Raw genomic sequence first — 72,089 nt, 5'->3', positions numbered from 1 at the left:
GTTGAGTTCTAGAAGCCTCGTCTTGTTCCTTCAAGTCTTGTCGAGCAGGAACAAGTGTTGTCCGAGTGCTTTCTTGAGCGAAACCATGTAGCGCTTTGTGAGATATTCGCGTGGTGTGTACCTTTTTGAAGAAAAAAGTGCTCCCATTCGGGTGTAGCCCCCGAGCCTCTTGCTATTTGGCACAAGGAGCTAGAGGGTCTTTTCTTGAAATCTTCCTGATTCCTCGTCGAAGGGCTCCTGAGCATATACCTAGATTCTTTGTCGAAAAGAGCTCGGATATAGCTATGTCCGGGTTCTTTTTGTCGTATGGCCTTGAAGTCGTCTATCTTGAAGAAGTCTTCTGAGTGATGTGCTCTTTTTTGAAGGAAAAAGTGCACTCACTGAGTGTAGCCCTCGAGCCTCTTGCTATTTGGAACAAAAAGTCAGAGGGTTTTGAATCTTATGTTGTTTGAAAAACTGCTGTCTTGAAGTAGTCCTCTTGGTGATGTGCACTTTTTTCAAAAAAAGTGCACTCACTGAGTGTAGCCCCCGAGCCTCTTGCTATTTGGAACAAAGAGTTGGAGGGTCTTGAATCTAAGTTGTTCAAAAGAACTAAAAACCTCTCCTGTTGCAGCCCCTGAGCATATATCCGGGTTCTTTTGTTCAGAAAGAACTCGGATGCAGCGTCTTGGCATATTCTCTAGTAGTCTGTTGTTGTCAAATGTAGTTGTATGGTGGTGGTTGAGTGTAAATGGTGTTTGTTCATGAGTTGTACAGTGTTGGTATATCCTTTCGAATATGCTTGTCCTTGAGTATTATTCCTTCATGCCTGAGTCCTCTTTCATTGAATTCTATCTTTTTACTATATCCTTTGTTAGGTTTATTCCGCTGGTGCTCCTGATCCATGTGCACCGCTTCTTTGGCCTATAAATATCCTCCTCCTGTGCTATTTTGATTCATCGAGCATTTTTGTTGCGTGGTCTGAAGTCTCCGTAGTCATGAATATGGTAGTTTGTGAAGTAGAGCAGCCCCCGGGCGTATTTTACAGTTCTTGTGTATCTTGCCATAGCTGGAGGGAGTCTTGTGATAGGGATTAGAGGTAGGCTAATCCCGCAGCAGCATTGTACTTAAAAGTATGTGGCGGTAGTTGGAGGGAGTCTTGTGATGTGGGATGCGATCCTTCATCTGGCAGTTCTGGGTTGATCCTCGTCGCCTACACTAAGACTGTCCGGTGTAGATCAACACCATATCCAGCATCACTTCAGTCTTGGGTAGACAGATGCCTACCAGCCTTCTCTACTCCATGTTGTCCCGCCGTGCTGCTGATTTCTGCCTTGGATGCACTGCGTCCGTCCTTTGAAGAAAGCAGTGTAGCCGAGGGCGGTTTGTTCTACCGAGTAGCAATTTGGAACACGTAGTCGTTCCAGAGCCTAGCTGTGTCCGGGTTCCTCTTTGCTACCTTGCTTATCGTAGTATCGAGTTCGTTGGGTCTTGTAAGATGTGTAATCTTCTATTTTTTGAAACCATTTATAATGGAAAGAATCTTGTCTTCTGGGTTGTCATTCTTTATTCTCCTGATGTCCCTGTTGTTTGTGAGATTCCCGAGTTCTTTTTATGAGGACTGGGTTGTTGTGTTCCTTGTGAGTTAACCCTTCTTTGCTTCATGGTTGATGAGTTCTTTTTGTAGCAACATGAATACTCCGCCATGGTGCTGGATGGATAAGTCCAAAATCTACCCGTTGAACTGTACCATTGTGTGGATTTGTGCCGTCCGTCATTTTAGCTGTGCCAGTAAATGGACCGTTGCGTCCTCATGCCGTGTTAAAATGGGCCTGGTGGGCCATGTTTTTATCGGTGTAAAATCTATTTAAAGGCCTTTCTCCTCCTTTTCTTTGGTACCCTGCCTTTGCCTTGAAACCCTAGCCTTTGAAACTCCGCCGCCTCCATTGCCACCGTCGTCTGAGCGCTTCCATCTTAGCCTTCTTGATTCTTAGTGCCCTATTGCCTTTGCTAGTATATGGATAGGAAGAAGTCGGCGAGTAAGTCCCAGGCGACCTTTGTCGATGAGGAAGCATCGCTCTCCGTTATTGAAAATCGAGAATTCATGGCGATGAGGGCTGCTTAGAAGATCTGGACGGCTCCAACAACAACTGAAGATCGGCTTCACGAGCTCATTAGCGATGGTCTACTTTAGAGCAAGGAGTTTGCTAATTGGAGAGCTCCAGGCGAGCATCGGGTCCCTGCTCTAAGTCCTGGTGAGATTATTCTTTTTGTCTCCTTTATCCGTGCCGGTCTCTGCCTTCCTGCTTCTGCCTTTCTTCACCGATTTCTCAACTATTTTGGGATTAGTCTGAACCATCTTGCTCCCAATGTTGTCCTTCATCTTTCTATTTTTGTTCATCTTTGTGAAACCTTCCTTGGAATTCCTCCTTCTCTTTCTCTCTTTTGGTACTTCTTTTGCCTGAAGCCACAACCCCGCCGCGATGACACCAATGTTCTTGGTGGCTGCGGGATTCAGTTTCGCCAGGGTCTTAAGAGCAAATACTTTGACTACGACCTGGTTGATTCTATGAGGGATTGGCGTGCTAACTGGTTTTATGCTGCCAACTTGATTCCTCATCTTTTTGTTCACTCTAGATCTGGTCCCTTGGTTAATGACCGATGGGAAAAGAACCCTATGAGGACTATTGAGCTCCAGATGATCAAGCCTTTTCTCGAGAGGATTTGCACTCTGAAACAGCAAGGCTTGACCGGCTTTGGGATTATTTCTAGTTTTCTTCACCGCCGAGTTCAACCTTTGAAGGAGCGCGAACATTATGGTTTTGAGTACTATGGGGTGGAGGACCCTTCTCATATGGTCCCTGCCCTTGAGTTGACTAATGAGGAGGTGCTCGAGCATCTTTAGAAGATGCTGAAAGGAGTAAGCATCGTCCCGCTTACTGTCCTTGAGTACAGTGCTAACAACCCGCCCCTGCTGTGAGTTGTTCTTTTCTTATGCGGGTACTTTTGAATGTCTTTTGTCGTGTCCACTTTTTGCTTAATCTTCCTTGTCTTGCTGTTTTACTCTTTTATAGGAATTGGGGCGTAATTTCGCTGATCCAATTCCCCTTGATGATCTCCCTGCAAATGTGGAGGCTAGGGGTAGTCTTGCTAGGGCATCCTTGACCAGTAAGTTTCAAACTACCATGATGCTTCCTGGTGTTTCTTCTACATTTTCTGACATATATGAAGAGTATGTTCCTCGTCCAGTTCCTCGAGCTCCTCGTACTTTTGGAAAGAGGGGGCGAGCGGACAGTTCTTCTTCTGCTCCATCTGCTGCCAAGAAGTCTCGCCAGTCGAGTACTCGTCCAGGTACTCCAGTTGTAGCTAGCATGCTCTTAGGTGAGCATATTAATACGCTCTGTCCTTTTGTTGTTTGTTTTTATCTTTGACCGAGTACTTTTGTCCTTTTTTCAGCTGGAGCTATGGTGGCCTTGGTCGAGAGTGAGGAAGAAGAGGATGATGATGCTGCCCTCATTACTTGTCGGTGAGTTCTTTTCTTGTTTTCCTATTTGTTGAACTCCTCTTTTTGTTTTGACTTTGGTCTTGTTCTCTTGTAGCAAGCGGTCATCGGGTTCGAGTTCTTCTGGGGCTCTAGTATCGGCCACACTGCTCCTGTCGTAGGGTGGTGGTGATGTTTTTGCCGCTGTGGTTCCCCCTGCGAGGTCTTCTTTTGGTTTTATGAAGAAGAAGATAGCTGAGTGAGTGCATTCTGGTTTTATTTCTTTGCTTCTGTTCCCCCTTTTTTCTTATTCTTATTGGCGAGTCTCCTTGTCAACTTTCAGGCCTTCGTCTTCCCTGAACCTCCAGTCGACTTCTTGTCAGACCTCCGGTGCGCCCTTGTGTACTGAGTCTTAGGACTCGGAATGCACGGTCGTCGAGGTGGCTGTGAGGGGGACAGAGTATGCAGCTGTTGATTTGCTGACTCCTAAGGTGACCGTGGCCATGGCGGTGGTTTCATCTGAGGGATTGGTCGTGGCTTCCCAAGAGATTGCCATGGTCATGCCTTCTTCGCCTCAGCTGGCTTCTCCCTCTCCTCTTCTTGCTTCTGGTGGTCCGCTTTTGCCTGATAACGTGGTGCAGCAATTTGATGCCACTCATCGATTGTTGGAGCTAACCGCCGCCTAGGGAAGCTTGTCGACCCTTGCGACTTCTTTTGGGGAAAAGCTCTAGGTAAGTTTTTCTGCAGTTCTTTCTTTGGATGTTCGTTTTTCTTCTGTCCTTATGTCTTGTTTTTCTCTCTTTTTTGCTCAGTCTTTTTTCTCATGATCATACCGGCTTCTTTTTCTCTTCTGAGAATGAGAAAAAGTTGTCCTCTGAGGTGAGTACCCCGAAGGCTGAGCTTGACCTCTATCAGGCCAAGTTGGAGATCGAGCGTCAGACGCACCAGAAGGAGGAGAAGGCTCTCCGTGCCTGGGTGGCTAAGGTAGAAAAGCAGAGGGATGCAGCTACCCAGGAGGCCTTGAAAAATGTGGAGGCCATGAAGAAAGAGTGCCATGGTATCATGAGTTCTTTTTCGCTTTCCTTTGTATTCAAATTTGCCTTTCTGCTGACTTGTCTTTTGTTGATTGGTCTAGCTCTCCGAGTTGAAAAGCAGAAGCTCTCGGTGGGTATCAAGGAGATGAAGACACTCGTTTGTACTAGCCACAATAAGGCTGAGGAGGTAATTACTCAAGCTGAAGAAGAACTCGCGCTTGCTAAGTTGATTAGGCGTGGAGCTGACAAAGATCTTATGCAGGCCCAAAAAACCGTTGACGACTTGACTGGCAAGTTGGCAACGGCTACGGAGAACTGGAAAGCTTTGTGGAAGTCTTTTCGGTCAGTAGCCGACCTTCTCTGAACTCCAGCAGATGATGGTCATTCTTGGGCTCAGTTCATTCCCCAAGTGCCGACCTGTTTCCACGAGTTCGTGAAGAGGTGTGCCCATCTTTGTACCAGGAATGTTCTTGCCCAGGTCTGGGTTCTTTCTCTGGAGTTTCCTTTGTCCAAGGTTGCAGATGAAGCTGAGAGTCAAGAGTATCTAGATGCTGTCGAGAAGTTGGAGCTTGAGGTCGATGATTTAGCTAGGAAGATTGTAGATAATCTTAACATTGATGTTTCTTCTCCTGATGACAATGCTTGATGTAATCGACCTTTGTACTCCAGCTTCTATAATAAAACACTATACTTGAAGACTGAATGGAGATTCTTTATTTTTTGTTGATGTCTTCTTTGTCTGTATTTCTTTGTCTTGTAAACAACCCGTCTTAGGTAAATCATTGTCTTGACAAACTTTCTTGATCTGTCGAGTGCTTCTCTGGCTTTAGTTTGTGCCTTGTAAACAACTCGGTATATGTAGATTGATGTTTTGACAAACTTCCTTGATTTGTTGAGTGCTTGTCTGGCTTTCGTCTGTGACTTGTAAACAACTCGATATAGATCGTTGTCTCGACAAACTTTGTGTTCTTGTTAGTACTGAAGAGACTTAGGACATCTCTAGCTTCTTCTTTTTGGCTTAACTCGTAGTGTGGTCAGCATCTGGTCGCTTCTTCTTTTCATCTTAACTCATAGTGTGGTTAGCATCTAGTTCTTTCTCTGGTTGCAAAAACATCCTAGGATCGACAAGCCCCCGAGCGCTTCATGGTTGAGTTCTGGAAGCCTCGTCTTGTTCTTTCAAGTCTTGTTGAGCAGGAACAAGCGTCATCCGAGTGCTTTCTTGAGCGAAACCATGTAGCGCTTCTTGGGATCTTCTGAGTGTAGCCCTCGAGCCTCTTGCTATTTGGAACAAGGAGCTAGAGGGCCTTGTCTTGGAATTTCTCTGATTTAGGCTTAGTTTTAGTCATTTTGCTTTTTGGTTTGGGTGTTAGCTTATTAGCTACCCTCATCGGCGGGCTCAAGCATCTTTTTGGCTCTTTTGCTCTCGGCCGGTATGCTCAGGTGTATTTTCAGCTATTTTGCTTTTTGGTTCGAGTGTTAGCTTGTTAGCTACCCTCATCGGCGGGCTCAAGCATCTTTTCATCTCTTTTGCTCTCGGACGGTATGCTCAGGCGTCTTTTCAACCATTTTGCTTTTTTGTTCGGGTGTTAGCTTATTAGCTACCCTCATCGGCGGGCTCAAGCATGTTTTTAGCTCTTTTGCTCTCGGTCGGCATGCTCAGACATCTTTTTAGCCATTTTGCTTTCTGGTTCTGGTGTTAGCTTATTAGCTACCCTCATCGGCGGGCTCAAGCATGTTTTTAGCTCTTTTGCTCTCGGCTGGTATGCTCAGGTGTCTTTTCAGCCATTTTGCTTTTTGGTTGGGCTCATTGGAAACAACTCAGGGAAAGCCATAATATTGTCTAGAAAGAGCCATCTTTATTGATCATGAACATTGATAAGTCATAATAGTACATATGTTGTCGATGAGCACCATCTTTATTGATCATGAACATTGATCTCTCGTGGCTTGTATATATATTTTCCCTTGAGTTGTTTTCATGTGTAGAATCTTCTTAGCTGACTGATGTGCCATGTATTGTTGACTTGTTTTCCATCTTTGGTTGTCAACTTGTATTTGCCTGGTCCGGTGACTTTTGTGACGATGAAAGGACCTTCCCATGGACTAAGAAGTTTATGGCATCTGTTAGTTTTTTGTATTCTTCTTAGTACTAGGTCTCCAACTTGTAGTGATCAATGTTGGGTATTCTTGTTGTAGTGGCGTCTTAATCCTTGGAGATATCTTGCTAATTGAAGGGTAGCGTTTACTCTGACTTCTTCTGTACTGTCGAGCTCTAATCTTCGGGTGTGTTCTGCTTCTCCTTCGTCATATTGTTCTATCCTTGGTGACATCTAGATCAAGTCGGCAGGTGAAAGCTCTAGTTTGGTTTTGGTTAATTGATGAAACCCTAAGTGCTAACCTAGTTTATCAAAGTGATTATGAGATAGGTAGCACTACTCCAAGTGATGAACCAATGACGAAGATCATGACAATGGTGATAGCATGGTGATGATCAAATGCTTGAACTTGGAAAAGAAGAAAGAGAAAAACAAAAGGCTCAAGGCAAAGGTATAAAATGTAGGAGCCATTTTGTTTTAGTGATCAAGACACTTAGTGAGTGTGATCACATTTAGGATAGATAGCCATACTATTAAGAGGAGTGAAACTCGTATCGGAATGCGGTTATCAAAGTGCCACTAGATGCTCTAACTCATTGCATATGCATTTAGGATCTAGTGGAGTGCTAACACCCTTGAAAATATTTGTGAAAAAAGGCTAACACATGTGCGCAAGGTGTTTGCAGGGTTGAGATGGGTTTGGGTCCCTCTCTCCCTCCCACCGAGCTTGCTTGGCGGGATTCGGCGCTTTTGGGAAAATGAAATGTCTATTTTCTATTGCGCCGGATGCAAAATTCTTGGTGGTTGGCACATTTGAGTAAGGGTGAAGTAGTTAGAGTTGAAATGGAGTTGGTCGAAATGATGCTGGCGTCGGTCTACTGACCGGACGCTGGGTCACTCAGCGACCGGATGCTGAAGGGCTGCGTCCGGTCGAGCTGTTAGACGGCACAGTCGCTAGGGTTGAGCACCGGACGCTGGTCTGCGTCTGGTCAAGGTGGACCGGACGCGTCCGGTCGAAAAAATATGCCTCGGGGAGCTTACTGGAAACGACCGGACGCTGGGGCTTCAGCGTCCGGTCATTTTGATCGGAGCGTCCGGTCAACTTCATAGCCATTGAAATCTGACGAACAGCGTTTGAAGCTGGTGACGCGTGGCGTCCATCGGGCGACCGGACGCTGAGGGCCAGCGTCCGGTCGGTATGACCGGAGCGTCCGGTCAGAGCGCGTTTTGCCTAGTGAAGGGGTATAACGGCTCTATTTGATGGGGGCTCTATTTATAGCCTCATGGCCGGCTCAAGGGAGATCTCTTGCACATTTTCATTGACATAGCATCCTTGTGAGCTTAGCCAAAGCCCTCCCACTCATCTCCATCATTGATCCATCATCATTGTGAGATTGGGAGAGAATCCAAGTGCATTGCTTGAGTGATTGCATCTAGAGGCACTTGGTATTCGTGTTGCGCTGTGGATTTTGCTTGTTTCTCTTGGTGGTTGCCACCACCTAGACGGTTGGAGCAGCGGTGGAGGATTGGCACGAGTTGGTGATTGTTCGTGGCCGTCTCCAGTGATTGTAAGGGGAGTTGTACCTTCCCCGGCGGAGTGCCGAAAGGTAACTCTAGTAAATTGCTCGTGTCATTGAGTTACCTCACTTGTGGGTCGGTTCTTGCGGTGTCCAATCGTGTGGACGAGGTTTGTGAAACACCTCTTAGCCGCCGAACCACCAAGTGTTGGTCGACACAACGGGGACGTAGCGTGTTGGCAAGCACGTGAACCTCGGGAGAAAATCGATTGTCTCTCTTCTTTGGCATTCTCCCGGTGATTGGCTATATATTCATCTTGTGATTGGTTCATCCCCTACACGTCGGTATAATCACTCTACTCACTCATTTACATTCTTGCAAACTAGTTGATACAAGCTTTTTAGTGTAATTAGAATTGAGAGCTTGCTTTATTATTTACATTCATCTAGTTGAGCTCTTTAGAGTAGCAAGGTTGAGAGCTCTTAGTGAGTAATTACATAGCAAGTTTGTGTGCCTAAGTATTCATTGTAACTAGAATTGTTGGATAGGTGGCTTGCAACCCTTGTAGAGCTAGAGCAAGTTTGCATTACGCTATTTGTCATACTAATCAAATTGCTCTAGTTGATTTGTAGATTTTTAAATAGGCTATTCACCCCCCCTCTAGCCATATTAGGACCTTTCAAGTGGTATTGGAGCCGTGGTCACCGTTTGATTGAAGGCTTAACAACCTCGGTGTCAAATTATGGCTCAAGTTGTGTTCAACCATGTGGGGGGCAAACCACCATTCTTTGATGGCACAAGCTATGATTATTGGAAGAGAAAGATAAGTGTGTATCTTGGTTCAATCAATGATCAAGTATGGGATGTAACCGAGAATGATTATGCTATCATTAATCCCGACAATCCCACCAACCAAGATAAGTCTAACAAGCAATGCAATACAATGGCTCTCAACACCCTATACAATGCCCTTGATCCAAAGGTGTTTGAGCAAATCAAGGATTGTGAAAGAGCAAATGAAGTGTGGAGGAGATTGGAGGAAACCTATGAGGGCACACCGGAGGTGAAGAGTGCCAAGTTATATATTCTCAAGGACAAGTTGATAGGTTTCAAGATGAAAGATGATGAGAGCATACCGGAGATGTTCCATCGCTTGCAAGTCATTGTCAATGACTTGAAGGCCTTGGGAGAAAAGATCAAGAATGATGATGTCTCTCATCGGTTCTTGATGAGTCTACCTCCAAGGTTTGAAATGTTGAGAATGCTAATCATAAGAGGAGGATTAAAGGAGATCACCCCCAACCAAGTACTAGGTGAAGTCATGACACAAGAGACATATCGTGTGGAAAGAGAGGGGGATGACAAGGAGGACAAGAAGGAAGATGAGGACAAGAAGAAGAAGAGTGTAGCATTCAAGGCTAGCTCATCATCATACAAGAACAAGGGCAAATCAAAGAAAGAGTCAAGTGATGATGAGGATCTCAGTGATATTGATGATGAAGCTATGGCTCTCTTTGTGCGCAAGATGGGCAAGTTCATGAAGAAGAAAGGCTATGGTGCAAGAAAAAGAAGAAATCATACCAAGAGCAAAGAATATGTGAGAAGATGCTATAATTGCAAGAGTCCCGATCATGTGGTAGCCAATTGTCCTTACAATAGTGACAATGATGAAGATGAGAAGAACAAACACAAGAAGGACAAGAAAGAAAAGAAGGAGAAGAGGGAGAAGAGGATGACCTTTCAAAAGAAGAAGAAAGGTGGAGGCTATGTGGTCACTTGGGATAGTGATGGCTCATCGGATAGTGATGACTCTAGTGATGATGGCAAGAAGTCAATCAAGAAAGCACTAGCAAGTATCGCCATCAACGACAAGCCCTCCATCTTCGACACTCCATCAACATGCCTCATGGCTAAGCCTACCAAGGTAAAATATGATGAGAGTGATGATGATGAAAGTGATTCTTGTAGGAGTGATGATGAAGATGAGGAGTACTCCAAGGAGGAGCTCATGGACATGTGTGAGCAAGTGCATGCTTGCAATGAGATGAAGAGAAAGGAGTGCAAAGAATTGCGCAAGAGAGTAAAATTTCTTGAGCAATCCTTTGATGAGCTCAATGGCACTCATGAGGGGTTAATGGATGCCCATGAGAAGCTTGGCAAAGCTCACTCAAAGCTTGAAAAAGCTCATTCCTCTCTCATTGAGCAAGTCAAGAAGGAGGAAGCCAAGGAGGAGCAAGTGATAGTTACATGTGATGTGGGACTAACATGTGATCTTATTGATGAATCTTTTCATGAACCCATTATTGTTGCTCCCACTAACACTTCTTGTAGCACAACCATTACCACTCCACCTATGAATGATACATCACTAATGGTGGAAAATGAAACCCTCAAAAAGGAGGTGAATGAGCTCACTCGTGCCTTAGGCAATGCCTATGGTGGAGATGCCCGCTTGCTAAAGTGCTTGGGTAGCCAAAGGTTTTCTCTCAATAAAGAGGGATTAGGCTACACTCCCAAGAAAGGCAAGGCGGCCTTTGTCACTCCCAAAGCTAGCTTTGTGAAGGGCAATGGTCGGTTTTGCAATAGATGCAAGCAAGTTGGGCATGTAGAGCAATATTGCAAAACTAACAAGAACAAGCTTCCTAATGTATCCTCAATCAAATTCGATTCTTGTTACATGCTTTATAAGGGTGCCAAATGTGTGAAGGCTAAGTTCATTGGTACACCAATTGTGGGCCCAAAGAAGAAGGCCATTTGGGTACCAAAGACCTTGGTGACTAACCTACAAGGACCCAAGCAAGTTTGGGTACCTAAAAGGAATTGATCTTCTTTTGTAGGTAAATTATAAAGCCGGAGGAAGGCATTGGGTGCTTGATAGTGGATGCACACAACACATGACCGGTGATTCAAGAATGTTCAATTCAATCAATAAAAGCAAGAGCAATGGGATTGATAGTATCACATTTGGTGACAATGGCAAAGGCAAAGTCAAGGGGCTTGGTAAGATTGCAATATCCAATGATTTGAGCATTTCCAATGTGCTACTAGTAGAGAGCTTGAATTTCAACCTATTGTCGGTAGCCCAATTGTGTGATCTTGGTTTCAAATGCATATTTGGTGTGGATGATGTAGAGATCATAAGTGTAGATGGCTCAAACTTGATATTCAAAGGATTTAGATATGAGAATCTATACTTAGTTGATTTCAATGCTAGAGAGGCTCAATTGTCAACATGTTTGATCACTAAGTCTAGCATGGGTTGGTTATGGCATAGAAGGCTTGGTCATGTTGGAATGAAACAATTGAACAAATTGATTAAGCATGACTTAGTTAGAGGCTTGAAAGATGTCACATTTGAAAAGGATAAGCTATGTAGTGCATGTCAAGCCGGAAAACAAGTTGGTAACACACATCCTAAGAAGAGCATGATGAGTACATCTAAGGCATTTGAATTGATGCACATGGACTTGTTTGGACCAACCACATACACTAGCATTGGTGGAAACAAATATGGATTTGTGATTGTGGATGATTTCACTAGATACACATGGGTGTTCTTTCTTGTTGATAAGAGTGATGTGTTTGCAATATTCAAATCATTTGTCAAGGGCATTCACAATGAGTTTGAAACAACCATCAAGAAAGTTAGAAGTGACAATGGTAGTGAATTCAAGAACACTAGAATTGATGAGTTGTGTGATGAATTTGGAATTAGACATCAATTCTCGGCCAAATATACTCCTCAATCAAATGGGCTAGTTGAAAGAAAGAATAGAACCTTGATTGATATGGCAAGATCAATGTTGAGTGAGTACAATGTGAGTCATTCATTTTGGGCCGAAGCAATCAACACGGCTTGCTACTATAGCAACCGACTCTATTGTCATCCCATGATGGAGAAGACACCCTATGAGCTATTGAATGGAAGAAAGCCCAACATAGCATACTTTTGGGTTTTTGGATGTAAATGCTATATATTGAAGAAAGGCACTAGATTGAGCAAGTTTGAAAAGAAATGTGATGAAGGTTTCTTGCTTGGTTACTCCACTACTAGCAAGGCTTATAGAGTTTGGAATTTGGCTAGTGGTACTCTTGAGGAGGTTCATGACGTGGAATTTGATGAAACAAATGGTTCCCAAGAGGAAGATGAGAATCTAGATGATGTAAGAGGCACTCAATTGGTCAATGCAATGAAGAACATGGACATTGGTGATATAAGGCCTAGAGAGGTGATTGATATTGAAGATGACAAGAATCAAGTGCTCTCTAACTCAAATGTGCAAGCTAGTGGTTCTCATGATCTAATCCAAGCAAGCACTAGTAATGGCAATGTGCAAGATCAACAAATGGCTAGTTCATCATCTCAACCAAGTGATCAATCAAATGCTAGCAATCAAGTGCAAGTGCTTCAACCAACCAATGTTGCAAGAGATCATCCATTGGACACTATCATTGGCGATATTTCAAGAGGTGTGCAAACAAGATCAAGATTGGCATCATTTTGTGAGCACTTCTCATTTGTGTCATCCATTGAGCCTAAGAAGATAGATGAAGCTTTGAATGATGTTGATTGGGTCAATGCTATGCATGAAGAGCTAAACAACTTCACAAGAAACCAAGTATGGGAGTTAGTTGAGAGGCCTAAGGGCCATAATGTGATTGGAACCAAATGGGTCTTTCGGAACAAGCAAGATCAAGATGGGATAGTAATAAGGAACAAAGCAAGATTAGTGGCTCAAGGTTACACTCAAGTTGAAGGTCTTGACTTTGGAGAAACATATGCCCCGGTTGCAAGATTGGAAGCAATTAGGATTTTGCTAGCTTATGCTTGTGCCCACAACATCAAGTTGTATCAAATGGATGTGAAGAGTGCATTTCTCAATGGGTACATCAATGAGCTTGTGTATGTTGAGCAACCTCCCAGTTTTGAAGATGAAAAGAAACCCAACCATGTGTTCAAGTTGAGAAAGGCTTTGTATGGATTGAAACAAGCACCTAGAGCATGGTATGAGAGATTGAGGGATTTCCTACTCTCTAAGGGATTCAAGATGGGAAAGGTTGACACCACTCTCTTCACCAAAAGGCTTGGAAATGACTTGTTTGTAATGCAAATCTATGTTGATGATATCATCTTTGGATCAACAAATCAAGAATTTTGTGAGGAGTTTGGCAAGATGATGGCAAGTGAGTTTGAGATGTCTATGATTGGAGAACTTAGCTACTTCCTTGGTCTTCAAATCAAGCAAATGAAGAATGGCATATTTGTTAGTCAAGGCAAGTATATCAAGGACATGCTCAAGAAGTTTGAAATGGATGAGAGCAAAGCTATTAGTACACCAATGGGGACAAGTGGAAGCTTAGATAGTGATGCTAGTGGCAACATGGTGGATCAAAAGATGTATCGGTCTATGATTGGAAGTCTACTCTATGTGACCACATCAAGACCGGATGTGATGTTTAGTGTATGCATGTATGCAAGATTTCAAGCCTCACCAAGAGAAAGTCATTTGAAGGCAACAAAGAGAATATTGAGGTACTTGAAGCATACACAACATGTTGGATTATGGTATCCCAAAGGAGCAAGATTTGAGTTGATTGGATATTCGGATTCGGATTATGCAGGATGCAAAGTTGAGAGAAAGAGCACATCGGGCACATGTCAACTATTGGGAAGATCACTTGTATCTTGGTCATCAAAGAAGCAAAATAGTGTAGCACTTTCAACCGCCGAAGCGGAGTACATTTCGGCCGGTAGTTGTTGTGCTCAATTACTTTGGATGAAGGCTACCTTAAGTGATTTTGGAATCAAGTTCAAGCAAGTGCCATTGCTATGTGACAATGAAAGTGCCGTCAAGCTCACCAACAACCCGATTCAACACTCAAGAACAAAGCATATTGATGTCCGCCATCATTTCATAAGAGATCACCAACAAAAAGGGGACATTTGCATAGAGAGTGTGGGCACCGAAGATCAACTTGCCGACATATTCACCAAGCCACTTGATGAGAAGAGGTTTTGCAAGCTAAGGAATGAATTGAACATACTTGACTTCTCCAATATGTGTTGATGCACCCCCATTATATGGCATGCCTCTCCTTCGAGCAAAGCAAGGTAAAGTTGATTGACATGTCATCCATTCATTACTAAGGACTTGTTTAGTGCATCTAGTCATTCCTATCATGTCCTAGGCTCATTCATGAAAATCAAATGAATTTGATGCTTATATGGTACCACTATTGCTTGTATGTTTGAAATGATCTAGTGGTAGCATATGACATGTTTGTGGGCTTATAAACCTAGTGTTTGATTTAGAAAATGAGCTATAAGTGTTTAACTCAACATGGTACAAGATAACCCTTATTTGGAGGTGTGAAGAAGCTTGTCCTTGGATCAAACCGAGTTAAATAACTTTTGCAAGTAATCTAGATTGAACCAAAATTGAGAAAGTGATCCTTATTTCACATGGTTTCACCCCAACCTATCCATAATTTAAGCTCACCTTTTGTGCTAATTGTTGACAAAGGGGGAGAGAAACAAAGATATGAGTGATAGGGGAGCATTGGACATAAGGGGAGAGATATGCTAAAGGAAAGGGATCAATTAAAATTTTGAGCACACAAGTAGGGGGAGCAAGCTCATAAACTTGTATGATGCATTTGAATGAACATTTCATATATTTGCTCGCATGGTACAAATTCTAAGTTTCAACATCCATGCTTGTGTGGTGTATGCTAGTTATAGGTTTGAATGATGAAATGAAAAACTAGCATGCATAGGCTAAAATTAACTAGACTCATGCTCACATTATGAAAACTAGACCCTTGCTTTTAATGTTGATCTCATGGGGTATTCTAGTTTTTGTGTATGTCTAGTTACTAATGGTGCTAAGGATGGTATATTGGTGCACTCCGATTGGTATCACGCTTCAAAGGTCCATCTCTTATACCTTAGCATCATTTGGTAGAAATTGACTCCTATATTTCCTATCTAAGCATATGTGCAAAGCTACAATCCAAACTCTTAGCACATATGTAGGGGGAGCAATTGCTACCATATGGAGTTCATGAAACTTGTCCATATCCTTTACACATGGTAAATATGCTTGGGCAAGCAACATGGATTCAAATGAACTTTAATTCATATCTTTGTATAAGGGTTGTCATCAATTACCAAAAAGGGGGAGATTGAAAGCTCTAGTTTGGTTTTGGTTAATTGATGAAACCCTAAGTGCTAACCTAGTTTATCAAAGTGATTATGAGATAGGTAGCACTACTCCAAGTGATGAACCAATGACGAAGATCATGACAATGGTGATAGCATGGTGATGATCAAATGCTTGAACTTGGAAAAGAAGAAAGAGAAAAACAAAAGGCTCAAGGCAAAGGTATAAAATGTAGGAGCCATTTTGTTTTAGTGATCAAGACACTTAGTGAGTGTGATCACATTTAGGATAGATAGCCATACTATTAAGAGGAGTGAAACTCGTATCGGAATGCGGTTATCAAAGTGCCACTAGATGCTCTAACTCATTGCATATGCATTTAGGATCTAGTGGAGTGCTAACACCCTTGAAAATATTTGTGAAAAAAGGCTAACACATGTGCGCAAGGTGTTTGCAGGGTTGAGATGGGTTTGGGTCCCTCTCTCCCTCCCGCCGAGCTTGCTTGGCGGGATTCGGCGCTTTTGGGAAAATGAAATGTCTATTTTCTATTGCGCCGGATGCAAAATTCTTGGTGGTTGGCACATTTGAGTAAGGGTGAAGTAGTTAGAGTTGAAATGGAGTTGGTCGAAATGATGCTGGCGTCGGTCTACTGACCGGACGCTGGGTCACTCAGCGACCGGACGCTGAAGGGCTGCGTCCGGTCGAGCTGTTAGACGGCACAGTCGCTAGGGTTGAGCACCGGACGCTGGTCTGCGTCCGGTCAAGGTGGACCGGACGCGTCCGGTCAAAAAAATATGCCTCGGGGAGCTTACTGGAAACGACCGGACGCTGGGGCTTCAGCGTCCGGTCATTTTGACCGGAGCGTCCGGTCAACTTCGTAGCCATTGAAATCTGACGAACAGCGTTTGAAGCTGGTGACGCGTGGCGTCCATCGGGCGACCGGACGCTGAGGGCCAGCGTCCGGTCGGTATGACCGGAGCGTCCGGTCAGAGCGCGTTTTGCCTAGTGAAGGGGTATAACGGCTCTATTTGATGGGGGCTCTATTTATAGCCTCATGGCCGGCTCAAGGGAGATCTCTTGCACATTTTCATTGACATAGCATCCTTGTGAGCTTAGCCAAAGCCCTCCCACTCATCTCCATCATTGATCCATCATCATTGTGAGATTGGGAGAGAATCCAAGTGCATTGCTTGAGTGATTGCATCTAGAGGCACTTGGTATTCGTGTTGCGCTGTGGATTTCGCTTGTTTCTCTTGGTGGTTGCCACCACCTAGACGGTTGGAGCAGCGGTGGAGGATTGGCACGAGTTGGTGATTGTTCGTGGCCGTCTCCGGTGATTGTAAGGGGAGTTGTACCTTCCCCGGCGGAGTGCCGAAAGGTAACTCTAGTAAATTGCTCGTGTCATTGAGTTACCTCACTTGTGGGTCGGTTCTTGCGGTGTCCAATCGTGTGGACGAGGTTTGTGAAACACCTCTTAGCCGCCGAACCACCAAGTGTTGGTCGACACAACGGGGACGTAGCGTGTTGGCAAGCACGTGAACCTCGGGAGAAAATCGATTGTCTCTCTTCTTTGGCATTCTCCCGGTGATTGGCTATATATTCATCTTGTGATTGGTTCATCCCCTACACGTCGGTATAATCACTCTACTCACTCATTTACATTCTTGCAAACTAGTTGATACAAGCTCTTTAGTGTAATTAGAATTGAGAGCTTGCTTTATTATTTACATTCATCTAGTTGAGCTCTTTAGAGTAGCAAGGTTGAGAGCTCTTAGTGAGTAATTACATAGCAAGTTTGTGTGCCTAAGTATTCATTGCAACTAGAATTGTTGGATAGGTGGCTTGCAACCCTTGTAGAGCTAGAGCAAGTTTGCATTACGCTATTTGTCATACTAATCAAATTGCTCTAGTTGATTTGTAGATTTTTAAATAGACTATTCACCCCCCCCTCTAGCCATATTAGGACCTTTCAGCAGGTAGTACGGCTTCTTATCCATAAACCAGGAAGAAAGGTGAGTATCCGGTGGTTCTGCTTATTTGAGTCTATAGCCCCCATACGACCTTGAGTAATTCTTCAATCCATTTTGATCCATAGTCCACTAGTTCTTTATACAATCTTGGTTTGAATCCGGCTAGTATGAGTCCATTAGCCCTTTCTACCTGTCCGTTGGCTTCTTGATGTGCGACTGATGCGTAATCTATTTTGAAGCCGCAGTCCTGTGCCCAACTTTGGAATTCTGTGGCTATGAAGGGAGAACCCAAATCTGTGATGATTCGATTGGGCATGCCGAAGCGGTGCATAATGTCTTGGATGAACTTGACTGCTTTGGCTGCGCTGTATTTTGTGAGTGGTTTGTATTCAATCCACTTGATGAACTTGTCAATTGCTATGAAGATGTACTCGAAACCTCCTTTTGCTTTCTTGAGAGGTCCTACTTGATCTAGCCCCCAGCAGGAGAAAGGCCAAGCGGGTGGAATGCAGATGAGGTTGTGAGCTAGAACATGAGCTTGTCTTGCGAACATTTGATAACCTTTGCATCTTCTGATGAGTTCTTCTGCATCTTTCAAAGCGGTTGGCTAGTAGAAACCGATGTGGAATGCTTTGCCAACTAATGTTCTTGAAGCGACGTGATTTCCACAGCAACCTGAGTGTATTTCGTCTAGGATCTCTTTGCCCTCTTCAAATGAGACGCATTTTAGGAGTACTCCTGATGATGCGGCTCTTTTGTAGAGTTTGTTTCCCACTAGGACATAGTTCTTGCTCCTGCGAACAACTTGGGTAGCTTCCTCTTTTTCTGTTGGCAACTTATTCTCTTTGATGTAATCAATAAAAACCTGGGTCCATGAAGTGGTGATTACCAAAATCTGGGTGCCTTTAGCTAAGATTTCAGGGGTTATCTCATCGGGTTGTTTGATAGAGGGAGCTGATAACTCCTCTATGAATACACCGGGTGGGACCTTCGCCCTGTCTAATCCAAGCTTGGCGAAGATGTCTACCGCAATATTAGAATCGCGCAAGACGTGTAGAATTTCTAATCCTTGAAAATGTTTTTCAAGCTTTTGTATTTTAGCACAGTAAGCGCCCATGTTTTTTTTGGTGCAACCCCAATCTTTGTTGACTTGATTGATGACTACTGCTGAATCGCCGTATATGAGTAAACGCTTGATTCCAAGGGTAATTGCCACTCGTAGCCCGCGGATGAGGGCTTCGTATTCTGCTTCATTATTTGTAGCTTGCCATAGTATCTGAAGGACATATTGAGTTGTTTTCCATCTGGAGAAATGAGGAGAACGCCTGCACCAACTCCGCCTAGCTTGAGTGATCCATCAAAGTACATCTTCCAATGATCAAGGATGGTATTTGACATAGGTTGTTGAATTTCTGTCCACTCGGCAGCAAAATCGGCCAGGGCTTGAGATTTAATTGCCTTCCGTGGGGTGAAATCGATATTGAGAGCACCAAGTTCAACTGCCCACTTAGATATGTGCCCTGTTGCGTCTCTGTTGTGTAGGATGTCTCCGAGTGTGAAATCTGTCACCACTGTAATCTTGTGGCTTTCAAAATAGTGGCAAAGCTTGCGTGAAGTGATCAGGAGGGCATAGAGTAGTTTTTGCACATGCAGGTACCGGATTTTTTATTCTGACAGTACTTCGCTGATGTAGTATACAGGGCGTTGTACTTTATATACACGCCCTTCTTCTTCTCTTTCTACGACAATCGTTGTGCTGATCATAGTAGAAGTTGCCGCAATGTACAGCATCATGTCTTTGTATTTCTTCGGAGGTGTGAAAATGGGTGAGGAGGTGAGGTATGCCTTGAGCTTCTTGAAAGCTTCATTGGCTTCTTCTGTCCACTCGAACTTGTCTGTCTTCTTTAGCAATTTAAAGAAAGGTAACCCTTTTTCGCCCAGTCTTGATATGAAACGATTGAGGGCCGCCATGCAGCCTGTTAGTTTCTGCACATCTTTGACACTTCGAGGAGGGCCCATCTCTGTTATGGCTCAAATCTGCTTGGCGCTTGCTTTGATTCCGCGATGACTGACCAAGAATCTGAGTAGCAGTCCTGAAGTAACTCCGAATACACACTTGTTTGGGTTCAATTTCCACCTCCATCTTTTTAGGTTTTCGAAGGTTTGCTTTAAGTCTTCAATTAGTGTATTCGGGTTCTTTGTCTTTACTACTATGTCATCCACGTATGCTTCTATGTTTTCGCCAATCTGATCACCGAGGCACGTTTGGATAGCTCTTTGGTAAGTGGCACCAGCATTCTTGAGTCCAAATGACATGGTTTTGTAGTAGTAAGCATTGCATGGGGTGATGAAAGATGTCTTGCTCTGGTCTTGTTCCTTTAATGCAATCTGGTGATATCCTGAATAGCAATCAAGGAAGGATAATAGGGCAGATCCTACTATTGAATCAACTATCTGATCAATGCGTGGTAGCCTGAACGGGTCTTTCGGGTAGTGTTTGTTGAGATCTGTGTAGTCGACACACATGAGCCACTTGTCCGTATTCTTTTTCTGTACCAGAACTGGGTTTGCTAGCCAATCTGGATGGAGGATTTCTCTGACGAATCTGACTGCCATTAGTTTTGTAATTTCTCTTTTAATTGCTGCCTTCTTATCAGGTGAGAATCATCGTAGTCGTTGCTTCACTGGCTTGGAGCCTTCATTGATATCAATTCTGTGCTCAGCCAACTCTCTTGGGACCCCTGGCATGTCGGCCGGCTTCCAAGCGAAGATATATTTGTTGTCCTAAAGAAAGTTGGTGAGCGTGAGTTCCTATTTTGCCGAGAGGTGGGCGCTGATGGTTGCCGTTTGGAGGGATCACCGGTGCCCAGGTCGATTTGCTTGACGTCGGCTTCTTTTGGTGGTGCTAGGATGCTGGGTTTTTTAGCCAGTATCACTAGCTCTTCTGGGCTCATTTCTGCTGCAACAGTGGCTATTTCTTTTCTTCCATCGACGGCCTGTGCTTTTGCTGCAATTTGGATTGCCTGAACATCGCAGTCAAAAACGCGCTTCAAATCACTCCAAAGAGAAAGGACATCATTAGGCCTTGGCATCTTAAGCAACAGGTACAGATAATGCGGTATTGCCATGAATTTTGCTAGTGCTAGGCGCCCGAGGATTGCGTGATATGATGAATCAAAGTCCGCAACCTCAAACTTGATGAACTCTATACAGTAGTTCGGGGAGTCCCAAAAGTAACCGGTAGAGTGATTTGTCCAAGTGGCATTGCTGCCTTGCCGGGTACTATGCCATAAAAAGGCATGCTTGTTGGTGTAATCATCCTAGTGAGTTGTAGTCCCATCTTCCTTAGAGTTTCTGAAAAAATAATGTTGAGTCTGGCTCCCCCGTCGATTAGTACTTTCGTAACAGTCATACCGGCAATAGTTGGATCTAGAACCAGTGGGTAATGGCCTGCGTTTCCTACGCTAGTCCATTGGTCTTCTCTTGAAAATTGGATTGGATACTGTAACCAATTGAGATATCTTGGTGTAGCCGGTTCTGCTGCCATGATGGTTCTTAACGCTAGCTTTTCTTGATGTTTGCTTCTGGAATCTGGAACCTCGGCAAAGATTACTGCTATTGTCCCCCTAGATTTTTGGAATCCTTTGTCTTTGTGGTTGTCATCTTCTTTTTTCTGATTGCCTTCTTTGGTATTCTCCTTACTATCTTTCCTTGTGTATCGATCTTTGAAGGTGTAGCAATCTCCGATGGTGTGATTTCCTTTGGGGTGCAAGATGCAACGCATGTTTTCAATGTCGTCATACCTCCTGGGCTTGGAAAACTTCCTTGATTTGTCAGTCACTACTATGGTGTTGTCTGGTCCATGTTTTCTTTCCTGATGTCTGTTGTTTTGAAGATTTTGCCTGTCTCAGTTGTTTCTATCCAGGAATCTTTCTCGTGTCTTTTCCTCTGCGGTAATCATCTTTTCCACCGTTCGTCTGAATTCTTCATTGTTTCTTGGGTTTTCTTTGTAGAAGTCTTGAAATTGCCACCTAGCCATGATTCCGTGAGAGAAAGCTTCGATTACTTCTCATTGGGTGATGTCATGTACTTGAGCTTGTAGTTCGCCGAATCGTCGATAGTAATTTCTAAGGCTTTCACCTCCTTTCTGCTTGAGTCCTTTTAGCTCTGCGTGGGTGATTGGGTGTGTAATGATACCTGTGAAATTTTCACAGAAAGCTCTTTGCAAGTCCTCCCAATTTCTGATTGATCCTGGATTCAATTTGTCAAACCACTGAAGGGGTATGGTTTCAAGGGCCATGCGAAAGAACAAGGTCTTGATGTCATCGTCTTCTCCGGCCAATTCAATCAATTGCGAGTAAATCCTGAGCCACTGCCTTGGTTCAGTCTTGCCATCATACTTGGAGTGGTTGGACGGCTTGAACTTGTGAGGCAGTCGTATTGAAGTAAGTCTGTTTGCAAAACAGGGGAATCTATCGTGCGTTCTAGCTTCTGTGTATTCTGATTTAGCGCCTCCTTCTTGCCAATTGTTGTCATGGTGAGAGTAGTTTTGCGTGGCTGTTCGAGTAGGTGCTTTGCTTCTGGCCTTTCTTGGTTGTTCGACTCGGTCGTTTTGACTATGATTTCTTCTACTTTCTCTATTGTGACTTCCACTTGGTCCAAGTCTCTTGAAAGCAGACTTCCTTTGATTTCGATCTTCCTGCTCATGAGATATTGACCTATCAGGTAGTCTTGAGCGGGCCCTTCCGTCATGTGTCCTTAGGACTGTTGATCGAAGAAAGTCCCGGAGCTGTTCTTGTTTTTCATTGGGATGTGAAGTCGCCCTGAGTTCTTCTAGTGCTTCTTGGATCTTATCGTAGGGTGTATTCACTGCTCGTCCTTCTTCGACCTCTCGCTCTGATTTTCTTCTATTGTACTCGGCTAGGTCTGACTCATATTTGATCCAAGCTTCCTTACGCTTCTTAGCACGGCGTTGACGTCCTTGTTTCAATTTGTTCTTTCTTTCTCTGGCTTGCCTCTGACTCTTGGTCTCACCATCGTGCCCCTGGGTAAATGGTGATATGTTGGATTCAGATTCATCTGAAGACCTGACGTCGGGTGCTTCTAGGGGGACCAATGGTGATCGAGGGTGGCAAATCATGAATACTTCTCGAGCGTGAGTTGTTCTGTCATTAGCGTCGGTTTCTGTACTGTTAGAGTTGTTGATAAATTCAGTAGAGGCTTCAGGGTCGCAGATCGAGTCTCCTTCTTGGTAGGGTAGAGTTGTTGTCATTATTGTGTCAACTAGCCGGGTACTACTATCCTTAGGAATAGAACATGGCCAGTGGATGATGCAGTCTTGAGATGTTACGGTTAGTACGAGACCTTTCTGAGCTCCTGTCAGTGGTATTCCAAGCACTGGATTAAGAGATCTTTCGAGCTGTGCCTGATAAGACATTGCCATGTTGCCGAGACCAAACGGAAAAGGATCCGTCTTCTTTAGAATACTCTGAGTGTACTCCGAGTTATATTCTTGATAGGTTGATGTCGCGTTCTAGAGCCCTGTCGGAAAATAACTCGGTTTTTCAAAAGAACTCGGATAAGACTCCACCATGGAAGCGGATCCCGAGTTTGAATCAGATGCGTGAAGTCACGAAATTTGAGTTGGATTGGACATCACGAGCTGCGCGAATCTTCCGGCAAGCTGATCTATCATTGTCGCCGAAATGGAAAAGTCCTGATGATGATCTGAATCTTTGAGGAGACGGCCTTGGAGCTTGCCATCATCGCCTGCCTTGTAGATCCACGAACCGAAGATGAAGGTTGATCCCTTTGAGAAGATCATGTTATCGAGGTCCATCGAGCTCTCAGATGCAAAGTCATCGAAAGCCCCTACCTGGCGCGCCAGCTGTCGATGTTTGACCACTGATAGCCTGCCACAGGAGTACCTGGGGCAGTATGTTCGGGCTTCAGCGTATGCAAAACTCGACGGTTAACGCAAGAGATAGTTATTTATCCTGATTCGGACCCTCGATCTTTGATCGAGTAATAGCCCTACGTCCAGTCGGCGTTAGCCTTTGCGTTGGATTGATTGTAAAGTGTTGTGTTGTGTAAAGTCGCCCGTCCCTAGGAACCCTGCCCTCCTTTATATAGTCAGGAGGTCAGAATCCTAGTCGGTTTACAATGAGAGTTCCTAGTAGGATTACAGAATAATACTGCTACTAAGATTATAGGGGAAGAATCCTAGTTAGACTAGATCTTCTCCCATCCTTGTGGGGTATCCCGTGGATCCCGCACCGACACCGACACCGACATCCACAAACAATAGAGTCATTAGCTCAATTATTAGGCTGACTGCAGGATGACTAGACGCGTAGGTCATGTGCACCGGACACGTCCGGTCACTGCGCTCGGTTGTAGCCTGACTGGCATGTGTCCCTTTCAAATTGTTTAGCCATTCGTGCCAATAGCTATCTCTGCGCATAGTAATACTACGTGATCGGATGCGCTGTTAGAAAAAATGACCGGACACGGGAGATGCAGCGTCCGGTCAAGTCCAGAGGGCTCCTAGAGCCGCTCTAGGCCGACCGAACACGTTCGGTGTGGCTGACCGGACACAAGAGAGGTAGCGTCACGTCCGGTCAAGTCTAGAGAGCTCCCAGAGATGCTCAACTGTGACTGGAGGTGTCTAGTGTGGCCGACCGGACGTAGGAGAGGTAGCGTCTGGTCGAGTCCATAGAGCTCCTAGAGCCGCTCAACTACGACCGGATACGTCCGGTGTGCCCGACCAGACATGCCCCTTCGTCCGGTCCTCTTTGGACCTACACCCATGCCCCACGTCACCATGACCCGATGCTAAACTATGATTGCTCAGCGTCTGATCACTGCTATGAGCCAGAGTCCAGTCACCTCGGCAACTTTGCCCACACCTGGCCAGAATACCGGATGCGTCCAGTATCGATATCAGACGCGTCCGGTCATGTCAGGAACACTACCACCTGAGATAGTACCGGACGCGTCCGGTACGCATGTTGGACGTGTCCGGTCACCCCATGACTAGTGCAATCAATTCCTTTTTAACTCTATCTTCTTTACCCTTGCTCAAATGTGCCAACCACCAAGTGTATCACCTTGTGCACATGTGTTAGCATATTTTCACAAATGTTTTCAAGGGTGTTAGCACTCCACTAGATCCTAAATGCATATGCAATGAGTTAGAACATCTAGTGGCACTTTAATAACCGTATTTTGATACGAGTTTCACCCCGCTTATTAGTACGGCTATCAATCCTAAATGTGATCACACTCGCTAAGTGTCTCGATCACTAAACCGAAAAGCTCCTATCAATTTCACCTTTGCCTTGAGCTTTTTGTTTTTCTCTTACTTCTTTTCCAAGTCCAAGCACTTGATCATCACCATGGCATCACCATCATCAAGTCATGATCTTTATTTGCTTCACCACTTGGAGTAGTGCTACCTATCTCATGATCACTTTGATAAACTAGGTTAGCACTTAGGGTTTCATCAATACACCAAAACCAAACTAGAGCTTTCAGAAGTTGAAAGGCCTTAGTGGTGCACTATTTGATCATGATGTCAATGCCATAATGCTCGAACCTGAGCACTACACAGACCACTACAAGGTAGAAACTAAGTCAATTTCCCTCTCTCTTATCTCTTCCTCTTGTAGGCACTTATTCTCTTCTTCCTTGTTTATTTACTTTAGCACGCATGACTGTAGGATCATCCTAAGGATGTTGAATTCCTCAACACCCCAATCAGGTTCTACACTGAGATGGAGACCATATTTGGTTCTTCCATGGCCACTGGTAGGTTTGCCCTAGGTTCTAGTGAGCCACTTGGGGTGAACAATGTTGACAGTGTTGCTGCTAAGATTGAGGTCCAGGGCTTCACCACTACTGCTGATGTCAAATGCAACCCTGAGATGGGTGAGGGCAGCAAGGCAATTGAGCTGCTCACTTCCACTGTGGGAGTAAAGAGAAAGAGGGGTAATTTTAGTGAGGAAGAGATGCTGATAATGACTAACATGACTGATGCTGTCAATAATGTAGCCTCTACACTTAGAGAGACTAGGCCTGCATATGTGGATCCTAACCTCTATCTTGCAGTGATGGGGATGCCTAGCTTCATCACTGAAGCTCTCATTGTTGTCTACACCTACCTACTAGAAAGCAAGGCCCTTTGTAGGGGCTTTGTGAACATGGCAATCAGCCATAGGGATATTTGGTTGAGAAACTACCTTGCCAAGAACTACTATATGTAGTTCCGTCCATCTAGGATAGTAAGGCAAGGAGGGGGTTGACTGTTGAGATGTATAGTTCCACCACCTCCCTCACCCACTCTCTTCTCTTTTGGGTTCCATTTTGATGTAGCTCCTATGCATGGTAGATGGCTGACTAGCACCTGTCCTTTTGGGTTTGCATAGTTGGAGGGTGGCTAACTATATCTGAGCAAGTGTAACTTGGTAGTTCACTTAAGTGCCAACTTGTTGTGGGTTGAACCTTTATTGGGAGACAAATTTGATGTATTAATTAGTAACCTCTGTTGGTTACTGCTACTGCTACTATATTTGTCACTTTATGTTCATGTTACATTGGGAGGACTATATTACATTATGCTATTCATGGGTGTCATTAAACCCGTGGGACACATCCATTCCCTAGCAACAGTATGCTCATACCATGCTAATGGCAGTGAATGGATGTGCCCATGGATTTCATGGCTTTCATGATTTTGGGGACGACCTTGTTTGAATCTTCACTTCATGCTTTCATATATTTCTGTCATTTCTTGGATTTGATACCTGTGTTTCCATGAATTGGTACCTAAAGTGGGTTTTTGATCTGGCCTATGATGCAAAATGTGAAAAAAAAACAATGAGGTGGCTTCACAACTATTTCCTGTTGTTATTGTTTTTTCATGGCTTGTTCTTGCTGGTTTTCATGGCTGTCATCAAATCCATCTGAACCATCCATTCTCTTGCAACACCAGTTGGATGACGGCAGAGAATGGATGGCCAGATGGGTACCATGGTAGCCTTGTGAAAGCTCTAGTTTGGTTTTGGTGAATTGATGAAACCCTAAGTGCTAACCTAGTTTATCAAGTGATCATGAGATAGGTAGCACATTCCAAGTGGTGAAGCAAATGAAGATCATAGCATGATGATAATGATACCATGATGATGATCAAGTGCTTGGACTTGGAAAGAAGAAAGAGAAAAACAAAAAGCTCAAGGCAAAGGTATAAACCATAGGAGCTATTTTGTTTTGGTGATCAAGACACTTAGAGAGTGTGATCACATTTAGGTTTGATAGCCGTACTATTAAGAGGGGTAAAACTCATATTAGAATGCGGTTATCAAAGTGCCACTAGATGCTTTAACTCATTGCATATGCATTTATGATCTACTGGAATGCTAACACCCTTGAAAATGTTTGTGAAAACATGCTAACACATGTGCACAAGGTGATACACTTGGTGGGTGGCACATTTGAGCAAGGGTGGAGAAGTTAGAAGTGAAATGGAGTTGGTCGCAATGATGCTGGCGTCAGTCAACTGACCAGACGCTGGGTCGCTCTACAACCAGACGCTGAAGGGCTACGTCCGATCGTGTTGTCGATCAGCACAGTGATTAGGGTTAAGCAGCGGACGCTGGGCTGTGTCTGGTCCTTCATGACCGGACGCGTCCGGTCGGCAAAAACTCATTTTGGACCCTTACTGTAAACGACCGGACGCTGAGGGTCCAGCGTTCGGTTAGCTCTGTCGGAGCGTCCAGTCAACATGTCGACCATTGAGATCAAACATTCACTGTTGAACGTAGGAGACACATGGCCGGCATCGGGCGACCGGACGCTGAGGAGCAGCATTCGGTCAGTTGGACCGGAGCGTCCGGTCAGCCCGTGTTATGCCCAGTGAAGGGGTATAACGGCTCTATTTCGTGGGGGCTTCTATTTAAGCCCCATGGTCGGCTGTAGCTCACAACCTTTGGCCATTTTCATTGACATAGCAACCTTGTGAGCTTAGTCAAAGCCCTCCCACTCATCTCCATCATTGATTCATCATCATAGTGAGATTGGGAGTGAATCCAAGTGCATTGCTTGAGTGTTTGCATCTAGAGGCACTTGGTGTTCGTGTTTCGCTGTGGATTTCGCTTGTTACTTTTGGTGGTTGCCGCCACCTAGACGGCTTAGAGCAGCGAGGATCATTGAGCGGAGGTTGGTGATTGTCTCCGGCTCCGGTGGAGTGCCAAAAGGTACTCTAGTAAATTGCTCATAGCTTGTGTGATCCTCATCTTGTGTTAGTTGTGCGGCACCCTATTGAGGGTTTGGCGTGTGAAGCCAATTAGCGCATGAACCTCCAAGTTAGTGAATCGCCACAACGAGGAGTAGCTTGCCAGCAAGCAAGTGAACCTCGGTAAAAAATCATTGTGTCCATCATTGATTCCAAGGTGATTGGTCTTCATTGTTATTCATCCTTATAATTGATTGGTTCCTTCATCTACGCTGTGGTATAACCTTCTTGATCACTCTCTTTGTTTTACCGCAAACTAGTTGACAAGCTCTTTAGTGTAGTTAGTTGTGAGAGCTTGCTTGCTTGGTTAGTGTGGCTCTTTACTTAGCCTTTGAGAGCACACTAACATAGAGTAGTGTCATAGCTATTGTGTGAATAGATACTATCTAAACTAGAATTGTGGTAGGTGGCTTGCATTTTGAGTAGGCTAGCGCAACACTTGCTTTGCCTCATAATTGTCTAACCATTTTGTTAAGTGTTGTTGTAGAAATTTTTATTAGGCTATTCACCCCCCCTCTAGCCATTAGGACCTTTCAAGTGGTATCAAAGACAAGGTTACTGTTATTTGAGGCTTAACAACCTTCGGTGTTAAAATGGCTCAAATCAACAACACCAAGAAGCCACCCCAATTTGATGGCTCAAATTATTCTTATTGCAAGTCAAAGATGACCACACATATCAAGTCAATCAATAGAAAGGTGTGGAAGGTGGTAGAAACCAAAATTGAGATTGATGATCTAGAAAATCCCACCGCAGCCGAAGAAGTGCTTCTCCAAAATAATGACATTGCTCTAAGTGCCATTCATGATGCAATTGATGTGAGAACATTTGAGCAAATCAAGAATATTGAGATGGCTCATGAAGCTTGGAAGAAATTGGAAGAATCATTTGAGGGTACTCAAGCCGTGAAGGGTGCAAAGGCATATATTCTCAAAGAGAAGTTTGCAAGCTTCAAGATGAAGGAAGATGAGAGTGTGCCGGGCATGTTCCATTGAATGGAAGTGATTGTCAATGATCTCAAAGCACTTGGTGAGAAGATAGAGGACAAGGACTTCTCCAATAAGTTCTTGAGATGTTTGCCCGCAAGATTTGGTATGTTGGTCACCTTACTAGTGAGGACCGGTTTGAACACAATGACACCAAACCAAATCTTGGGAGATATCATGACCGATGATGCATATAGAGATGATGATGAGAAGGAAGAAAAGAAGGAGAAGAAAGATGACAAGAAGGATGACAAGAAGAAGAGCATGGCATTCAAAGCCACATCATCAAAGGGCAAAGCTAAGCAAGAGACATCAAGTGAAGAAGATGAATCTTGGAATGATGATGATGATGAGAAGATGGCTCTCTTTGTGAAAAGATTTGGCAAGTTCATGGTGAAGAAGGGCTACCGTGCAAGAAGAAAGAAATCTTCATTCAAGAACAAAGAAGAGTCAAGAAGGTGCTTCAAGTGTGGAAGCAAAGATCATCTTGTTGCTCAATGCCCATATAATAGTGACAATGATGATGACAACAAGAAGGACAAGAAGAAGGACAAGAAGGAAAAGAAAGAGAAGAAGAACAAGATGGCCTTCAAGAAGAAGAAGGGTGGTTCATATGTAGTCACTTGGGATAGTGATGCTTCCTCAAGTGATGATGATGATGATAGTGATGATCACAAGACCACCAAGAAGAAGGTTCTTGCAAGCATTGCCATAAATGAGAAGCCTTCTCTCTTCGAATCTTCATCATGCTTCATGGCTAAGGCCACTAAGGTACAATCTTGTGATGATGAAAGTGATGAAGAACATGATGATGAAAATGACCATGAAAATGAAAATGATAGTGATAGTGATAGTGATAATGATGAACTTACTAAGAATGAATTATTTGACATGCTAGAAGATGCTAAAGAACACTTTGACATTAAGAGAAGAGAATGCAAGAGCTTGAATAAGGAGGTAAAAGCCCTTAAGCAAGCTCTTGATGAGCTCGAAGCAACTCATGAGAAGCTAGAGGAAGCCCATGAGAAGCTTGGCAAAGCTCACAAAAAGCTTGAAAAAGCTCATTCTTCTTCGCTTAAAGAGCTAAATAAAAGGAAGCATGTTGAAACTTGCAATGTAGGTTTAACTTGTGATATAATTGATGAATCACTATCTATACCTATCATTGTTGCTACTACTAACCCTTATTGTAGCACTTCCACTTCTACCTCATCTAGTAGTGATGGTCTCACTTGTGATACCTCACTAGTGGTTGAGAATGAGAACCTCAAGAAGGAGGTCACTAAGCTCACTCACACCTTAGCTAAGGCTTATGGTGGTGAGGACCGCTTGCTTATGTGCTTGGGTAGCCAAAGAGCTTCTCTCTACAAAGAGGGATTGGGCTATACCCCCAAGAAAGGAAGGCGTCCTTTGCTCCTCACAAGACTAGTTTTGTGAAGAACAATGGTCGGTTTTGCACTAGTTGCAAGAAAGTTGGTCACAAAGAGCAAGAATGCAAAAACAAGAGCAAAAATGCTAATGTATCCTCCATTAAGCTTGATTCATGCTATATGCTTACTAGGGATACAAATGGTGTAAAGGCTAAGTTCATTGGTAAACCATGGATGGGCTCAAAGAAGAAAGCCATTTGGGTACCAAAGAGCTTAGTGACTAACCTTCAAGGACCCAAGCAAGTTTGGGTACCTAAAAAGAATTGATCTTCTTTTGTAGGTCAATTACAAAGCCGGAGGAATGCATCGGGTTCTTGATAGTGGGTGCACTCAACACATGACCGGTGATGCAAGAATGTTCAACTCAATCAATACCAATAGCAATGATGGTTATGATAGTATCACTTTTGGTGACAACGGCAAAGGCAAGGTCAAAGGGCTTGGTAAGATTGCAATATCCAATGACATGAGCATATCCAATGTGTTGCTAGTAGAGAGCTTGAACTTCAATTTGCTATCCGTGGCACAATTATGTGATCTTGGATTCAAGTGCATATTTGGGGTAGATGATGTAGAAATCATAAGTGTAGATGGCTCTAACTTGATCTTCAAAGGCTTTAGATATGAGAATCTATACTTGGTTGATTTCAATGCTAGTGAAGCTAGATTATCTACATGCTTGTTCACTAAGTCTAGCATGGGTTGGTTATGGCATAGAAGTCTTGGTCATGTTGGAATGAAACAATTGAATAGATTGGTTAAACATGACTTAGTTAAAGGCTTGAAAGATGTTGTGTTTGAAAAGGATAAGCTTTGTAGCTCTTGTCAAGCCGGCAAACAAGTTGGAAACACCCATCCTAAGAAAAGCATGATGAGCACTAGTAAAGCATTTGAGTTATTGCACATGGATTTGTTTGGGCCAGCACAATACACTAGTATCGGTGGAAACAAATATGGCTTTGTGATAGTGGATGACTACACTAGATACACTTGGGTATTCTTTCTAGTGGACAAAAGTGATGTGTTTGCAATATTCAAATCATTTATCAAGGGCATTCACAATGAGTTTGAAACAACCATCAAGAGAGTTAGAAGTGACAATGGTAGTGAGTTCAAGAACAGTAGAATTGATGAGTTATGTGATGAATTTGGAATTAGACATCAATTCTCGGCCAAGTACACTCCACAATCAAATGGCCTTGTTGAGAGGAAGAATAGAACACTCATTGATATGGCAAGGTCTATGCTTAGTGAGTACAATGTGAGTCAATCTTTTTGGGCCGAAGCTACCAACATGGCTTGCTATTATAGCAACCGCCTCTATTGTCACCGATTGAAAGAAAAGACACCATATGAGCTCTTGAATGGTAGAAAGCCCAACATTTCATATTTTTGGGTCTTTGGTTGCAAATGCTATATCTTGAAGAAAGGCACAAGATTGGGCAAGTTTGACAAGAAATGTGATGAAGGATTCCTACTTGGTTATTCCACTACAAGCAAAGCATATAGAGTTTGGAATTTGGATAGTGGTACTCTTGAGGAAGTTCATGATGTTGAATTTGATGAAACCAAGGGTTCACAAATAGAAAATGAGAACTTGGAAGATGTTAGATGCATTCAACTTTCAAATGCCATGAAGAACATGGATATTGGTGAATTGAGGCCTAGGCAAGTGAATGATGATGAAGATGATCAAGTGCAAGTGCTCTCTAACTCAAATGTGCAAGATGATACAAATCAAGTTAGTGCAAGTGGCTCTCATGACAATGAACAAGATCAAGTGGCTAGTACATCATCTCAACCCAATGATCAAGCAAGTGCAAGCAATCAAGTTCCAATCCTCCAACCAACCAATGTTGCAAGAGATCATCCATTGGATACTATCATTGGTGATATTTCTAGAGGTGTACAAACAAGATCAAGATTGGCATCATTTTGTGAACACTTCTCATTTATGTCATCCATTGTACCAAAGAAGATAGATGAAGCATTAAAGGATGTTGATTGGGTGAATGCTATACATGAAGAATTGAATAACTTCACAAGAAATCAAGTATGGGAATTAGTAGAAAGACCAAAGGGATACAATGTGATTGGAACCAAATGGGTCTTTAGAAACAAGCAAGATCAAGATGGAATAGTAGTAAGGAACAAAGCAAGATTAGTAGCACAAGGCTATACACAAGTTGAAGGTCTTGACTTTGGTGAAACATATGCCCCGGTTGCTAGATTGGAAGCAATAAGAATTTTGCTAGCCTATGCTTGTGCCCACAACATCAAGCTCTATCAAATGGATGTTAAGAGTGCATTTCTCAATGGCTACATCAATGAAGAAGTATATGTTGAGAAACCTCCCAGTTTTGAAGATGACAAGAAGCCCAACCATGTGTACAAGTTGAAGAAGGCATTGTATGGCTTGAAGCAAGCACCTAGAGCATGGTATGAGAGATTGAGGGATTTCCTACTCTCTAAAGGGTTCACAATGGGCAAGGTTGACACCACTCTTTTCATCAAGAAGATTGGAAAAGATCTATTTGTATTGCAAATCTATGTTGATGATATCATATTTGGATCAACCAATCAAGACTTTTGTGATGAGTTTGGAAAAATGATGGCTAATGAGTTTGAGATGTCCATGATTGGAGAGTTAAGTTACTTCCTTGGGCTTCAAATCAAGCAATTGAAGAATGGTACTTTTGTGAGTCAAGGCAAGTACATCAAGGACATGATCAAGAAGTTTGGCATGATTGATAGCAAAGTCATTAGCACACCAATGGGAACCAATGGCAACTTGGATAGTGATGCAAGTGGAAACATGGTGGATCAAAAGTTGTATCGGTCTATGATTGGAAGCCTACTCTATGTGACCGCATCAAGGCCGGATGTCATGTTTAGTGTATGCATGTGTGCAAGATTTCAAGCCTCACCAAGAGAAAGTCATTTGAAGGCTACAAAGAGAATATTGAGGTACTTGAAGCATACACCAAATGTTGGTTTGTGGTATCCCAAAGGAGCAAAGTTTGAGCTAGTTGGTTACTCCGACTTGGATTATGCGGGATGCAAAGTTGAAAGGAAGAGCTCCTCGGGCACATGTCAATTGTTGGGAAGATCACTTGTTTCATGGTCATCAAAGAAGCAAAATAGTGTTGCATTATCAACCGCCGAAGCCGAATACATATCCGCCGGTAGTTGTTGTGCACAAATACTTTGGATGAAGGCCACTTTGAGTGACTTTGGAATCAAGTTCAAGAAAGTGCCATTGCTATGTGACAATGAGAGTGCAATCAAGTTAACCAACAATCTGGTTCAACATGCAAGAACAAAGCACATTGATGTCCGCCACCATTTCATAAGAGATCACCAACAAAAAGGGGACATTTGCATTAAGAGTGTAGGCACCAAAGATCAACTTGCCGATATATTCACCAAGCCATTGGATGAGAAAATGTTTTGCAAGCTAAGGAATGAGTTGAACATATTGGATTTCTCAAATATGTGTTGATGCACTCCCCACTCATATGACATGCCTTTTCTTTGAGCAATCCAAGGTAAAAGTTGATTGGCATGACATACATCTTTGCTAAGGACATGATTAGTGCATCTAGTCACATTTTCAATTTTATTAGGACCTTTCAAGTGGTTCTATTTTATTAGGCTCATTCATGAAAATCAAATGATTTTGATGTCTATATGGTATCACTATTGCTTCCATGCTTGACTTGATCTAGTGGTAGCATATGACATGTTTATGGGCTTGTAAACCTAGTGTTTAATCTAGAAAATGAGCTCTAAGTATTTAACTCAACATGGTACAAGATAACCCTTATTTGGAGGTGTGAAGAAGCTTGTCCTTGGATCAAACCGAGTTAAATATCTTTGGCAAATGATCTACATTGGACCAAATTTGGGAAAATGATCCTCACCCCATTGATTGACATTGATAATCTCGACCCTACAAGTAATACTATCTATATTTTGAACCTTTGTAGTCATTGATGACAAAGGGGGAGAGAAACAAAGATAGTAGTAAAAATAGTGAAAAAGGGGGGAGAACTATCATAAAAGGGAGAAAAACATAAAGATATCTTGATATATGACATAGGGGAAGAGATGTGACAAAGGAAAGGGATCAACTAAAATTTTGAGCACACAAGTAGGGGGAGCAAGCTCATGAACTTGGATGATGCATTTGAATGTGCATTTCATATGTTTGCTTGCATGGCACACGTATTAAATTTAAACATCCATGCTTGTGTGATGTATGTTAGTTGTAAGATTGAATGATGAAATGAAATCACTAGATAACTTTCATTTCCAAGTATTGTTTCCAAGTGGTATTTAGCCAACCATGGTGCTAGGTATGGTATATTGGTGCACTCCGATTGATATCACGCTTCAAAGGTCTATCTTTTATACCTTAGCATCATTTGGTAGACATTGACTCCTATATTTCCTATCTAAGCATATGTGCAAGCTACAATCCAAACTCTTAGCACATATGTAGGGGGAGCAATTGCTACCATTTGGGGTTCATGAAACTTGTCCATATCCTTTTACAAATGGTAAATATGCTTGGGCAAGCAACATGGATTCAATTGAATTTTATTTCATATCTTTGTATAAGGGTTGTCATCAATTACCAAAAAGGGGGAGATTGAAAGCTCTAGTTTGGTTTTGGTGAATTGATGAAACCCTAAGTGCTAACCTAGTTTATCAAGTGATCATGAGATAGGTAGCACATTCCAAGTGGTGAAGCAAATGAAGATCATAGCATGATGATGATGATACCATGATGATGATCAAGTGCTTGGACTTGGAAAGAAGAAAGAGAAAAACAAAAAGCTCAAGGCAAAGGTATAAACCATAGGAGCTATTTTGTTTTGGTGATCAAGACACTTAGAGAGTGTGATCACATTTAGGTTTGATAGCCGTACTATTAAGAGGGGTAAAACTCATATCGGAATGCGGTTATCAAAGTGCCACTAGATGCTCTAACTCATTGCATATGCATTTAGGATCTAGTGGAATGCTAACACCCTTGAAAATGTTTGTGAAAACATACTAACACATATGCACAAGGTGATACACTTGGTGGGTGGCACATTTGAGCAAGGGTGGAGAAGTTAGAAGTGAAATGGAGTTGGTCGCAATGATGCTGGCGTCAGTCAACTGACTGGAAGTTGGGTCGCTCTGCGACCGGATGCTAAAGGGCTGCATCCGGTCGTGTTGTCAGTCGGCACAGTGATTAGGGTTAAGCACCGGACGCTGGGCTATGTCCGGTCCTTCATGACCGGACGTGTCCGGTTGGCAAAAACTCGTTTTGGACCCTTACTGTAAACGACCGGAAGCTAAGGGTCCAGCGTCCGGTCAGCTCTGTCGGAGCGTCCAGTCAACATGTCGACCGTTGAGATCAAACGTTCACTGTTGAACGCAGGAGACATGTGGCCGCCATCGGGCGACCGGACGTTGAGGAGCAGCGTCCGGTCAGTTGGACCAGAGCGTCCGATCAGCCCGTGTTATGCCCAGTGAAGGGGTATAACGGCTCTATTTCGTGGGGGCTTCTATTTAAGCCCTATGGCCAGCTGTAGCTCATAACCTTTGGCCATTTTCATTGACATAGCAACCTTGTGAGCTTAGTCAAAGCCCTCTCACTCATCTCCATCATTGATTCATCATCATAGTGAGATTGGGAGTGAATCCAAGTGCATTGCTTGAGTGTTTGCATCTAGAGGCACTTGGTGTTCGTGTTTCGCTGCGGATTTCGCTTGTTACTCTTGGTGGTTGCCGCCATCTAGACGGCTTGGAGCAGCGAGGATCATTGAGCGGAGGTTGGTGATTGTCTCCGGCTCCGATCGTGGTGATTGTGAGGGGTTCTTGACCTTTCCCCGATGGAGCGCCAAAAGGTACTCTAGTAAATTGCTCGTGGCTTGTGTGATTCTCATCTTGTGTTGGTTGTGCGGCACCCTATTGAGGGTTTGGCATGTGAAGCCAATTAGCGAGTGAACCTCCAAGTGAGTGAATCGCCACAACGAGGAGTAGCTTGCCGGCAAGCAAGTGAACCTCGGTAAAAAACCATTGTGTTCATCATTGATTCCGAGGTGATTAGTCTTCATTGTTATTCATCCTTGTGATTGATTGGTTCCTTCATCTATGCGGCTGTATAACCTTCTTGATCACTCTCTTTACTTTACCGTAAACTAGTTGACAAGCTCTTTAGTGTTGTTAGTTGTGAGAGCTTGCTTGCTTGGTTAGTGTGGCTCTTTAGTTAGCCTTTGAGAGCATACTAACATAGAGTAGTGTCATTGCTATTGTGTGAATAGATACTATCTAAACTAGAATTGTGGTAGGTGGCTTGCATTTTGAGTAGGCTAGCGCAACACTTGCTTCGCCTCATAATTGTCTAACCATTTTGTTAAGTGTTGTTGTAGAAATTTTTATTTAGCTATTCACCCCCCCTCTAGCCATTAGGACCTTTCACCTTGATGTTCTATTCCTACTTATTTGTAGTCTCAAACTTGCTGCTTTTCTAGACTTGTTTGCTACATGTGCAGCCACCTATGATGAGTACTTCCATTAATTGCAGCACCAAATTCTAGAACTGAGGCCACTTTTTTAGCCTATGATATCAATTGTTTCATTTCAACAAGATGAACCAAGCCATCGGTGTGGCATTTAGGATCATGGGTTGTTTCTTTCATCAATCCCTAGATCTTCAATCTTGCACTCATGACTTGTTTCATGATTCACAAAAGACTGAGGCTAATTACAATTCTGATTTCATAGAAAATGGCACCTTGCTATGCGATTTTCTATGGGAAGCAACCTGGAATCTATAGAACCTGGTATGAATGCAGTGAACAGGTCCTTGGATTCAAGAATGCAAGGTATTTAAACTACAAAAATTATAAGGAGGCACTTAGGGATTTCAATGCATCTCGGGGAGCACCAACTCCCCTTCCCTCTCAGTTGCTCCCTGATGCCTATTGTCAAGGTATTTCTCCTGTTGATGGTAAGTCTTGGTGTTGGAAAAATGTGGTAATCATCTCACTGCTTTTTGTGGTGCTCGGACTATGGATAAGGGTGAGCATGACTGGACAGAGCAACTGCCAATCTTAGGCCTGTGATGACTAAGAAAAGATGATGGATTAGCTGCCTTAGTTTCTTTGTATTTCTCTGATCCATTTCTGTCACTGTTGGTTGCCTTGTTACCATGTCATTGAACTATCTGGTTGTTATATTTCTCTAAATGATAGCGGGTCTGTTGGCTTATTTTTTGTTCTGCTGAGGCCACTAGGATTATGTGAACCATTAATTACTATTTAGTCTAAGGCCACCTGATTGTCACTCATATGTAGTTCATATTGTTGTAACTATGTTTTAGCTAATATTTGTTTTTATAAAGCTATGTGGGTTCATTTGCAAATTACTTGTGCATTCTCATGTTGCTTCCTGGAGCGTAGTGAGCCAGGCCCATATCAAACAGAATCTCCAACCGGTAGTTGGAGTTGGTTGGTGGTTGGCCTGACTCCTAGAGTTAAATCAAACACAAACATGCTTGGGCCGGGCTGTACTGGTGCGTGAAATCAAACATGAGCACCTGTGCTCTCTGGGCCTGGCCGACGAGCCGAGCTACCCCTACGCTCCACATCAAACAGGCCCTCAGTGGGCACTCTGGGCCACTCACAAGGGACATGCCAACATGGGCGGATGTATGTTCATGGCAAGGGGTGCGGCCGCACCCACGAAAAATAAAAAAAATGATGATTATGTTCAATTTTCCACCATATACACATCCATATCGTAAAAATCTACGCACCAACAAGGCTATCGCACCCCCTTAAATTTTCTTCGGCTCCGCCACTGCATGCCAAATCGCTTGACCGGTAGGCCGAGAGAATTCCGTGTTTGGGCTTTTGTTCCTCGATCCGCCTACAATTCTCTGGTACCGTTTTTTTTTCTTCTCCCGTGTCCCGTCGTCTTTTGTCTCTAATATAATAAAAAAATATCCATGGGTATTGTGCTCAGAAATGAGAAATGATAAGGTTGGAGTCTGGGAGATGGTTCTGCAGACATGCGTAAGCGCAATCGCCGAGCTGTTGAGCCATCTCTTATCCCTCCAACTGTATGCGCACAGGACCGCCGACGCATGATCGATTCGATCACCCAACACATGCGCTGCTCTTGCCTCTGCCTTCTTCAACATCTCGCCCAGCTCATTCAGATCGGACATGAGATGAACCCATCACATCCAAAGAATTACGGACACGGATCCCGCGGGCGTCTCTTGGACTCGACCTGCTTGTCCTCACCGCTCGCGCGTGACTCCGTGGGCTCGGCCCAGCGCGAACCGAACCTTCTTCCCCTTCCCTTGTTGGGCCCCACGCGTCATGGTCCGTACCCAGAGACGAGGTGGCATCCACGTCACGAGCACCAGCCGATGAAAGCCAGCCAGCCAGGTTACTGACCTCGCGTGCCCGTAGCGGAGGGGTTGCACGAATCCAGCACGGCTCGACTCCCTCACCCAACAGCATCTCGCCAGCTACGCGCACGCGCCGTGACCCCACGAAAGCCGCACCGTTTACTGACTCCGTGGGCCCACGCGACCCACATGTCATGAACGTCAATCCGTCCTCCTCCCTCCGTGCGCGCTCCTCTCCTATCTCCTCGCGAGCCCCGCTGGCCTCGCTTAACGGCCTGCCTGATCTCTCCTCCCCGCCGCCGCCGGCCTATCCGCTACTGATCGCGTCCCACCGGCCTCCATCTCCATGCAGCCGCGCTCGTTGGCGGCGGAGGCCGCTGGCGCCACCATGGTGCCGGGCCTGGGCGGCGTCGAGCCGGCCGTCACGCTGGACCAGGTGCCGCGCTGGAGCGACCCCGACCAGCGCATCTTCCTCGCCTCCACGCCCGACGAGGCGTCCGCGGAGGGCGCCGGATCCTACGCGACCTCCGCGTCCGGCTTCATCTCCTTCTCCGACCCGCTCACGGGCGACGACGGCGCTGGTGCGGGTGGCCGCGCCGGGGGCGCCTCGCGCTTTCCCGTCGACCAGGAGATCAACTCCAGGATCTACCTCTGGCGTGGCCAGCCCTGGAACCTCGAGGTCGACGCCGTCGTCAATTCCACCAACGAGGTCTCGATTCCTGTACCCCCCCTCCTCGCATCAGTGCTGGGAATTGGTTTCAGTTTCTTTTCTAAGCTATTGTCTTTGTTCCGGGGTTTCGTGCAGAGCTTGGACGAGGCGCACAGTAGCCCCGGGCTGCACGCCGCTGCCGGGTCAGGGCTCGCCGAGGAGTGCGCCACCTTGGTACTGTTTGCGACAGAAGCTTTTGGCAAATTATAGGGGGAAGTTTGTTCAACTGCGCTGATGGTTACTGTTAAGCATCAACTGTTTTCTGGTCGACCATTTTGCAGGGAGGTTGCCGAACTGGGATGGCCAAGATGACCAATGCCTACGATCTGCCTGCAAGGTATGCTGGGCCTATGTTATTTGTATTTTCACTTATTGGATCATGTAGAAAATGTATCTATGTGTTTGAAGATCTTTAAACACCGTGGACACCTAAGCTACAACATTGATGTGTTATGTGGTTCCACAATGACAATTGTGCCCCTTTACAGTAAATAAGTTGCTCGATTCAAAGTTCCCAGCTTCATGTTTCCTGCAAATCTCGAGCAGTGAGGGCAACACAAAAGTTTCTGCTTATGGAGTCAGACTACGGGTTGTTTTGCCTGCGTTTTTTTCGGTATCTTGTGATATATCACTGGCGTGACGGTTGTTTCTGATTAAGCAAAGCATACCCCCTGTGCCTGTGTTTCACAAACACTGCATATCCATACCCTGATTCACTTCATATAACAAGCCGCTGTTGTTGAACCCATATAACTTGTTACTTCAAGCAAGCCTCCAGTGGCCAGTAATTGAAGCTTTAGTGAAAGTCTAACTTTGCTGCAGCTAGCTGTTGAACACTCACAGATTTACTCATATCCAACATGTTGTTCTGTGGTTGTCTGTAATCTCAGTTACGCTAAGATGCATGTATCAATTCATTATGCAGGAAGGTCATCCATACTGTGGGCCCCAAATATGCTGTCAAGTATCACACAGCTGCAGAGAATGCACTTAGTCACTGCTATCGGTCCTGCTTGGAACTACTCATTGAGAATGGTCTTGAAAGGTACATGTAGGATCATATTCCTTAAATCTAATTGCTAATTTTAGTTTAACAAATGATGTTTTAGTTGTCCTGTTTCACATAGTGAACTTTATAGATTTATGGATATTATTAGTAATTTTTTTTCGTTGCTTATTTCATTAGCATCGCAATGGGTTGTATATACACAGAAGCTAAAAACTACCCTCGTGAACTAGCTTCTCATGTGGCAATAAGTAAGTTCTTCTTATCTTTGTTTAGTTTCTCTTGACTTGTGCTATAGAATGTTTCTTATCATCCTATGCATGAATGAAAATATTTTATCTGTAAATATTGATGTTAGCTGTGGTACTAACCTTAAGAAAAAGTAACTCTCAACACCCCTCCCACTTCTTGCAACCATGTACAGGACAAATCAGTGATTGGCAGAAAATGGAAATTACGGATGAATTGTTCTTTCTGCAGTCATGCTTTTACTCCATGAATATTATAGGTAAATCGTTGTTTCATTCTTTGTGAATTTATTTATACTCTGTAGGAACTGTTAGACGTTTTCTGGAGAAGCAAAAAGGCAAAATAGCTGGTGTTGTTTTTTGTACTACATCATCATCTGACACAGAGATATACAAATGGTACTTAAACTGAATCCTGGAATCTGTATTACCTTCTATTTGTTCATCAGCCGATTATAAGCAATTAAACAATGCAGATTGCTCCCACTATATTTCCCTCGGGACAAGCAGGAGGAAGAGATTGCGATATTAAAGCTCCCAGCTGATGTTGGGGATGAGAATGGTGAGACGGTAATAGATGAAAGGAAAATAAGAATAAGACCTTTGCCTGCTGGTGTGGTAGACAGAACAGTGTCTGCAACTCTTGTTGATCTTCCTCTTTCTGATTCTGGATCGGCATTGAAAAGGTGAAATTTAAAAGTTTGACATACTTTTCTGCTTTCAATATTGGATGGTACAAATTCAAATATGTTTTTTATTTTGGTGATATCTGGATTTATATAACTTGAAGACTTAATGATCTTCCATGTGCCTGATGCTGATCTGTATCTTACTCCCTCCGTTCTACAATAGTTTTCCACAGCACACCATGTACATTGACCAAGGAAGTACTATTTCCAAGAAAATAAATCAAAGTGAAATACCATCTATACCCCTAATGAATAGCATATATAACAAATTCTTTTCTTTCCAAACATTTAATTAGGGTGAAGGGTGGAAACATAACAATAACTACACTCTTGGTATCCTCAATGGAAAAACATTGTGGAATGTATCCCTAGGCCATGGACAAATATTGTACCGCCTTCATTCCAAATTATAAGACATTTTGGCTTTTCTAGATACGTAGCTTTTGCTATGCACATATGTATACACTATGTCTAGATACATAGTAAAAGCAATGTATCTATAATAGCCAAAATGCCTTATAATTTGGAAGGGAGGGAGTATAATAGTGGGAGAATTTATTATATCCTTTTGTTCTTAGTAATTAGCTTGAATTGTATTTTTATGTTCCTATTTTGTGCAGGTCAATACATTTAAGTCGTTATTATCATTCTTGTTTTCTGAAAGCAATATCCTTATTATACTTACTATAAGATGAATGTTCCTTTTCTAGTCATCCATTCCCCATCTAAGTAATTTGTTACAGGTTCTTTGTCTCATTGTTGTTTACTTTACATGGTCTCTTGTATTGACTACATGTTGTCATAGATCTTGATCTTCAAATAGTTTTTCTTCAACTCACTTTGTCTGGTTATTCTACAGGGGTTCTTTCAAGTTGGATTCGTATCTGGATCCTTCATTTATGTCAATAATTAAAGACCCAGATCTCCGGCGCAAGGAGCAGTGGGAAAAATTCGCTCAAGCTCAAAAGGGATTTAATTATGCTAGGTTACTTGGATATGGGGATCTAGGTTGCCCTTCATTATCTGCAGCAGAGGAATACTCACTTCATTCACGATACCTCGCTAAAGAAAATTCTCTTAATCTTTCAGAGATTGCTGAAATGAAAATAATGTATGTAGGTTTCATATGTTATGATTTTATACTTCTCGCTTGTGCTTAATTATGTTTGTATGTAGACATATTTAATGAAATATGTTCCAGTGTCTTCACTGCCTGTAGTCTGATATTCTCCACCAACTGCAGTTATCGTGGTGGAGTTGATATTGAAGGACGCCCGGTTATGAGTGGTGGTTGTTGCACACTTTCTTCTTCGATGCCTTGATCTTGAACGGTTTGTTCTACATGTAGTGAAGGTAATGTATCTTAATGCATATGTTCTAAAGCCTTGGATTAAGTGTCAGTATGCACTCTCTAACCATGTGTGGGCGTGTATATCATGGTTTTCTATGTGCACTGAGCATTATGCCATCACTTAAAATTGGGAATACTAGCCTCTAGCATATTTTGTTAGTAAACCATGCACATGTTGTGTCCAGTGAAAAAGAATAAATCAGTCTCATGTATTTGTGCTCTTTTGTTTTTTTTTAAGAAAGAAATTCCCTGCATTTATAGAAAGCGAATATGTTTTTTACATAGAAATGTTGGGAACTTGGGATACCGTTCAGAATCAGCAAATCTTGATGAAACCAGAAACACGAAGCCACTTGCTCACAAACTACCTACTGAAGTATTACCGCATTGCCCACATTTTCCCATCAGCTTAACCATTTGGGTTGAACTGGTGGATACATGCAACTTAATATGGTATCAAGACCACTTTGATTAGCGCAATTAAATAAAATAATTGTTCATTGATCCTATTCCATGTCTGAAGCATGAGGGAGCCACCAGGAAGTGAGAGCATTGAATTATAAGTTTGCAAAAGGTGGTTGCCATAACTCCAAAATTTTTCAGATTTCAAGTTACAAGAAGCCTTCACTTGAGTTTTTGCAAAAAATTGGTACATTGGTGGGTACTGACAAACAAAATAATTAACTCCTTTGGTGCTAGGACATGTAACTTGTTTAAACTGTAATACTTTTATAAATGCACTCCATCCAATTACTACAGTCATCTTGGTCACAATTATATGAAAGTGAGGAATGCTCTTATAGCAAAACTAAAGCAAAGTTAATATGTAGAAATGGCCTCTAAGAACATTTCAGTGTATTTAGAGGGAATACTCTTGCAAATGTGAAACTGAAAGAGTTCTTCCTCTTTGCATTTGATAATTTCAATGACTTCTGCTGTCCCTGTTATAACATGTATATATTGCTTTACTCATGCATTTGTTGTTTTTTTAAGACACTCATCTTGTACATCTTGTTTTGGTTTTTCTCAATAAGTTAATTCTGAAAATTGTGTCATATTTCTTGTCATAGGAGTTTGAACCTTTGATTCAGAAGCCATATACAATTGTATATTTCCACTCCGCAGCATCATTACAACCTTAAGTGTCTGAGAAATATGTCACTGAAGAAATTCCTTATTTTTTGCTTTTAATCCATAATGTAAAAAAGAACATCTTGTTAAATTTTCAGGCAACCAGATTTAGGATTCATGAAGCGGTTACAACAAATACTAGGACGGAAACATCAGCGCAACCTTCATGTCAGTATATTTTCTAATGAATCTGTATTCTATTTATCCTATATAAGGCGATAACAGGTTCACTCTTCTAACAACATTCACTACAAACAGGCAATTTATGTACTCCACCCAACATTGGGTTTGAGAACAGCTGTTTTGGCAATGCAGATGTTTGTAGATGGAGAGGTACCTCCTAGCTAGTTCAGACTACGGTTAAGACTTTTCTTCACTGTGCTGCATGAGATCTTAGCATCCTTTTTTCCTCTAGGTCTGGAAGAAAGTTGTATATCTGGATAGGCTTGTGCAGCTGTTCAGATATGTACCACGCGAGCAACTTACAATTCCCGACTTTGTCTTTCAGTAAGTAGCCCTGCACCCTGCACCCTGTACCCTGCACGATACTTCCAGCTCTTGGCGCATTTGCATGCGAACTGGAAAAGTGACTGTACTTGGTAACTTATCGCTGCAGGCACGATCTGGAGGTGAATGGTGGGAGGGGCCTAATTGTTGACCCAAGAACAAAGCACATCTATCAGAGGACGTCCAGTTGATATGTGCTGGTTCTGAGGCCTGAAGTTTGTTAGTTCTTGCACTGTACCATTCTAATGTTCACTTCTTGTAACTGTATTCCATGTGTTTCTTTCTGTATCTAGTTAGTCTATTCCATTTGTTCGTTCTCCTGCCTTCCGCAAGGGGGATTCTCATCTGGATCAGTTGATATGTAGATGTTGTTCAAGTTTCACTTATCCTGTACAAATTTTGGCAGTTGATATGTTCAATTTTATTTCAAAGTTTCATCCCTTCTATTTTTTTTTCTGCAAGTTCTGAATGATTTTTCTAAGTGATCCCTAACCGGCATTAAATAATGGTCTTGTTTGAGTGTTTGAGCTTCAGCTTACAGAACAACAGAAAACTTTGGAAAGTACAAGGCACCCCAGTACCGAAGAGTTGAAGCTTCTCTCAACAGGCTTCTCAGCTAAAGATAAATCCTAAAGCATGGACATTTCATTACAAGGTAATTTTTCTTAAAGTCATCCAATGTGCTAATAAAAATGAACTAGCTATATCGAATGTATTTGGTTTCTTACGCTGCTGTGGAAACTAGGCATTTTGGGTTCACATTAGTTCAAATAAAAAAGGGAATGGAAAATTGCAAAATCCACCTAGGGTTTCATTTTTTATATAAAAAAGAAAACCACATACATTTTATTTCCTTTCTCTGACTCCTCCAAGTTTTATGTGTTCTCAAATACCACTTGCCCCTTGTGCTAGATATATAACAAGCAGAAGGTTGGTCACTTGGCATGGTAGGCACGTTAAACAGCACATTAGCTCTAGCATAGTAACATGCATCGTGCCATCAAGATGAACACCAAGCAAGCTAAGCTCAATCAGTGGCCTACCTTGTGAGAAACTGGTTCATGGCCCATACAGAGCTTGATATTTGAGTTGATATTGTGTTAGGCAAGTTAAGTGCAACAAGTGCTAAAGAATGCTTTCTAGCTACATAATCTAACCCAAGTTGTGCCATAATTTCTTTGCCAGGTGTATGAACCATCGATAGTTTAAGTTTTCAAAGTAATCATCTCTTGTTATAGGTTCGGTAGTTCCACAAAATTGCGATCGCGTATGTATCAGCATGTTTTCAAGCATCTCCATTGTACGTACCCTAAGGGACAGATAAAATGAACAATGTATACTGGCAAATTGGTGGCCAGATAGCATATGGAGTTTTGTAAGTTTCATTTACAATTGTCAGATATGGACGAATAGGTGGCCATTTGTTTTTGTTTAGGTGCGGACAGCTGATGAGCAGGCCAGGCAAGTAGGTGAAGCATATTCGATTCGCACATAAACAGTCACTTCGTCTGAATAGCAGGGTGACCGAAGAGTGGAAGCTCCTCTCAACAGGCTTCTCAACCTAGTTTCACAAAGTTAAATCCTCAAGCATGGACATTTCATTGCAAGGTATTTTTTCTTTTCTTAAAGTCATCCAATGTGCTAAGCAAATAATCACAATGTAGTTGGTTTCTTACGCCTGTTGTGGAGACTAAGCATTCTGGGTTCACATTTAGTTCAATAATAAAAAAAACAAAAAAGAATTAAAAAATACAAAATCCACCTGCAAAGTAGGTTTTTTTTTTTTGAAAAAAATACCCACCCACATCTTAATTCCTTCCTCTGATGCCTACAAGTTTCATGTGTTCTCAAATACCGCTTGGCCCTACCAAGCAGTCAATGGGCATAGGAGGGAATCTGAAAACACATGAAACATGCAGGTGATAATACCGAAAGGAATTGTAATGCATGATGTGTATTTGGAAACCACCGTACCTTGGCTTGCAGTTTTTTTTTTGTGCATTTTTACGATTTGGAGTAGTTGGCCTTTCCTTGTAGCAGAAGGTTGGCCACTTGGCATGGTAGGTGTTGTGAAACGGTGTCTCTCAACAGACACCCGTTCACGAAGTGATCTCATCCATCAATTACAAGATTAGTGGATATGATTAGACAGTTAGTTTTACTCCAAAGGGCATGTCCTTTGGGAACAGTCGTGTCCCTTCGTGACACCCCCTCACTTGTATAAATATATTTCAGAGATCAATGAAAGACACAGTTCTCCCAAATCTTGTTCATTTTACATACACTTTAACACGTTATCAGCACTTTTGCTCTCAAGAACGAGAGAAGAGAACGAAACCGGCACCCTGATGGCTTGCATCGGAGACACTTTGCTCTCAAGAACAAGTCACGAAGGTGTAATCGTCCCTGCAATCAGCAAGAATCACAGTGTAAGCCATTCGTTGGTATTGTTCGTACTTGTTTTGCAGTGGATTCGACTTCCTTCATCCACGGACTGGCCACCGCGTTCTTTTCGACCGTACCCGTCAATGGTAACCATCGATGTCCCGTCCAACATGGGTTCACGCACGGCCACAGGCTTCACGGCTGGAGAGCCTGCTGCGGCCCTCTGGCGGTGGCGGTGGCCAGCTCCACCCCTTGGCGTGCGGCGCGCCCCGTCGGTGGTGCCGCGTCGGCGTCCGGCTACTCTCGAGGCAGGCAGCCCGCGCAGCCTCCCGCGCCGCGGCCCCGCACGTCCTCCGCGCCAACAGTCGGTGACTGGAGGTCTCGCGCGACTCCGAACCCGCACACCGCGACGGCCTCTGCGTGCGCAGCCGGCTCCCGCGCGGCCAGGCGCCCGCAGTCCTGCTGCCCAGTCCGGCGGTCGGACCCTGCCGCGGCCGACGGCCCCGCGTGGCCCCTATGGTCGGCCCCGCGACGGCTCCTCGCTGAGCCAGGAGACGGGATCCGCGGCCGATGGGCCCGCCCACAGCCGGCGAGACAGCGCCGGGGGCTCCCGTGGCCCCAAGCAGCATGCCCGGAGGCCAAGAGACTCGACCGACCGGAAAACCGTTCGTACGCTGGATAAGTTTGTGCAGAAATGCACGAACACCCTTGTATTTTCTATGAATTACAGGATACTCCAAATGGATTATTTATATAATCCAAATTCATGATTAAGCCCTCAGGTTTTAACATGTCTGTAGCATACTATATTTACCTCATGTAAATATTAATTTTAGACCCTAGGTTTAAAATGCATTGTGATGCATAATATTTACCTCATGTAAATAAGTATTTTTGAGACCCATGTGTCATCAAGAATTGCATCATGACATGTACTGCTACAGATGAATTTATCACTGTAAATTCGCTTTCCAGATCTTATGTTTTCTGGATTTTTTTAGTACTGTTCAAAGCGTTTGTCCAAATTAGCAAACCCAATAAACATATGCTATTAAAATTGCATGTTCAAAGTGTTTGTTCAAATTGGCAAACCCAATAAACATGTAGTACAATCATTACATTGTTCAAAGTGTTTATCCAAAATGGCAAACCCAATAAACATGTAATATTATTATCACGACCTTTGCATTGCAACTACTTTGTTATTTGCAATTTTCATTTCATGTTAAGCCCTTTTAAGCTTTATTATTAAAAGCTCACAGTGCTTACATTTTTAATGCAAAATCCATTAAGTGTATTACCTCATTATTTGTATATAACACAAATGTTCCACATTGTATGTTGGCCATACACAAGGTAGCGCCATAGTTGCTACATTAGGATCTACACTAAATTCTTAGTAACTATTCTCAATGTGCGTACCCAACATCACAAATTGGAACATACGGTCTACATCTTTTCACAAAGATGACTACCATTAATCAGCATTCTTATTGGCCATACACAAGGTAGCACCATAATTGCTACTGTGGGATCTACACTAAATTCTTAGTGACTATCCTCAACGTGCGTACCCAATTCGTTTGCAGATTAACTAAGGTCTACATCAATCTTTTGATGATTAACTTAAAATGTGTTTATACAAATTACATACACCACTTGGCATTTACTGTTCAACAGACTATGTCCATATTATTAGAGGTCTACATCTTTACGATGACTACCTCTAATGTGTTAGCATAAATGAGGTTTACACTATTAGAGAGATAGATCTTGTCTCCTATTTATTTTGCATTAATTAATACAGCATCACCATAGCAATTTAAATTTACCCTTAGCGTAAATTCAGAAAATCTATGGTTTAAATCTTGTTAGAATAATAGCCAGCAAAGAGTTTGATCTCTTGCTCTTGATGGTCACCATTATCTAACATGGTTAATGGACGTAATGTTAAACTTGATGTTCTATGGATTCATGGCAATATTTGATGCTCCTCATAAGAGAGTATCACCACTTACGATCAATTTAAATACGGAGTTTTATTTAAATAAAGCACCGTATACATCCAGGTCACACGTATGTGTATCTCAATGGGTGCAAATCGAAGCACTATATGGCTAGCTTTCAATGAGTGATACGAACAACACAAGGTAGTCATTCTGCCCAATGCCAACTATGATTGGCCACAACTTTATCTCTAGAATCATAAGTCCACTTGAGAATATAATTACGTTGTTCCAAAATATCCCCCAATATTGTGTTTTCGCGAAAGGACATAACTTACCAAATATATTCTAGATTAATTCCTACATTACTTTAGGTCTATGTGTATGATAAACTCTTATCGAGGAATCATCATTAGCATTATAGTGATGCTCTATCATCTGAAGTACACTGAATTTTCAGAATCATACAAGTTCGATGCCATGTAATAATGCCATCCAAAGAACTTTAATGGTAAGATTTAACGCAAAAAGAAGTAGCAGCCCCATGCATTCCTTAGGGTCAAGGCATTTCCCAAATATGACAAATCATATTTTGTCCCAATTGTGTATGTTCAGCCACACAACTTGGAAATGTCATGCCTTGAAACATTTAATTGATCGGTATTACAAATCCATTGGACATAAATATCTGGCTCAACAATAAAGATATGAAGCACGCTTCTATCTTCAACCTGACACCACCAGGAAGGCCAGTTGTTCATAACAAGTTTCATGAAGAAACCAAGTAGCAACCAAACACTTAATTAATAAGTGGGTCTTATGAGCATGGAGAGCACGATCATCGAATTTACTTCGCTTGATCCATTTTGGGGACCAAAATTTGTCTCCCATTTACAAACATACCTAGTTTCTACGTCCTATTTTGATGTTGTAATATAAAATGTTGTCATCAATTTCAATTGAATATCACAATAATGTGCCATCACATTTGATATTCCATTAATTAACTTGTATGAAATCTATATATCTGTAAAGAATGTCATTATATTCTTCATGCTATATATAGACCTATACGGGAGTAAATCCAAATGCAAAGAGGAATTTTGCCTAGTGGATAGTTGCACCACAAACTCTATATATAGGGAAGCAAAATATTCCTAAACTCTTACATAGAGACAAGAAAATATTTTGTTAATCGCTTGACGTGATGTCATGATAGTGGGCTTTGGTCATGCTACTATCATACTCCCTATTGGTACTCAAATAATAATCATAAATCCATTCTTGTATTCTGATTCCATAATATACCCAATTAAAATTATAGAGATATCCGTCAATGTGGTTTTCATATGGAAACCCCAAGATGACAACTAAGAGGAGTATTTTTCTCTTAACAACAGATATGGCAATACTTAAACAGAACATCCTCAGTTTGATTTGACAACACATACATAACTTGTATCCAATGTTGCGTACAAATAATTCTCTCTCTTGATGTCAACAAGACTTGGCACATTTGCCTTGGTTATTCAACTATAGAGATAACTTGAGAATTATTGTCAATTCTATTGGTCATAGCACCAATATGAGCCACTACATTTCTTGAAGAAATTCAAGAACATATATGTGACTCTATTTACCATTTTATAGACCATAGAGATACTATGTAATGCACATTTATGCATCCAAAATATAGTCCCAGGTGTGTCTCTTAGTCATGAGAACCATCACTATACCAAACACATTGCTCAAAATCTTCAATTTAGAGCAAATTATCCTGGACGTGGGATCAAATTCATTTTATATGAAACTGTTTGGTTTTGGGGTACTATATATCAAGTACCTTATGTCCATACTAATAATGGTTTTATTAAGTCTCTTATTGAGAATCAAATTGCATGACATATTAAAATAGAATTGTAATTTACCAGAACTAAGTTGTTTTCATGCGGCCTTACACACCGCATCGTTAATTCAAATTCATCAAGCTGCATTTATACAACTCCCTCCGTTGCAGTATGTACGTGAAACTTTGGCCGCAGCCAAACATTTCCCATCTGCGCATCGAGTATGTTTTCACATACCCATATCACCACCCCAACATACCAATGGGCATTAGGGATCCCAAGAGGTAACTCTGCAGGGGATTTATAAATTGCTCGTATGTTGATCACATTTGAGGATAATTTCAGGCATTAGGGGGAGATTTATACCACATCAAGAATGCCAGGAATCAAAAGAGCAATCCTCACATCCACATACCAAAAATTCTAAACCTAATCGTTTAGAATATCTTATATTTGCATCATATTGCAAAGAATCTGCCAGAAACATTTACTGATAATAAGGGTGTCACAAAATCCTCTTATCCTACTTAGAATGCGCCCGAAAGAATGGAGGTACCAATTAAAACCATTCAACTCCCACTTCCAAAGAAGAGGGGGAGAAGTACGGCCGCTCCTAAGGATAATGCTCCAAGTAAGCGTCCGAGGATATCAAGGATAATATCCTCCAAATCAGTAAATCCAAGCCAACCTCAAGTTGGTAGACACCCAAAATGGATGAGTATCCAAAACTCGGATCAAAATCCACCTGGATCAACGGTGCACCCAAACTCTGATCCTAGGACATTGGAACACCCTGACTCCATATGGGAAATGACTTGGAGTCCAAAAGGGTTAACATTTTCACATGCTATATTGATTTCAAGAACTGAATCAATCATTTAAAGACTACAAATTGTCGTGGCATATACTCCTCAAAGATTGCCTTTTTACCTTACTGGATCCAGACCAAAAATCCTAGGCAGAGTGTCTTCACACTCAAATTTGGTCAAACTAAAAGGTGGTAATTAAGGAAATTGCTCTTGTTCAATGATGAGAAGTATTACCACAGTAATATCTTCCCTCATAGAGTTTCTTTTCAGAAGCAAGGTGGTGAACAATGAGAGCTTGTAGCATATGGTTTCACGCAGAGATCCAGCATAGTATACCCTATGGTATGTGTGAAAATGAAGTTTTCCAAATTCAATAATTGGCGGATCAAATGAATTTGATAGATTCAGACGTATAAGTCCCAATGGACTTCATATTCTGAATCCAAATACAAATCGCAACATACATTGTGTATAATTAAGCATGATTGCGTATATTGGTTATTTTGATATCATCGTAATATAGAAATAATTATGCAATCATTTGAGATACAATTTCCATCATGTGGATTCGAGATGGAGGATTTGGGTAAGACCAAATGTTGCCTAGGCTTACAACTTGAGCACCGTCCTTCAGGGATTTTAGTGCATCAATAAGTCTATATCCAGAAAATATTGAAGAAATTCAATATAGACAAATTATATCATAACAAAATCTCGATGGTTGTTCGTTCTTTAGAAATAGAGAAAGATCCATTTAGACCACGAGATATTGGAGAAAAGATATTGGGACCAAGGTTCCATATCTTAGTGTCATTGGAGCACTTATGTATCTTGCAAATTGCACCAGGCCTGATATTGCATTTGCAGTGAACATACTAGTTAAACATAGTGCCAATCTAACTCATCGTCATTGGACGGAAGCGAAGCATATCCTCAGATATCTTAGTGGCACAAAGGATCTTGGTTTATTCTTTAAGAGAAATCATGATCCCAATATGATTGGATACACGGATGCTGGTTACTTATCTGGTCTCCATCCCAAACTGGATTTGTATTCTTACATGGAGGTACAGCTATTCATGAAGTCTTCTAAACAGACTCTGACGGTGACCTCTACTAATCATTCTGAAATTATTGCTCTATACGAGGCATCACATGAATGTGTATGACTTCACAGAATGATTAACCACATACAACATGCATGTGGTATTGGTTCAATTGAATCACCTACAATTATCTATAAAGATAATTTTGCTTATGTTATATAAATGCAAACAGGTTACATAAAGAGTAATGTCGCTGAGGACATTGCCCCTAAGCTGTTTTATTTCCCATAAGTTATGAGAAAGCGGGGAAATAAACATCTTGCAAATCCAGTCATATGATAATCTCGCTGACCTATTTACTAAGTCTTTATCAACTTCTGTATTTCAAAAATTGGTACATGGAATTGGTATGCAGCGACTTCGAGATTTGCCAGAATTAGGGGGAGACATCTACTAAATGTTGACCTGTACCAGCATCATATTATACTCTTTTCTTTCACAAGTTTTACTTGCAAGGTTTCTTGTCAAAGTTTTTAATGAGGTAATATTAACATAAGCATGTGTCATATTTCCTATTTTCCCCACCGGGGTTTTTGTGGGAAATATCAAAGACACATATTGCCCTCACAACTCATCCATGGTTTTTCCCTGAAAAGGTTTTTCATGTGAGTTATCCAAAAGGCAATACCAATAATATGTCGTCATATTTTCTCCTAATTTTTCCACTGGGTTTTTATAGGAGTTTTAGCGGCATATCACTTTATATTACTCCTCATATTTTTCCTTAAAAGGTTTTTGGAGGAGTTATCTTTATGTCGTATCTCCAATATTTTTCCCCACTGGGGTTTTTAATGGGATACCAATGACATAGTGGTTTACTTAAATCACAAATAAATATGCTATTTTCTCCTTATTTTCCAATAAGGTTTAATGGAGTTTTTATGGCATATCATATATTTCTCAGATTTTTCCCATAGGGTTTTTCGAGGAATTTCAGCTTACAACTGCATTGATCTCAAGGAAGATTCGATCAAGGGGGAGTGTTGTGAAACGGTGTCTCTCAACAGACACCTGTTCACGAAGTGATCTCATTCATCAATTACAAGATTAGTGGATAGGATTAGACAGTTAGTTTTACTCCAAAGGGCATGTCCTTTGGAAACAGTCGTGTCCCTTCGTGACACCCCCTCACTTGTATAAATATATTTCAGAGATCAATGAAAGACACAGTTCTCCCAAATCTTGTTCATTTTACATACACTTTAACAGTAGGCACGTTAAACAGCACATTAGCTCTAACATCGTGCTGTCAAGATGCATGAACACCAAGCAAGCTAACCTCAATCAATGGCCTACCTTGTGAGAGACTGATTGATGGCCCGTGCAAGGCTTGATATTGTGTTTAGACTAGACAAGTTGAGTGCAACAAGTGCTAGAGAATGTTTTCTAGCTACACATAATCTAACCCTAGTTGCGCCATGATTTCTTTGTCAGGTGTATGTATCATTGTATCATCACACAACCGGTAGTTCCACAAAAATTGTGATCATATATAGTAACATATACTGTATCAGTATGTTTTCAAGCATCTTCATTGTACGTACCCTATGGGACAAATAAAAAGAACAATGTATACTGACAAATTGGTGGCCAGATAGCATATAGAGTTATCTAAGTTTCATTTACAATTGTCAGACGAATAGGTGGCCATTTGTTTTTGTTAAGGTGCGGACAGCTGATGAGCAGGCCAGGCAAGTAGGCGAAGCATATTCGCACATAAACAGAAACTTCGGCTCAACAGCAGCCACACGACTATGATCGGACGGTTCGCACCACACACGGCCGGAAGCTGGAAACATAATCCTTCTCCGCACATTATAAATGGCGTTTGATGTGAGTTCAAGTTCGTGCTGAGCGGCTAACTTGTTATGATACACAACATGGCATTAGACAGTTGACTAGGATTATATTAAGCCCAGATGACGCTAGTTAGTAAGAGCATCATGTATATTCCTAGGATGAACCTTGCCTATTTAGTGCCGTAATTCCGACAGTGTTGCTTAACACTTTTCCATTCTTGTTCAAACGCTGAAAGTCGCCTCTTGCATCTTCTGCAATTTCCCTCCCAAAGGTGCGCAATGCTGATTTTGTTTCATGATGATGTTTGGAGTTTAGTTAGAAGACCATAGTAGCTTTGAGAAATTTAGAGTTGTTGCATGAGCATGACTGCGGTTGTGCTCAGAAACGCATAGCGACAGTTCGTAAGAAATATGCACCTTTTGCAGCAGTTCTCTAGAGATTCCATTCAGTTCACCTTTTGTTGTTCAGAAAGGGTACACCGTACACCTTTTGCAGTTTTGTATTGCTCAAAATATAGGTGATGAGTTCCTATCTACTCCATCTGTCCAAAATTATCGGTGCTTTTGATTTCCGTGCTGCAAGTTTGACTCAATTTGTAGAAAATACGTGTAACATTTGTATCTTTAAATAAATTTATTAAAAAAACTAAATTCAAAATCTTTCCAATGATACCAATTATATACCATAAATATTAATATTTTTTAATATATATTTTATTAAAGTTGTTTCTCGAGAAGCGAAAATGATAAATATTTTGGAACGGAGGGAGTATATGCTCTTGGCAAGATGAGTTTCACCTACTCAGCAAGTCACACGTAAATTACTAGCTAAAGGGCATCTTTACTTACCTGCGACACATGATTACCGTGTCAACGTGCATGCAACTGCTCACTAACCCTATCCATCATTGACAATGATAGGATTATAAAAAAAACATCCTTCTCAGTTTAAAATCGAGTTTTCGCTTTCATCGACTAAGAAAAGGCAGCAACATAGTATGTCCCTAGTTTCGCGAGAGACTTCAGCTTGGGCTCACCACGGACCCCAACTCTGACATGAAGAGCAAAGCAAGTCCGCAAGTGAGAGCTCACTGTCTGATACCAGCCTCTATCTATATAATTGCGTTGCAGATCGAGCTGCTGGCTACATACCGCAGCCCGTCGAGAAAGGGTAACTTGCTAGCTGTTTGGCAGAGCAGGTCGGTGCAGTGAGCGGCAGCGACCATGGCTGGCGAGCAGCTCAAAGTTCTGACGGCGCTGGACCAGGCGAAGACGCAGTGGTACCATTTTCATGGCCATCGTGATCGCCGGCATGGGCTTCTTCACGGACGCCTACGACCTCTTCTGCATCTCCCTCGTCTCCAAGCTGCTGGGGCGCATCTACTACACGGAGCCCAACAGCCCCAGCCCCGGCACCCTGCCGCCCAACGTGTCCGCAGCCGTGAACGGCGTCGCGCTCTGCGGCACGCTGGCCGGCCAGCTCTTCTTCGGCTGGCTCGGCGACAAGCTCGGCCGGAAGAGCGTGTACGGCTTCACGCTCATCCTCATGGTGCTCTGCTCCATCGCGTCGGGGCCCTCGTTCGGCCACACCCCCAAGGGCGTCATCTCCACGCTCTGCTTCTTCCGGTTCTGGCTCGGGTTCGGCACCCGATATCGGCGACCATCATGTCCGAGTACGCCAACAAGAAGAACCGCGGCGCCTTCATCGCGGCCGTGTTCGCCATGCAGGGCTTCGGCATCCTCTTCGGTGCCATCGTGGCGCTCGTGGTGTCCAGCGGCTTCCGGAACTCGTACCCGGCGCCGTCGTACCAGGACAACCCCACGGCGTCGCTGATCCCCGAGACCGACTACGTGCGGCGGATCATCCTCATGTTCGGCACCATCCCGGCCGCGCTCACCTACTACTGGCGCATGAAGATGCCGGAGACGGCGCGGTACACGGCGCTCATCGCGCGCAACGCCAAGCAGGCCGCGGCGGACATGTCCAAGGTGCTCAACTCGGAGATCGAGGAGGACCTGGACCGCGCCGAGCGGCAGGCCAGCAGCGGCAGCAACGAGTGGGGGCTCTTCTCGGCGCAGTTCGTGCGTCGGCACGGGCTCCACCTGCTGGGCACCACCAGCACGTGGTTCCTCCTGGACATTGCCTTCTACAGCCAGAACCTGTTCCTAAGGATGAAAACGGTCGAACTCGGTCGAAAAACTCCTCAACCGTTTTCTACTTTTACATTTGAAATACGAAAGCGAAAGCGAAAGCGGACAAGCCGGACACGAAAACGAACACGAACTTATGGAATATCTAGAATTTCGAAAACGAACCAATTCGAGCGGAATTATGTCGAACACGGTCGGTATACGAAAATTCAATACGAAATACCTACCCACAGTGCATAGCATTAAATAAGTGCACGACCAAATACATAACAAGTTCACAACTAACAAGTGCATGATCTAGTTCAAGTGCATAGCATTAAACAAGTGCATGACCAAATACATAATAAGAGAGATGAGGCTGGGCGCCGTCTATAAAAGAGGGCAGCTAGCCACCGGTAGAAAGAACACAGCTGCATGGTGAGTAGCCTGTAATTGGGCTGTATGACCTGTGCAGTTGGCTAAATTCGGTTTAAACCGAATTTTGAATTCGGAATATTTCAAATTAAAAGTAGAAAAGTAGAAAACGGTCGAAAATGTGTAAACCGTTTTCTACTTTTACATTCGAAATACGAAACATCTCAAATGCGAAAACGAAAACGGTAAAGTCGGACAAGAAAATGCGGATTCGGTCGGATTAAATATAGAAAACGATGCGGTTCGGTTCGGGATATTTCCGTTCCGTTTTCATCCTTACCTGTTCCAGAAGGACATCTTCTCCAAGGTCGGGTGGATCCCGCCGGCCAAGACCATGAACGCGGTGGAGGAGGTGTTCCGCATCGCGCGCGCGCAGGCGCTCATCGCGCTCTGCGGCACCATCCCGGGCTACTGGTTCACCGTCTTGTTCATAGACATCATCGACCGCTTCGCCATCCAGCTCATGGGTTTCTTCATGATCGGCCTCGCCGCGCCGTACCACCACACCGGCTTCGTCGTCATGTACGGCTTCACCTTCTTCTTCGCAAACTTCGGGCCTAACAGCACCACCTTCATCGTGCCGGCTGAGATCTTCCCAGCGCGGCTGCGGTCCACGTGCCACGGCATATCGGCCGCGGCTGGCAAGGCCGGTGCCATCATCGGCGCGTTCGGGTTCCTGTACGCTGCGCAGGACGGCAGGACCCGCACAAGCCGGAGGCTGGCTACTCGCCCGGCATCGGCATCCGCAACGCGCTCTTCGTGCGAGTCGGCACCAACTTCCTTGGGATGATCATGACGCTGCTGGTGCCGGAGTCCAAGGGATTGTCGCTTGAAGAGATATCCAAGGAGACCTTTTTTCTGATTTGCACATGGTACACCGTTGCACAGGTAGTATGTGGTGGTCTGTGCTTTGCTGTTTTATGCATGATACTCTATTTGTGAGCTTGTGACATGGTAGTGCTAAATGTATATTTGGTCTGGCATATTGTATTATTTGCAGAGTAAAACGACAAACCACTTGTACAAGTGACTAAGCTGTTGAAATGAATTCGAGATTTCTATTAAAACCCTCTTCCCACTGTTATAAGAAAAAGTTTAATACTCGTAGCAGATAAGGATGATGGTGACACCAATAGTAAATGGGTAATAGTACGTGGGTTTGATTGGTGACATAAAAAATAGTTTTGGACTTATCCTGGTGGGTTCATAAACCCGGGATTCCTCGGGGGACCGGCTTCCACGCTAAGACTTGGCCCAAGCCAACAGCACATAACTCATGGGCTGGCCCAAGAGTCTAAAACGACAGGCCAGAAGGGCGGCCATGTCACCGACCGGAAGGTCTGGCCAAAAAGGAACAGGGCCCACTCATCGGCTGCTTCGGTCCACCTCTCCGACCGGAGCGTTCGCTTCGACTCCAGCCACCACCGGACGGCCTCTCCGATCGGAAGGCCTGGCCCAAAACACTACTTTCGACTCCGACCCCGCGTCTCCGACCGGGGGTCGCAGGAACCCTGCTCACCGCTCTTCTCTGACCGGCACGCTCAGAGCCGATTGGAGCCATCTGACCGGGGATGCCCGCTCGGTAGGAACCAGAAGACATGCGGAGAAAGGCAAGACAAGGCTCACAAGTCAAAACCACTGTGACAGAGACCATACCCTGCACGAAACAGTACTCTGCAACCACCCTGACATCTCCCTCTACAGTATTGTAGGGGCCGCTAAAACTCCCATACGGTAAGGCCCTCTACGTGCCTCTAGGCATCGATAGCGGTATGGGCGTCAGGATTTACCGTACCGAGTGAACATAGCGAGACTCCTCACATGCCTCTAGGCATCAAATAGTATTTGCAGGTACTGACGCCCACCATCCCTAAAAAAGGCAGCACGACCTCCCGTGTGCATCTGACATTCTAAAGTGACATTAACAGTGTTGTAGGCGCCTACCACTATCTTGTACCCATCGGTGTGGGCAACAAGGCTCGGTAGGCGTGGACAATAAGACTCGGCAGCATACGCACCCTTTCCCTCTCACTTATAAAGTCGTCTCCTTCATCTATAAAAGGGGTACGCTTCCTCCAACGAAGGACACCAATTCCAGTTGGCTAGAGTTCCTTAGATGGATAGCTCACAACCATAGAATCGCCAGGTTCGGACCTCAAGCACCCGCTTGAACACTTAGCTCATAGCGAAGTTCCTGTCACTCTCGGCCCTTTCGATCAGAGCCGACCGGACCTCTTGTACACCCCATCTTTCTCCTTCTCGTTTGTAACCCCACTGCAAACTTTGAGCACCTGGGCTCAGGAATAAAGTCACCGACCGATCCCGACTGGACGTAGGGCACGTTGCCTGAACCAGTATAAATCATGTGTCATTGAGTGCTAGGCCACCTCCGATCACAACGTACAGTAAAACTACAAATATTCACTAGTTGGTCACTTTCTGCACCGACAGTTGGCGCCGTCCGTGGGGAAAACGTTGTATGTTCAACACTTTTTGGTCATCGGATGGCCCACTTTTCCGCCACCCTCGCCATGTCGGGCTCGGGCGATACGATTCGCTTCGGCTCGCTAGAGTTTCCCACAGTCTCGCCTGTCGGGATGTGAGTTCCACCCGTCTTCGAGCCATCCCAGGCCTTCCTCTTCGGAAGCCTGAACTTCATCGCCGACCGGCTCGACGTGCTACATCTCCGCGAGGAGGCTCACGTCCCGGCACCTATCGAAGGAGCGCCCTCCATCGACTCCAGGACGTGTGACTTCGATGACACAGCATTTGTGCTTCATTCTGAGCAAACTCTCTTCTCAAACTCCGCTGTGAGTAATATACACGCTGTTATTTACTTACTATTCTTTATCTTCCATTGATTACCCAGTGGAACCCCGTTGTCCCCAACGTAATCGCCGTACGACCGGTTCCCCTACAGCCTCGCGTCTTCCATGGACGCATACGCCCGGGGGCTCCGAAGGATGCCTGCGTCGCCCCTCTCACATCCGAATTCATGGGAATGGCGAGCTATGCTCTCACCTGTTTCCTCGACCTCATGGATGACGATGGCGAGAGTGACGGCTCCAACATCGGCGACATGGCACCTAGCCACCGTCCATCCTGGGAGTGCGTCGTGGTGGACCCTCTAGGACACCCACCGGCGGAAGCGGAGTCCTCATGGACTCACACCTCTCCGGACCCTCACGCGGAGACCCCCGAGCTCACACTTGAGCATGGGGAGGAACTGCGACAACGGTGGCTGCATTAGCCACCAACTACGCCAACACGCCCGGCGCACCACATTGCTCCTCGCGCGCATAGACCAGCGAGCGGTGCCCAGGGGCGCACCCATCAGGTCCAGCACAACACCATGGATAGGGAAACGATCCCCCATACTTTGCTCGGGCGAACCAGAACATCATCGCCACGGCAATGCTTCTACGCGGCCTGTCCAAACCGAATGACCCTCATGAACAGGCGATCCACCGGAACCTTCGGGCTCTAGTGGAGACCGCCGCCATTCAACAAGCGGAGTGCTCCATATCGCGACTCCGATATGCATCCTCACTCTCTACCAGGGGAACGAGAACACGGCAGATGGGTCGCTCCACCCAATCGCCGCTACAATCATCGAGTGTGACACAGGAGGCTGCACCGGCACCTCATCTTGACCTAGCGACCGCTCCGCATCGACCGCCTGTATTCGCGTGGCACGGACCGAACCGAGACACACGCAGCAGCGACCGAAGTCCCAACCCTGATGGCTCAGGACCACGGACCTTTGTCCAAAACCCCCAACAAACACTGCTCATGCCGCGCTTCAATGGAGGCCAGGGCAAGGGCAATGCCAAGCGCCAAGATCAGGACAAAGGCCCCTCCACGTAGAGGGGGAAAAAGAACAGAAAGAATCATCGCCGACCGGCCAACTCCGTGTTGATCGCCACAGCTGATCATGCGGGCACGCAGCCCCAGCAGGGCCCTTTCAACCACTTCCACGAGCTCATGGAGAGCCCATGCACCAACCACGACTACCCCGTAAAACACCTCTACAAGGACTGCCAACTCCTCAAGCACCTTCTACAATAGGCCGGCAGGCCGAAGGAAGCAGCAACCAAGAAAGGGGGCGTAGCGGGCTAGGATCCGGACGACTGAAGGACGAAGTGATCCGACCAGACACATACCGACCGAAGGACAACAACAATGCCCATCCCTCCAAACTACTAGAACATCTATGTCATTTTTCCCTAAGCTTTAATCTTACCATTTGTTTACTTAGTATATGCTCCTGTAAAAGCACCCCGACCCAAACACTTTTCGGCTCGGTGTGCTCGGGGGCTCCACTAGAGTACACTACTATCATTATGCTTAATGACTACCTCCCTGTTTTGTTTACATATGGTGGAATTCCTTCCTACCCAACCAATGGGATAGTTTGTTCCTTAGTTTTGCTTTACGTAGCTTTGCTTTAAAAACATTCCAACCAATCGCACCCTGCCTTTCCCTATGGTTATGAGCAGCCAAGCCTCGCGGGTCACGCCCTGGGCTCCTAAGGTCACGGTCTATGAGACAAACAGGCAGGTACAAGAAAGAAAGAATAAAAAACAAAATTATGCTAAGGGAAAACTAAGGAACGAAAGGGAACAGGCTCCCCCGAACGGAGCAATTCCATCACAGAAAACAAAACCGACGAAAGTCATTAAGCACACAGTAATATTTACACGGGGGCTCCCCCACAAATTGAAACTTCTACCTTCACTAAACTACTTATATTTTGCAAGCTATTGGACCAGCTCGGCGGCATCTTCTATTGGAGTGACCGATGGGGGAGCAGGTTGCTCACTCCCCGACGGCACGACATTCGGCTCGGTCGGGGCCATGGCGACGTTCACCTCTGACCTAGGCTCCACGTCATCTACAGAATGGGCAGCGTCTTCTCCACACATGCTTCTGGCCATGTCTTCATGACAGACGTCCATCACCCACTAGGTAGAAACTTGCTCCGCCAACGACCTTGCGTGCGGCTGCAAGCCCTCCCCGATCGACTAGATATCCTCCATGCTCAAGCCTTCAGCATACCCGCTGTAGATGGCGGTGAAGTCCAGGTTCAGATGGTGCATTGCCACCGATGTCAGCACCCCCGATGCCCCATAGAACAGCCCGCTCCTGATAAGGTCCCGAACCACATCTGGGACCTCCGCCAGCTGAACCACGGGTGCACTAGTGTTGGGCGCCGACCCAAAGACGTCCAAGACAATGAGCTAGGCAACATTGCGGATCTGGTCAAGATCCCCCTCGAGAGCACGTCGCTCTTCATGGGACTTGGCCAGTTCCTCCGCATTCTGGCTGAGGGTCACCTTGATCATTTCTAGGTCCCGCTCTAGCGTCTTCATCTTTCCACCTAGCTCTAAGAGAAGAGTGACAAGCTCAGAAATAGGCTAAAGGAAAAAAACAACAACAAAGAACAGAAAAAGCACGTACCGACGTGGAAGTTCTCAAGGATGGAGAGATCCTTCACCTATCGGGCCGCCTGCTCACATAGCTAGGCACTTGCGTCCTCTGTCCCCATCACCCGGCCTTGGAGAGCGAGCACCTCATGGTCTGCCTCCGACTGGGCCCTCCGCTCTGCCTCTAGGGCCTTTCGTGCTGACTCCAGGGTAGCCCGCTCTGACTCCAAAGCGCTCCGCTCTGGCTCAAGGGCCGCCAAGGCCTCCTGAAGTGCCACCTTGGTGTTCACCAAGGATGCCCGCAACCTCGCCTCAATCTTTGCCTACTGGCCCTTCGCCGCCTTGAGCCCTTGCTCGGCAGCAGTCGCCCTGCTCCGCTGCATGCTGCCCCTCTACCCGTGCTGTGGCCGCCTCGGCCCCTAGTCTTAGGACTCACGACAGGCGGACTCTACCTGATGCTCGAGCTCAGCCATCCGGGCGTGTTCTGTCTAGAGGAAGCGAGACTTGCAGGACGACATCTCCTTTAGACTCTACAAAAATAGGTGCGCTAAGGCAACCAACAAAAGGTTCAAAGGTCAAGGACAAAGTACGGAAAACTCACCGCCGCGGCAAGCTACAGGTCAACCTCCACCAACTGTTGAGCAAACCTAACCTACCTCTGGGTGTTTCCAAACTTCTCGGATAGGTTGGTGAGCTCGAACACCGTGGCATGCCCTTGCTCCCCAAGGATGTCCCAGAGCTGATGCTCCTAGGAATCCCAAACGACAAACCATGCCTCCATTTGGTCCTTAGGGTAGGCCCACTCAAGGTCACCCTCCGGCAGCCCGTCAGAGGGCCTAGCCTCCGATTGGACCACCGCCAGCTCCCATGGCGACACCAACGGCCCCGCCACGATATCCACCTTGTCATTAGACGGAATGTCCACCACTTCATTCGCGTGGACCACCACTGGGCGTCCCAACTCCATCCCGGCCACACTTTCCTCCGGCGCCTCTGGCCCCGGCGGCAAGGATGAGCTAGGCAGCCCTCCGCCCGACGAGGCCGGGAGCTTGGTGTCCCTCTCCTCTTCCACCGTGACCAGTGGAGGAGGGGCCGCGAGGGTTACTTCTGACGTAGCCCCCGCCATTGGCACCGAAATCACCGCCAAAGTCGATGCCGCCACTGTCACTATGGTAGCAACCGCCCCCGAAAGGGAAGGGCTCGCCACCACCACCCTGCTCCCCCCGTCGCTCGCCACAGCACGCTGTAGGGTGGGCCTCTAGGTCTCCTGCATGGGAGTCGAGGCAATGCTTAGCCCCATCGTCCCTCGGCCGCTGACAGAAATTGCAGGTAAGTCACACCCCAAAAAGACTCAACTAGCAAAAGATCGAAGACCAACAAAGGGAAACACACCAAGAGGTGAGCGACACGACTCTGAAGGCATGCCCTGATGATGATGGACCTGTAGGATGAGGACCGCTCCCAGGCTGCGACCCATGCCCCCTCGCTTTAGACAAGGGCGGAGTCGTTCCGACTGGCTCCTGCCCGGCCTCTGAGTCGCTATGACCTCTGGCTCGAGACTCCCCGATCGGAGAAACAAGCAGAGCATCCGCTGGCTGCAAGTCATGCGACATACGGGCACTAGTCTGCTCCCTGGACCGCCCAACTTGCTCAACCACATCTGCCACAGGCGATGACGGGACTGGTGACACCGCCAAGGGGCACGGTGATCGCGTCCATTTTGCCGCCCGTCCACCAACGGCGTCCGCGCTCGCCGCACGCTTCCTCAACATGGGAACCACCACGCGCCGCGTGGCCTCATGCTCCTCACCAGCGGACATCGCCGTAGGGTCACAACGCTCCGCCGAGGTCACAATGACCTCCTGACTCTCCTCCTCGTCGGAGAAGACCATGTTGTCCACATCCGTAGGATCATTCGACGCAAGTTCCGACTCAATGTCGCTCCTACGTTCCCCGACCTTCACGCGTCGGGTGACCTCCCGCTCCTTCTCCTGCTTCCATCGAACCTCCCTAGTTCTCTTCTTCTTCCTAGCATCTGCTGCCTCCTTCTGGGTGGCCTGCCGGGCCACGCCCTCCGGTCCCTTAGGAAGGTGCGGCTAGGACTTGTACTTTTCAAGCCCCTACAGAACGAATGACCCAAAATCAAGAAATAGGAAAAGCAGAGGAAGAGACACAAACAAAAAAGAAGGGATCATACTAGTCTGTATACGACTGAGGCATTGAACGGTATGGGTTTCCCCACAACCATCTCCTTGGGCCTCAGCTATAGCACCTAGCCTAGGCGACTATAGACCTCATCGTCTAGGAGGTCCTCCAGCGATGCACGGTCTGAGTCCGACTGGCCGTTGTACCTCCACATCGGCCGTGTCCTCTCCACCAACGACGCAACCTGGCGGTGGTAGAGGGTGTGGAACACCCGCACCCCATCAAGGCCCCACTTTATGAGCTTCTAGAGCTCCTCCTCGATGACTCCCACCTTATGCTTCTCTGTGTGGGTGCAACCCCACGACTAGCTATCCCGATTCTTTGGCCTCCCACCAGTGAATGTCGGGAACGGCGCCGCCGCCGGATTCCTGATGTAAAACCACTCCCCATGCCACCCCCGGTTGGAGTCATAGGGGGTGTATGCGGGGTATGAACCTCCTACGCTCAGCTTCCTCTACAAGGCGAAACCTCCCACCGGCGCGGTTTCGGCCGAGTTCCCTGCCGTCAGGGTCCTCCCGGAGAACAGCCGTCGAAAGAAATCCACGTGTGGCTCCATCCCAAGGAAAGCCTCGCAGACGGTGACAAAGCCAGCGATGTGTAGCACCCCCGTCGAATTAAGGTGCTATAGCTCCAGGCCCCACTCATTGAGGAGTCCGCACAAGAACCAATGCGCGGGGTATCCCAACCCACGCTCATGGAAGGTGAGGAAGGACACCACCTCATCGAGCCGAGGCTGTGGAAACTCCTCCCCCCTGGGAACCCTCCAGTGCACCACCTCCTGCGGTGGCAGAAACCCCATCTTGACGAAGGCCTCCAACACCGATTTCCTCATGATGGATGACCTCCAGTCCAACATTTCGCTTAGGGATCACAAGAGGATTGGTGAGTTCTTCTCTTCCCCCTCGCTCTCTCTCCCCTTTCTTTCCTAGAAACTTCCGTGGCTCTCAGGAATGCTCATGGCAAGAAGGAAGAAGGAAGGCAGCGGCAGACGAGGAATAGGCAAAAGAACGGGGTGAAAAAACCCTCTCCCTTCTCCTACTTAAGGAAAAGGAAACAATAGTTAGGGAAGGGTGCGCCGATCGGGGAAGATGGAACGGCGGAGCGAGGAATTCTTTCTCTCTTTCCCATTTAATGCAGATAAGACACGCCCTGATCGATGAGAAATGCCCTACGTGATAGAACAGCTCCTGATCAGAAGGGATGTGGCCTGGCCATGGCCCACCACTACTGCATGACCAACCACTACCACATGATGGGCACAGGAACCAAAGTGCCACTACACGTGGGTGGCTCCCTGCTTCCCCAGGCTAGACCTAGAGGAACCTAAAGCAAAATCTTCCGCTGGAAGAAACCATCTGACCCCCTGAGTCGATTGAATCACTCGGGATAGACACCGAATGACAAGTGAGGAAGCAAAGGGGCGCCTCATGTAGGCCATACCGACTCCATCATGAATGATGAGCATGGGTCCCGGTCGGACATTTCTGACTAAAGCTCTCCAAACCCCATCGCTCAGGTCATCAAGGTGAGCATGTGTTCATTAATACAAAAACTATCCACACAAGGACTCACCCACAATTAACAAGCGCGGGTCCCGGTCGGACATTTCTGACTCAAGCTCTTCAAACCCCATCACTCAAAGCCATCAAGGTGAGCAATACCAATCCCCTCTATTTCCTTACAACCATTTCATACATCCATACACGCATTCATTCCATACGCTCGAACCTCCTGGACGATTTGGGCCCTGAACCGCCTAGGGGCTCAGGAACTAAGCATCGCACATGCAGTGAAATGCATCACAACGCTCAGTGTTGAGTCACGAAGCGGCGGTTGCCTTATTCGACATGAGCAACCAATAGAGCTAGGGGAGAAAACCGTAGATGAGCCCCGTGCGGCCCTCGCCCGGTCAGGCAAACCGGGTCATCTTAACCTTCTTATTCGATCCTGAACCTCTCGCCAAGCCCATAGAATCTCCATTGAGGGGAGGCCGTTAGGCCACCTAGGTTGGTCTTTAGAATGACCTAGGCATCTATCGGGTTATAGGTAAAGGAGTAGTGGAATGTCATAAGAGGGCTATGCCGACCCCATCACGAACGACAGACCTAGATTCCACTCGATCATACCCGTTAGCAAACTCACCGAGCAACGTCGTTTGAGCCCAAGCGATCGGGACAGGCGACAAGACTCAACCCTTCGGCTATGAGGAACCGAGGATGGGGTAATGCACACAACTCACATCAACCCCTATGAAGGCCCAATAGGGCTCGGGGGCTCAAGACAAATGCTAGGGACTACGACCCCGAACTCGCTAGGATCCACGACTCTGACTCGCCCGGTCCCATGGTGCGCACCGACGCTAGGATCTATGAGCACCGCCTCGTCCGATCTATAAACTAACCAACTAACTACGCTTCTGGCTGCGCTCCAAAAAAACAGGGACCGTGACTCCAAACTCGCGTTGACTCCAAGCTCACGTCATCCGGCTACACTTCCGACTGCGCTCTAAAAACCAGGGACCACGACTCCGAACTCACGTCGACTCTAAGCTCACGTCATCTGGCTACGCTACCGACTGTGCTCCAAACATCTAGGTATGTGACCCCGATCTCGCCCCATGACTCCGACTCACTCGATCCCATGGCGCACATCGATGTCAGCATCAGTGAGCTCTATCTCATCCAAAACACGACTCCGACTCGCTCGATCCCACGGCGCGCATCGATGCCAGCATCAGTGAGCTCTATCTCGTCCAAGACTGACTCCCTCACTCGATCCCACGGCGTGCATCGACGCCAACATCAGTGAGTTCTATCTCATCCAAGACTAACTCCCTCGCTCGATCCCACGGCATGCATCGACGCCAGCATTAGTGAGCTCTGTCTCATCCAAGACTGACTCCCTCACTCGATCCCACGACGCACATCGACGCCATCATCAATGAGCTCTGTCTTATCCAAAACATGACTCCGACTCGCTCGATCCCACAGCACGCATCGACACTAGGATCAGTGAGCTCTATCTCATCCAAAACTAACTATCTCGCTCGATCCCACAGCGTGCATCGACACCAGCATCAGTGAGCTCTGTCTCATCTAAGACTGACTCCCTCGCTCGATCCCATGGCACGCATCGACATCAGCATCAGTGAGCTCTATCTCATCTAAGACTGACTCCCTCACTTGATCCCACAGCGCGCATCGACGCTAGCATTAGTGAGCTCTGTCTCATCTAAGACTGACTCCCTCGCTCGATCCCACGGTGCGCATCGACGCTAGGATCAGTGAGATCTGTCTCGTCCAAAACACGACTCTGACTCGATCAATCCCACGGCACGCATCGACGTCAGGATCAGTGAGCTTTGTCTCGTCTAAAACTAACTGCCTCGCTCGATCCCATGGCGTGCATCGACGCCAGGATCAGTGAGCTCTGTCTCGTCCAAAACTAACTACCTCGCTCGATCCCACGGCGCGCATCGACGCCAAGATCAGTGAGCTCTGTCTCGTCCAAAACTAACTGCCTCACCCGATCCCACAAGCGCGCATCGACACCAGGATCAAGCTCTGTCTCATCCAAAACTAACTGCCTCATCCGATCCCATGGCACGCATCGACATCAGGATCAGTGAGCCCTGTGTCGTCCAAAAACCCTTGACTGACTCCCTCGCTCGATCCCATGGTGCGCACCGATGCCGGGATCCACAAGCTCCCTCTCACCCAATCTCTCAAAACAAACTAAAAAACCATCTCGGCTACACAACGATGCCTTGGGCGACAAAACCCTATCTCAAAATAAAAACTCCCCCATTGATAACACAGGAAACCCCCCAGACGGTTCTGCCCGAACCGCCCGAGGGCTCGGGGGCTACACCTGTGGGTGCGCTCGCGTGCACCTGCCAGCAAGACAAAAATCCCCCAGACGATTCTGCCCGAATCACTCGAGGGCTCCTATCGGGTTCATAAACCCGGGGTCCCTCGGGGACCGACTTCCACACCAAGGCTCGCCCCAAGCCGACAGCACATAACTCATGGGCCAGCCCAAGAGTCTAAAACAATAGGTCGGAAGGGCGGCCATGTCACCGACCGAAAGGTCTGGCCGAAAAGGAACAGTGCCCGCTCGTCGGCTGCTTCGGTCCACCTCTCCGACCGGAGCGTTCGCTTCGACTCCAGCCACCACCGGACGACTTCTCCGATCAAAAGGCCTGGCCCAAAACACTACTTCCGACTCCGATCCTGCGTCTCCAACCGAGGGTTGTAGGAACCCTGCTTATCGCTCTTCTCTGACCGGCGCGCTCAGAGCCAACTGGAGCCATTCGACTGGGGATGCCCGCTTGGTAGGAACCAAAAGACGTACGGAGAAAGGCAAGGCAAGGCTCACAAGTCAAAATCACTACTGTGCCAAGGACCATACCCTGCACGGAATAGTACTCTACAGCCACCCTGACATCTCCCTCTACAATATTGTAGGAGCCGCTAAAACTCTCATACGGTAAGGCCCTCTGGGCATCGATAGCGGTATGGGCGCTAGGATTTACCGTACTGGGTGAACATAGCGAGACTCCTCACATGCCTTTAGGCATCAAACAGTATTTGCAGGTACCGACGCCCACCATCCCTGAAAAAGGCAGCACGACCTCCCGTGTGCATCTGACATTCTACAGTGACATCAACAGTGTTGTAGACGCCTACCACTATCTTATACCCGCCGGTGTGGGCAACAAGGCTTGGTAGGCATGGGCAACAAGGCTCGGCAGCATACGCACCCTTTCTCTCTCACTTGTAAAGTCGTCCCCTTCATCTATAAAAGGGGGTGCGCTTCCTCCAACGAAGGAGACCAATTCCAGTTGGCCAGAGTTCCTTAGATCGATAGCTCACAACCACAGAACCGCCAGGTTCGGACCTTAAGCATCCGCTTGAACACTTAGCTCATAGCGAAGTTTCTGTCACTCTCGGCCCTTCTGACCGGAGCCGACCGGACCTCTTGTACACCCCATCTTTCTCTTTCTCGTTTGTAACCCCACTGCAAGCTTTGAGCACCTGGACTTAGGAATAAAGTCACCGACCGACCCCGACTGGACGTACGGCACGTTGCCTGAACCAGTATAAATCCTGTGTCATTGAGTGCTAGGCCACCTCCGATCACAACATACAGTAAAACTATAAATATTCACTAGTTGATCACTTTTTGCACCGACATATCCAATTGCAAAAAAAAACAATTAAAAAGAATTGCATTCCTAGATATGCAATCTTTGCACACGGTAATACAGTGATAGACTGTTCCTTGGCTCGTCCATAACTCCATATCTTCTGCTCGTGTCATCATAGGGAGATCAACTTGGAGGTCACATCAATTAGCTAGCCTCTCTAATTATTTCTATTTTTTAGCATTTGATTCTTAACTCTACTATAAAAAGTGGGTTTTTACAGGCGTCCTAAACGGATTTCGTACATACGGCTTGGTTGACCACATGTGGAAATGCATCTCCACAATGCGATATTGTTTCGTGGCTGTCTCCAAAAATGTTTTTCAAAATTTTGAAAGTTTCCTCCCATTTGTCATTTTCCCGCCACATTTAAAATATTTGTTTCTCGCCACATCCAAGAGTTGACATACATACACCATCAGATATCTGAATTGCCTTGAGGCTAAAAATTTTCTTAAAGGCCCAAACTGAACCGCCAAAAAATATATAGTTTCCTTTGGCAATGCTAGTAAACTCCAAGAAAGGTATATTCCTTGAGAGGTTTATAAGATGCATCAAGAAAATTAAGTATTTACTTGTGTGTCGATGTAAACCTTAAAGGAAATTACCATTTTCTTGACTGCTATTAATAACTGCAAGGAAAATTTGAATTTCCTTGAGTGTTATTCTTTTTTTAGGGGACCTTGAGTGTTATTCTCAACAGACAAGGAAATTAATAAATTTCTTGAGGGTTGTTATGCCATTTCCTTGGCGGTTGGCGCCCAAAATATTACAATTTCTTAAGCACGTATAGAATCATTTAAACTATAGAAGATAGTAAATTAGTTCAAAATATTGAAAATCCTTCACAACAATGTATATGTGGTCTATTATATTTAAAAAAATGTATTTGCTTATATAAGATAAAAAAATTGCATGTTCCTTCAGAAGTGTTGCTTGATTCATTATTTGAAAATTATAAAAAAGCAATTTAAAGTTAGATTGTCTAAAAATTTGAAGTGTGTGTGAGATAGAAAATGTTTTGAGATGTAATCCCTCTGTTCCAAATTATAAGTCGCTTTAACTTTTTAGCTCATCAATTTTTGCTATGTATGTAGACATATTATTATATCTAGATGCATAAAAAATAGATGTACCAAAAAAATCAAAGCGACTTATAATTTAGAACCAAGAAAGTACAAACTTCAAAGTTTGCTTTAGGTTATATGAAACTTTGTGAAAGATGCATCCATTGCTAGCTTTCGTAAAATCTTCTAATATTTTTTTAATTCAAGCTTATGCACCCATAATATGACCCCATGCCAATTTAAAGAATTTTTGGACAACTTTTAGATATTATCATTACTTTTATTTAATAACTTGTAATAAAAGTTTGAATTGTTCCTAACAAACATATGGGTTTTTTCATCTTATCATTGCTATTTGTGAGCTTTTGTGACATGTATGGTAGTGCTAATTGTATATTTGGTCTGGCATGGTATTGTTTGTAGAGTGAAACAACAAACCACTGTACAAGTGACTAAGCTGTTGCGAGATTTCTATTAAAACCCTCTTCCCACTATTATAAAAAGGGTTAACACTAGCAAGTAAGGATGAAAATGGTGACACCAATGGTAAATGGGTAATACTAGTAGGTTTGATTAGAGACTTCTTTTTTATATATTCCCCTCTTTGACACCACTCCCCTTCTAGCTCAGCTCAATCAATTTTGTTTTAGACTGATCCAAATAATGGCCGAAACGATTAAAGAAGAATTGCATTCCTAGACGGCTTCCCTAAACAACAGATTTTGTGGCTTTCTACCATATGTCCATATTCAATCTTTGCACACGGTAATAGAGTGATAGACCAATGTTGTTTGATTTTTGGCTCGTCCATAACTCCATATCTTCTGCTCGTGTCAATGTGAGGGAGATTAATCTCCATAATCTTTTTTGGATCTCGCATCAATCAATTAGCTAGCATCACCTATTAAATTAGAATAATTTTCTAGCATTCGATTCCTAACACTACAATAAAATCTTTTATGGGACCTTATTTCACCGAACATTTAATTTTAGCATTAAATATTATTTGATTTTAATTGAATATAAAATTAGACTAAGCCCAATTAAAAACCAACATTTTCTATCATGGTATTGTCAAGCTTGAACTCTTTTAGCCCAATTATTTGTGGCCTTGTGGGCCGGCCAATCTGGACCACATGTAGAAAGCAAATACTGTATACCGTGTCGGCCAATCCGGAGCACATGTAGCAGGCAAATGTAGGCCCCGTTTGCTGGTACGAAACTTGGCTAAAACTAACTGAAAACACTGTTCTGGTAGAATTGTTGTGAGAGAAAAACACCGTTCCAACTAAAAAAAAGTCAAACAAGCCGAATATGAGGTAATGCGAACAGGGCCGTAGGCGTCTCTCCTGTGAGGTATGGCTACAGGTGTTGGTGACACAAATTGCATCGATATGCTGTGGACTACTCCCTCTGTCCCAAATTATCTGTCGCTTTTGGTTTCTGTGCTAAAAGTTTGACTCGATTTATATAAAATGCATGCAACATTTGTATCTCCAAATAAATTTATTAAAAAAACTAGATTTAAAGATCTTTCCAACGATATCAATTATGTATCATAAATATTCATATTTTTTAGTATATATTTTGTTAAAGTTATTTCTCGGAAAACGAAAACGACAGATATTTTGGAACATATGGAGTATGTGTTGTTTGTGGACTAGATGATGCAAAACTAAATTAAAATTTGAATTGTTATATTTAAATTGGAAAAAGTCTA

The 72,089-nt window shown here is 44.6% G+C and overlaps 2 pseudogenes; both read left to right on the top strand.

The window, feature by feature from the left end:
- The first annotated feature begins 38,490 nt into the window (after positions 1-38,490).
- Positions 38,491-44,452, top strand: LOC136525603 (uncharacterized; annotated as a pseudogene).
- Positions 44,453-54,946: 10,494 nt separating this feature from the next.
- On the top strand, positions 54,947-60,118 carry LOC136536661 (probable inorganic phosphate transporter 1-3; annotated as a pseudogene).
- Positions 60,119-72,089: the final 11,971 nt, after the last annotated feature.

The sequence above is a fragment of the Miscanthus floridulus genome, chromosome 2, assembly GCF_019320115.1.
Source record: "Miscanthus floridulus cultivar M001 chromosome 2, ASM1932011v1, whole genome shotgun sequence".
Classification (NCBI taxonomy): Eukaryota; Viridiplantae; Streptophyta; class Magnoliopsida; order Poales; family Poaceae; genus Miscanthus; species Miscanthus floridulus.
Note: the sequence above shows the minus strand (reverse complement) of the source record. Positions and strands in the feature narration are given on the sequence as shown.